The following is a 71,458-nucleotide window of genomic DNA, read 5'->3' as shown; positions in this document are numbered from 1 at the left end:
CATTTGCCTGAGCACACTTGTATTACCAGGATGTGCCGATAGCTGGCTCTCCATTGCTGAGCTCAGACCATCTCTGGACAGCTCTGTTGCACTAAGAAAAGCCTCAGCAAAGAAGAACCTGCCCAGGTGTTTAAGGCTAGCCTGCCTTTGGGACCCTAACTCTGAGTATTCCCCATTGCAGTCTGCTGCTGGGGGAGGACAGTTGTGGGATCACGGGAAGTATTCACAAGGGACTCCTCCAGACTTCAAGAAGGGAGACGCTTGGGTGGTTACTGTGTTCTGTATGCAAGTCAGGGACTATGCATTAATTCTATTAGGACATGCTTGTGACTGTCAAAAGCTGTGTGTGACCTCCAGAGACGGCAGGAATGCCGGATGGAGGTGCCAGTTCTGTGCCTCCGAACCTTGACGACACAACGATTCATCCCTCCGAGCTGAGGTCCTGATGTCACTTCCCCTAAGTGATTCCCAAGTGTCTTCAGACTTGACAGATAAATGCACTGGCTTCTAGGACAGGCAGGTATCAGAGAAAAGCCCACCGGCTGCTGGAATCCCAGCCTGTGGAGGATTAAGGGAGAGGATCACGAGTTCAAGGCCAGCTTGGATACATATTGAAAGACTGTCTAAAACAGGTAGGCTCCTGTTTGATGGCCTTTGGGCCAGTCCGTAGCAGACCCTTTCTTGGTTTGCTTGGGGACAGGAGAGTTGAGTTTTACTTGACCACTAAAAATACCCAAGGGGAAGGCATGGTGGTGTGTTCATTTGGATTCTGTTCTCTTCTTGCTAAGAATTCAACACAAGGCAGCATAATATAGCATGAAGCCAAGCACAGTAACACAGCTTAACATAGCACTCAGTGGTATAACACCACACCATACCACACCACAAACCACAACACGGCTCCATGCAGTCCAACAAGCATGGTATGACGCAGCACTAACTCTATGCATTACTAATAATTGAACACATCACCCTTAACGCCACACACCCGTGCATACCTGCGCATGGAGAGACAGATGCGGAAATATTATCTGAGCTAAGAGGTCAAGAAGCCATGCTCCATAGGGGAGATAGAAAGGTGGTCTCTCCCTGGGGGAAAGTCTTGGTAGAGAAGCTTTGGACACTGGTGGATAAGGTGCCAGCCATGTGGGTGGAGCTTTGCCACAGTGGCCGAGATGGTCAACTGCATTCCATGGAGGATGTTCTGGGCTGTACAGAGATAGGCTTCCATGAAGGGGATGATTACGGAGCATGGAAAAGGTAAGTTTGGAGAAACTAAAGGAAAACCATCGCAGAAGGAGGCACTGGCTCGGGCTGGCTGATGTCTCCCCAGGGTGGCCCCCCTGCCTGGTGGTGCCCTGGGTTCTGGCCGCTTGTGCTGAAGCTCAGTTCTTCACCTTCTGTCTTGCTTCCCGTTGTCCACATCTGTCTTCCTTGAGGAGAGAGATCCCTCACCTGCTGTGGGGGGGGGGGGGGGGATACTCTTTAGGAGTATCTCTCTCTTAGGGTTTTCTCTTAGGAGTTGAGGTTCTTTTCTGGCTAGGAGCCTCTCTACCCAGGATACAGGAGTGACTTCAGGGTGTCATGGGAACCTCAAGGGTCCCAGCCAATGGTGGCATCTCGGCTCTGTCTAGATGCTCACAGGAGCTCTAAGTTGGCTCATGGCCTGGGCTCTCAGTGCCCTGTATTCAGAAATGGCTGGCTTCCCCATTCTGCACGGCTACCAGCTGCACTTCCATACTCTCAGAAGACCCCTGGCCCCCAGTGACCAAGTCCAAAGGCCTTTCATTTCTACCCTGGTGCATTTTGCAGGACCCTGAGCCCTGAGCCCAGACCTCTGATGAGCCTCTAGGAGCCTGAAGCAGGCCTCTGCTTTTCTGCACCCCATTGACATGCAAGTTCTGCCTCTGAGGGTCTTGGGTAGGTCCTGGCATGTCACTCCTGTTTAAGGCTCTCTTTGAGGAGGAGTGGGTTTAGAAGTCTTGACAAGTTGTCACACGCCAGATGTGTGTCGCATACCAGCTCTCAAGCACAGGCAAATACCTGTGTCCCAAAACCAGGGGTTAACGAGCCTTTATACAATGAGCTACTGGGAAGCCCCAACTAATGAACATGCAGCTGGTACCCGGAATCTCTAAACATCCTGCCTTCTGGGCTTTCAAGGTGCCAACAGAGGCTGCTATCTAACATGGAGGTCACAGGGGAACTCTGCTACCCTGGCCCTTGGCTTTCCTGTGCAAAGCCTACAGTTTTCTTTCCAACTTCCCTCGGGGCTATTTTTGGGATCTTGTTTTTGAAGTTTGGAGTTCATGGTGGCTTACTAGAAAGGACAGTCAGCTGGAGTGATCTGTCCTGCGCTCCATGGTGTGTGCTGGATGGAGCTGAAGGGATCCAGGGTTCCCAGCGGGACTCAGTGCCAGGGCTAGGGAATGTCACCAGTAGCCAGTTCTGAGGTGACAGCACCTGCACCCTAATTCCTCCCAATAGTCTGTGGCATGCAGCCCCTGGAAGGGACACAGACAATCAGGCTCTGTGTAGATGGGAGTTGGAGCAGGGGGATTGTGTAGAGCTTGCCTTGCTGGCAGGACCTTTTCATGGGTGCTTTGGGCCTAGTCTTCCAAGTCTGGGCTGGTCTGTCTTTCTCAACACCAGAGCGCCGTGACTACATGGACGGCTGGAGCCACCTCTCAGAGTGTAAGAATCAGAGGACATACGTGTCTAGTCTGTTCCTGTGGGTCCAAGGGCTGAACCCAAGGGTCTCAGAATGCAACAAGAGAAACCAGGCCTTCTGCAGTATCAGGCACGGCCTATGCTATGCCTGCACAAGGTGGCTTCACCTCACAGAGGGTCCCACTGTCGTGGGTGTGGTGTGGTTAGGCAGGAAGCCCAGCTGGTGTGTCCCTGGAATAGGCGTTGGCTTCTCAGAACGACATGGAGCTGAGCAAATGATACTGGTTGTGTCCCCGGGTCCTGCCTCTTCCTGTTCCCTGGATTCCCTCGACCCCCACTTCTGTCCCCTAGACATGCTTGCACAGCTTTGGACCTCAGTATCCTCATCTTTAAAATAGGAGCGTTTTCCTCTTCAGTGCTTCCTCAAGGGCCCCAAGGCGGTGAATTGAGCGAGTGCCTTAGGCTTCTTTGGAGACCAAATAACCTTCCATCTTGTGGAAGCTTCAGGAATGAGGGCACAGCTACGATGAACATGAAGAAATTCTGCCCCAATCTAGTGAAGTGAGTGTGCGGGCCCCTGAGAGCAAATTTTTAGCTCTGTCTGGATGCTGACCTGAGGCATGCATTTCCAGAAAAATCAAGCGTTGACCTTGGCAGGTGAGATCACTTGGGTTTGTTTTATCTTCCCAGAATCCCCAGAGCTGGTTGTCACCCCCACTTCTCTAGAACACGCTGCTGTGGCAGATCCTGCCTACCCCGTGCCCTCCTCTCTAACCTGCAAATACCTGGTATCTCCCTGAGGGACACCCACTGAAGCCACTTTACTTAGCAAATGGTTATTCATTAGCAGAATGCACGAGGGAGAGACGCTGCCAGCATGTCCACATATGGGGACACGAAGCTCCTCACTGTCACTGTACTCTAGGGCCACATCTCTCAGGAACATTCTGAATGGAAGCACCGCCTTCAACCCTCCACCTCTGGGCACAGCAGAGAGTAAAATAATGTGGAAGCAGGCTGCTCGGAAGTCAGTACTAGGGGTGGGAAGATGGCTCAGCAGGTGATGTGCCAACAAGCGGGCAAACATGAGAATTTGAGTTCCTAGAACTTTTAAAAGGCCTGGCAAGTGGCTCGTGCCTTTAATCCCATTATTAAAGAGGCAGAGACAGTTGGACTTCTGGGCCTAACCAACCAGTCTAATCAAATTGACGAGGTTCGGGTCGGCGAGAGACGCTATTTCCAAAAACAAGGTGGACGGTGTCCTGAAAAACTGAACCCTGAGGATGACCAACTGCTCCACACAGTGAGCTGGCCCTGGCTAAACGCTTGCTGGGGCCTCTCAGCAGAAGGCCTGGGTGCCCACACTTGCTAATTAAATGAAAGAACAAACCAGAAGCCAGACATTCATGTTTGGGCATGTCCTGTTTCATATCCTGTTTGTGCTGGTCCCCAAGTCTGGACGCACATGACCCTGTTTCCTGGCCTCTGACTGCTAATCTTCTGCGAGGACATGAACATGACCTCCCTCACCTCTGGTCTGTTTGGATTTACACTGTGGTTGAAGCCTGCATTGATCCATGAGGCATTGGAGCCCATAGCAGCCGGGGAGTTCTTCCCTGACCAGGAGTCTCATTTCTTGCTAGAATTGGTTTCTCCTCTGCAAGTCCCAGATCAGTTGACTGCAATTTGTAGAGACACTGAGGGACCACTGCAGGCCCAAGGTGATGTCTTCTAAGTGTCAAGCACTTAACTAGGAAATCCCATGTCTCCCGAGGCTGGGAGTCCCAGCACCCTGAGGCTTCAGAGGAAGGCTCTGGGATTTGGCGATTGATTTTTTCCCCCAAACTCTGTGTATGAATTTAAGGAACAGAATGGACAGAACAGATGTATATTAAAAGGGAGTTTATTAGATTGACTGACAGGGTAGAGGCCAGATGGGCCAACAGTGGCTGCTTGTATGCTTCGAGAGCCGGAGAACCAGGCAGTTGTGCGTGCCTCCATAGTCTTAAGTCTGGGACTGAAGGTCTGGAGCTGTAGTTCTCAACCTTCCTGATTTGGTGGGGTGCGACCCCTTACTACAGTTCCTCACGTCGTGGTGACCTGCAACCACGAAATTCCGTTGCCACTTCAAAGATGTATTTTTGCTAGTTATGAATCATAATGTAAACTTTGGAGGTGCAGGATATCTGATATGTAGCTCCCAGAGGGGTCGCGACCCACAGGTTGAGAACCATCGGTCTAGCGGGTTCCTAGAGCGTTGTCGGTCTTCAGTCCACGTTGGAAGGCCTGGGAAGCAGTGTTCTGGTGATGGTGACCCAGCGACAGAATGGACACCTTCACCACATAGTGAAGGCATGTAGGCAGACAGCCGTACATGGTCCTCAGACCTCTTTCTCTAGGGACTGCCGGAGGGTACCGCCTACTCTGAGGGAGGAGCTTCTCCCCTTAGCCAATCCTTGCTGGGAACGCCTTCACAGTCCTGCTTAGAGACTAGCTGATTCCTGATTCCAATCAAGTTATCAAACAAAATGGTTATGCTTTGAAGGAGAAATCCCCAGGGGCTCATGGGCTTGAAAACTTGACCCACAGTCGGGTGGCGCTGTTTCGGGGGGAAGTTATAGAACTTTAGGAGGGGCAGCCTTTTGGAGGAAGTAGGCCTTGAAGATTTATAGCATAGCCCCACTTCCTGCCCCCTAGTCCCTGTCAGACAGCTCCTAGCTCCTGCCATCATCGACACACTTTCCCCACCAAACTGCAATCTACCGGGACCGCTGGAACCAGAAACTAAGATCAAGCCTCCTTCCTCAAGTCGCTTTGGGTCATGGCGTTTTTATCACAGGGACCTCGCAGGACTGAAGTATTAGAGAGATAGTGACTCCAGGGTCACCCAGGGACAGGAAAGTGACCAGTGTGTCGGGGACATTCGGGCCAATGGGCTTCTGTTCTGCTATGATAGCATGGTGGGGACTAATGGATAAGATAGCATCGTTTAGGGGACAGACTTGGTTGACAACAAACCTGTGGGTCAGCTTACCATGGAATATGTGGGGACCCCAAAGTATTCATGAAGAACAGCTAGTGGTGAAGAGAGAAGAAGAATAAACACAGGAAAACAGATCCATCATCAGGAGCATGAGGTGGGGGAGAGGCAAACCTACGATGCCTTCCAGTGAGGGATCCCAGCTGACTCTCCCTGCAGTGCATCCAAATCCCTTCCTCACTTATGTAAGACTGAGAACCAAGGCAAGCCTCACTCCTCACCTGAATGAATGTTAACCCCAGGATTTCTCTTTCCATCTTTTGTGTAGGAACCTCTTGCTTCCACCCTCCCCGACCCCGACATCTCCACAGCTGTTAATTTCTTCTTTCCCTCCCTCTCCTGCTCTCCCCACATCTGTCCTCTCCCTTTGTCCCTCTCCTCTCCCCTCTGTGCGTTCTATTTCTCTGTCCCTCTCCTCCTTCCCCGCCCCCCCATCTCTTTACTTCTCAGCCTCCTTCCATTTTAAGGCCAACTTCTTCCCCCTAGGGACTGCTTTCAGACCCATGGGCATGAGAGAGGAAAAAGGAAGGCTCCTGCCTCAGCTCTCAGTACTCTCAGCCTGAGGTTGATAAAACACACACTGTGCACGTTCTGGTTGGTCAGGAGTTCTCTGAAGAGAGCCCACTCCTTTCTCTCCAGCATGGCCTGTTTGGTAGGTCACCTGTGTGGGGTTTAGTTTTCGACCCCACAGGTTGGAAGTAGGTACAGTGCCTCGGGGGAGGGACCCCTTCCATCCTCTCATTGTCCAAGCCTCCAGTGTCTCACTCCACTCTGTCTGTCCCTTCTCCCCTCTGTCCGACAGCCAAGAACATGGTGTGCAGAGCAGTGTTCTTAGCACTTGGCTCTGAAGTAAAAGGCAGGCTCTGCCTACGCTCAAAACAGCCCATCTACTGAGTTCCAGGATAGACCCTCAGCTTGTATTTCTCACCTAGGGAGACATGGTGACCTTGCTGATGGGGACACATTTCCCCTCAGCCGACACATCTGGGTGGTACTATGTGCCACCTAATATTTTACACTGAAATCTCGGCCCTCAAGAGCTTAGAATGTGTTTGGGGATATGGACCTTTGAGAGGAGGTAAGGTCAAAGTGAGGGCTGGAGGGCTGGCCAGACTGTCCTGAAGGAGAGGAGATTAGCCCAGGCTCTCAGAGGGACAGTCCTATGAGGACATGGAGTCTTCTCCGAGGGAACCAGTCATGCTGACGTCTTGATGCCAGACTTCCAGCTCACATCTGCAGGGATTTCTGGCCTGGTCGTCTCACCCAGAAGGCTCCTGCCTTTGGTGATGCTTTCTGTCTGCTAACCTTTCTCCGTACGTGGGCAGGAGCAGGGAGCTCCTTCCTGAGACTTGAACTTGCAGTGGCCTTTTCTGTGGTGGAGCTGGACTCTCCTCTCTGTTCATCCTAACTCAGAGTCGGCCCTATTATACTTACTATCAAGATCCCTTACGGCAGACCCAGTCCCCAACCTCACACCCCAGTTTAACAGTCACCCACAGATATTCCTTGACAGCCTAGCTTGTTACCCGGGTATTGCTTCTTTCTTTAAAAATCAGTTGCTTTGGAAGGATGGAAGATATTGCTAGAGGAGTGTGCATGGAAAATTCAGCCTTCTGGCCTTGCTGCTACAGGGGCATGACTGTATGTTTTGTAGAAAATGCTTCAGTACTTTTGGGCTGATCTCCTTATAGCACTCAGTCCAGTCTAGAGATGGGATTGGGGTTTATCAACCTCCAAGAGTTGAGGGCAAAGGATCTATTTTCTACCCAGCTTCAAGAGGATTCAGGGAGGAACTTGGAGTCACAGGTTTCAAAACCCATAGCCCAGATGAGACACTTTGCCTTCTGTTTCTATGCTGTGCTAAGAAGAAAGTGAGGAGACTGTCAGAAAGAGGAGAATGCCATCTATAAGGTTGGGGGCTCTGCAGCATAGAAGGCCTTAGGCTCTAGAGGAGATCTGATGGAGGGTGGTCCTTGTTAGCTTTAAATCAACTTGGCACAGCCTTAAGCCACCTGAGAGGAAAGCCTTAAGACTGATGAATTGCTCAGATCAGACGGGGCTGTGGCCATGTCTATAAGGGGTCATCTTGATTGTTCATTGATGCAGGAGGTCTCAGTCCACTAAGGGCAGCACCATCCCTATGCAGAAGACCCTGGGCTGTATAGGAAAGCTAGCTAAATATTGGCCAGTGAAAGAGTCAGAAAGGACATTTCTGCTTGAGTTCCTGCCCTGACTTTTCTCAGTGATAGACAATGACCTGGAAGTGTAAGCCAAATAAACCCTTCTCTCCATGAAACAGCTTTTGTTCAGACTGTTACATCATAGCAAAAAAAAAAAACAAAAACAAAAACAAAAAAAAAAACAAAAAACAAAAAACAAAAAACAAAACAAAAAAAAACAAAAAAAAACAAAAAAAAACAAAAAAAAAACAAAAACAAAAAACAAACAAAACAAAACAAAACAAAAATGTATTCCAAGGAAAGAACTCAAGGAAAGAGCAGAGAAAAGACAATGAGGGGTCAGCTAGGCGAGCCAGGGGGCTGGAGTGAGAACCAGCTTCCCCTGTGCTATGCACGTGCCCAGAGTGTTATCCTGAAATCTAATGACTGTGTGGCAAAGTGGGCAGATGCTATGATTCGGAAGGACGAGAGCTATTATCAGCACGAAGTTGGGGAGCAGGGTGTGAGACATTCCGGGGGAAGATATGAATGTGTCCATGGATCCATTGGATCTGATTCCAAAGTGCTGTCGCAGGGTAGAGAGTGAAGAGGAATGGGCAGGTCTAGGTAACTGGCTCTGGAGGGTGAGTCAAGAACGGAGCTCTGTGGAGAGGCATGGAGCCACGGGGAATGATATGCACTGGAAGTCGGCTGAGAGAGTGGTCACCACACCGTGCTGGGGTTCGGTGGAGAGGTTTGGGATTTGGGCTAGAGGAGATAGTCGGAAGGCCAGCGCTGTCCTTGGCTGTGACAGCCATCTGGCTTCACATTAGCCTTCCCTGCTTAGGGGTTGGGGGTGTAAGTATTTGGAGATACCCGTGACACCAAGCTGGGAAGCTCCCAGGCAGAGCAACAGGCTCTAGGTAGGTGCGCAAGGTACAAATGTCAGTGTTTTCAGGCTTTGGGGTCCGATGGCACCAAGCACACCCTGGTCAAGCCCTATATCTGTTGCAGGCTCCGCTTGGCTTCTTACCCTCAAAAGGCCAATTAAAGAGAAAAGAAGCAACTCGGGGATGGGGTGGGGTTAGGAAGTTGGCAAAGAACTAGTCATGTAAGCGAGGCCATTCCTTAGCACCCCTGTAAAAAGCCAGGCATCAACTGTCATCTCAGAGTTGCAGGATGGAGATCGGGGAGTAGAAACAGAACCCTCCGGGTCCTTCTGACCAGCCAGGCGAGCATGGCATCCTAGTGAAAGACCCTGTCCCCAAAGATAAAGTGTCTGGCTTCTGAGGAATGATAGCCAAAAGTTGCTCTCTGGCTTCCACACGTGCATGTGCACACATGCCAACGCCCATGTACACAGACAAGCACACCTGCCTACATGCACACACAGAAAATAAGCAAAGGATGTAACAGACACATCTCCTCCCACCTGCTGCATGGCTGTACTGCTCAGCAGTTTTGCATTCTGCCATGTCCCTCCCAGGCATTCCAGGGAGGCCGGCTGTCAGCCACAGTGGTCTGTGTCCAGCCATTCTCTGGTCCCTGTCTGTCACCCTTGCACCCCGTCTTCCATAGTTCCTTCTCTGCAGAGGTGCTCAAGCTGGAGCAGGATCCGCATCTCTTGCAAGCTCCCGATGATGACTCAGTCTGCTGGGCCCAGTGGCTCTGGGTGGAACCAGAGGTTGATCTCTCTGTAGGGTTCCAGGCATTATTGATGGTGTGGTCAGGGCTGCCATTTTGATACCACCCACAGATCAGAGCAGGGCAAATTCATGAGGGGAGCGGTATGGGCATGCTTGTGGGTAGCCTCTGCCCTCCCTCCCCTGTGTTGCTGTAACCGAGGACCACACACTGGGTAACTTGAAAGGCAATAGCAATGCATTCTCCTGTTCTCTTCTGGTTGTAGGGCCAGGTGGCTGAAGGCTGGGCCTCCACAGGGCTGCAGGGCCCCAACTCCGACTGCAGATACAGTCTCCTAGAGAGCTGTGGTCAGTCACGCTTATATGCATGACTCAGTCTACATGTAGCTTGAAGCCTCCTGGGAAACTGGGCAAACCGGCCAATCTACCACCACTCATGGCTAGGAGAATGAGAGGGACTTGGTTTCTCTATTTCCTCCGGAGCCCTAGCAACCATCGTACCTCCCTGAGTTGGGTCCTGGTTCGGTTTCAGCCTCTAGGATACAGACCAGGACTGCACCGCACAGAGCGGTGTGGGCTGCACACAACATCTCCTCCTCCACCCCATCAGCATCTTGGGGCTTCTGAGAAGAGGGCTGAAAGGACCTTGAAGAAAGCATTAGAGCTCCTTTCTTGGGAGCTCAAGGGGTGAAGAGTATATACATCCACAGCCCTGCCCTGAGCACTCACGGGCCTGAGGGCTAGAGCACAAGGTGAAGGGGTAATGGATCTAATAACCCAGTGAGCTGTGTTCCATCTCTTGCCTTGGTCACTGTGTTAGTCTTGAGTAAGGGCTGCCATTACCAAATACCTGAGGTCGAATGTGACCCACAGCAGGGATTTACCATGGTAGAGGGAGGTACTGATGGAATGAGGGAAGGAGGGAGGGACATACAGAAAGAGGGAGGGGAGGATTGGCCAAGTAGTCAGATCCAGTATAAATATACAATGGGATGGTGAAGCCGGAAAGTTAAGTTGCTCTCACGCTCCTTGGAACGCTTGAATCTTGCTAAACCCATGATGGACTGAGGCCTGGAGAACCTGTAGTCTGGCTTCCGGTCTGACATCCTCCACCCTAGTTCCATCTCTGTTCCCTGTCATGAGGAACCTCGCGAGCACATCCATGCTTTCTTCATATTTTGGTGTTCCTTAGCCACTCAGTGAGCCACTGTTGGGCATGCCCACTGTGACAGAGGACTGGGAAAGACCGGATCAGGCCAGATGCACTCATGAGGATGACAGTGGAGTGCCTAGTTGGAAGGATGGGGTAGTATAGCTGTGAACACATACACACCTCCAGGAGCGCCATCATACGTGTCCTTGCCACAAGCCCTCGGCATGCTTTTCTTAGCATGTGAGGGAGGGTGGATAGCACGTATGTTCCTCTGCATTTCATGTGTGCACAGGAGAGTCAGTTTATAACCTCCACATGACATGGGCCCTTCAGTACCTGATTGAGACATGGCTTAGAAACCTTAGAGAGCCAACTTCCCAAAGAAGTAGGTAGAATGCTAAACAGGAAAAGATGTCTCTAGAAAGGACCTTGCAGGACATCCTCAGACCAAGACAGGTAGAGAAGGGCATGTTTGAAGTGTCCCAGGTGCTGCTCTCTGCGGGTGTCAGTTCCCTAGAGCAGGCGGGAGGATCCTCCTAGTCCCCGAGGCCTCCCCTGCTCTCACAGGAAAAATGAAACTATTTTCTTAGGGTCTTAGGAGATGATGAGGCTGTAGGGGAGAGCGTTGCTCCCTTAAGTAAGGGCTCTGAGGAAGGAGAGCTGTGGGAATAGCAGCCCTTGAATGCCTCAGCAACTCTCTCTCTCTCTCTCTCTCTCTCTCTCTCTCTCTCTCTCTCTCTCTCTCAAAGTGGTTCATAGCTTTGGGGCTCTGAGTGGTGTAGAAGTCTCTCAGCCTCCACTCGTGACGCACAGGTCCTTCTGTGCTATGTGAAATATTTTAAGACAGCCGCTCAGAGGGAGTCCAAATTGAGTCAAGATGGTAGCTTGAGGAAGAGGTCCGCAGGCTTAATACAGGCTGCTCTCTGCATGTGTATCACCAAGGGAAGCTATGCCTCAAAGCTCTGGTGTAGAGAAAGTGTCCACAGACAGGTTCTGAGGACAGGTCACCTCTTGCTCTCATGTAGCAGTGACAGAGCCTCTGATGTAGATTGTTCTGGCCAACAGAGGCCTGGCATACCGCAGGGACAGGGGACTGCTGGGTAGCAGCATGGAGTAGATTCTCCCGGTCGGGTCACCTCTGAGATATGTGAGATTTGACTTATCCACTGGTTTTCTATGCATGAACTCAGTCCTCCAGGTTGCTGGAGAGGAGATCTGGGGACCTTGGTATTTGAGACGCTAAGGGTCCTAGTTGGTGGGTGACTGCTCTTCAAAGACAGAAATTAATCTGGGGGCTGGGGGTGGGGCAGGTTGCAGAACTAGATTTCCGTAAAGATGGTGGTCTGAACTGACGTTACTGGATCCTGGGAGCTCCTCTCTGGAGGGAGGCTGCGGCTGCCTATTCAGGGATGTTGGCGTGATTCTGAAGAAGGGCAGGCTTCCCGGGTGTGACTTCCTACCCTCTGAGCAGCAGATACGGGAGGAATGCGAGCTCGAGACAAGAGGAGCCTGTCGTGTCTGTGCAACGTGTGCGAGGGAGCCTATTTCCTTGTAAGAGCATCTGCAGATCCAAACTCTTCCATCCCCTTGTGTGTGCCAACAAATGCCCTGGATTCTGATCATAAGATCGTGAGCGGACACGGAGGAAGGTTTGGAGGTGGCTTCCACTCCAGGGTCAGCTGTCTTCCAGTCATGGGGCTGGGATGACTGATAGCTCTTGGTTTCTCGGCACACCCACAAGTCCATGCGGTTGTGACGCATAGGTGTTTTGACCACTGACACATCCAACACATCATGAAGAAGGGGGGAAAACAGAGACTCGTTGGAGTCTCTGGGTCTAACCCATGTCTTCTCTCCTGTCAATTCTGTGTCTGGGCAGACAATACAGTCAATTTTCCTGGCTGTTTCTTAATGACTACAATTTTAAAAGAATTTATTTCTGCGATGGTTTCTGTATCTGTATATATATTTGTGTGTATGTGTGTGTGTGTGTGTGTGTGTGTGTGTGTGTGTGTGTGTGTACATGCACAGAGGCCAGAAGAAGGAAGGCATTGTGTCTCTCAGAGCTGGAGTTACAAGTGTTCACCAACCTTATTACATGGGGATTGGGGATCCCAACGCTGCTGTTCCTCTGATTGGGCATCAAGTGCTCTAAGCCACCTGTCCGGTCCTAATGATTACATATCAGTGACAGCGATTCAGAAGGAGGGGTTGGTTCTCTAGGAGGAGGCTTTGCCTTAAACTCTCTGCCTGTAACAGCATTAACACATGATCAATTTGGATTGTGAGTGACATCTGATCAGCCTTTAATAAGATAGTGCTACAGGGCAGTGATGTGGTCTGAATATTGAAATGTTTCCCCACAGGCACATGTGTTTGGACACGTGGTCCCCAGCTGGTGGTTCTGTTTGGGGGAGGTTGTGGAACCTTTTGAAGGTGGAGCCTCTCTGAAGGAAGTGAGTCGCTCTGGGTGGGCCCTGGGATTTTACAAACCAGTTCCACTTCCTGCCCTGTCTCTGTTTCCTGGTCTGTCAAGATATGAGCAAACGACCTCCTGCTTCTCCTGAAAAACACTCCCCCGCCCCCAAGCGCAGTGATCAAAAAACTCCTCGAACCAGCAGCCAAAAGGGAGCCCTCCTCCCCCTGAGTTGTGTTTTATCGGGGGATTGATTGGAACAGTGAGGTGGAAACGGATGAAGTATAGTAACACCTGCATTGCTTGGCCACTGCATTTAAACTAAGTCCCAAGATGTCACACATCCCCATCAGGCCTAGATGGTCAGGCCGGGATCCCGGCTACACCACATCACGCTTCCAAATCCAGCCTTCACCTCAAGCCTTTTGCTTTTCGTATTGGGAGGCTAATTCTCCCCCATTCCTGACCCTGTAGAACTTTTCCACTTCCCGACTGCCTGTCTCTCTTGTTCTGTGATGCACGCTAAGATACCCTCTCAGAAGTCTCTCTCCACCGGGCCTGCTCTGCTGTTCTCTGAGGCATTCAGCATTCCTGGACAGAACACTGTCCTTCCATTGAGCTTGGTTTTGGCTCTCCTCCCCTTTTAGATTACGTCCCTCATCTCTTCCTTCGTCCGGTTGGTGTCTGTCATCTAGAACTATGATTGGCATGCAGCGGGCAAGAGATATTTGTCGTTAGCAAAGAAACAAGGGAGAAACAAAGTCAGCGACCATCCTCACGCCATTGAGTTGTGACGTCATGATCTGAACCCCGGTGCCTGGGTCAGGGTGAGCACTGGCATTTATTGGCTACCGTGCAGCTTCACACTCCTGGGCTTTCAGGTTATTTTCAGGTTATTTCAGGGTTACTTTCTGAAGCGCTTAGTTAGTCTTCCTGGTGGAGAAATCCATCTCGGGTTTCAAAAGGCGCTGGAGTTTCTGAGGTGGGGATCCTGGCACTTTTGACAGCTGAAACTGCAAGCTATGTTTCTCTGAGTGCAGCTGTGTGGAATTGAGCTGGGAGCGCAGCCTGCAACCATGCCCAGCCTGTGAGCCACCAGAGAACGGTGCAGGCAGCAGCCCCCGTGTGTCTTTGTGGTCACAGGATCCTGTATCTCAGAATCCAAGGTTCCTTTTCTGCACCTCATGGGAGAAGCATCTCAAACATGAGCTGGAGACTTTCCAATCGTTGCATTCTTTGGGATCCCCGCAACCCAGTTCTCGATCTCCGTGAGCTTCCCTATTTGGGATGGATCTGGGGACAGGAGTTCCTGCATGCCAGGAGCAGCTGTGTCACGGGGGAAATATTTATCCCATGCGGGTTTAATAATAGAAACCTTGCGCATCCACAGAGCTGGCCGCTAAACTTAGCTGCTGTTCTCACAACTTGCTCCTGGACGATGAGGTCGTCCACCTGGAAGGGGCTGGGGCAGAAGCATCTAGGGAATGCACTTCGGAGCCCCGGAACGCTGCCTGCCAGAGGAGGAGCCAGGGCTTCTTCCCGCTGTGACAGGGCCCACAGCAGAGTTAAAGTAAGCAGATGGCATGGCCCTCTTCACCTTGGTGGAATGAATTTTAATGGTCAAGCTGGAAAATACTTCTCAGGCCCCTCTCCCTCAGATACGTGCCCCAAACAATCTTCAGAGCAAGGTTGAAGGCGTCTCGAGAAGGGAATTAGTTGTGTCATGCAAATACCAGAAGGGTAGTCCATCTGTGTACATCTACAGAGGGCAGTGTGTGTGTGTGTGTGTGTGTGTGTGTGTGTGTGTGTGTGTGAGAGAGAGAGAGAGAGAGAGAGAGACACAGAGAGACAGAGAGACAGAGACAGAGAGACAGAGAGACAGAGAGACAGAGACAGAGAGACAGAGAGACAGAGAGACAGAGACAGAGAGACAGAGACAGAGAGACAGAGAGACAGAGAGACAGAGACAGAGAGACAGAGACAGAGACAGAGAGAGGGAATTTAACTATTTTGTTTCTTCCACTTCACCCAGCCGGAACTTTCAGGAAATTGATGGAATTTGATGGAGCATTTATAAAACACGCCTTCCTCTGCTCTGCAGGATCCTGGGCTTCTCTCACCCCATTTTCCAGGTTTTATATCTGCTCAGCATTCAGAGGTCCCTGTAAGCCAGAACCCATTTGGGTTTCCTTGGCTGGGTCTGTTTGTTGCATGGGGTGGGAGTGTGACTTCTACAGACACAGGGAGGGAAGGTGGCTCACTCTTCCACACCAAGAAAATGAGAACCGGTTTTCCAGCCTGCATCCCTCTGACTCTCAGGAGCATGCTCATGGCTCTGCTTCTACAGGGACCTTCTGGCCAAGGGATCTGGGCAGCCCTGAAGGACCCGTGGCTGGTCTAGACCCATAACAGCAATCCACTGTCAGGACACTGATACTTAGTGCTCTCTTCTTTCTCCTCGCCCTCCTCTTCTTTGTCCTCCTCCTGTCCCTCCTCCTACCCCTTCTCCTTGGCTTTTCGACTGGTCTTTCTGAGGGGTTAAACGTGGGAGCTTCCAAGTTCAATGGGTACCATAGCATCCAGGCCTGGGGTACTGACCTTAAGGGAAGACGCACAAGCAGATGCCATTTGGTATGGGCCTTGGCTTGCAGGAAGCTCACCATTTCGGCTCCTATCTCAAATCTATGGAACTGCTACTTGTGTGGGGATGTTGGTTACTGATTTTTTAAACAGACCCTCTGTACCCGAGGGCAATGGGGAGGAGCCATGTAGCCGAGCTCTCCGTGGCTGGGTAACTCCAGAGTCTCCGGTGTCAAAACTCAGGCCAAGCGTGACCCCTGAGTTTTACTCTTTCCAGTAGAAACCATGAGGTGTTAAGGCTTTGGGTGAGCTTGCGGCTCAGGCGAGCTGGGGAGAAGTGGTAGCATGTACCTGTAGCACTCTCCTGTGGCCTGCTTAGAAATGATGCTTGCCCCACCTCGCCGTCCTTGTCTAGGTACTGGGTAAGAGGAGACAGGGGCTGGAGCACAGTTTTAAAAAGCCATTTCCTTTAGTGTTTTAGAGAAATGTTTAACAGACAAGCTTGCACTAAGGACTCGGGATAGAGACAATGTGACATTCTCCCCAGCAAACATCAGGTCACCAGTGACTTTGACTCTTGTCCTAGGTACACACTGGCTCTGCATGTGCTCACCGGTATGTCTCCCTTACCCTTCCACTCCTTCATAGTAGAAAAAGAATAAAGAGATCCAGGACCTCAACTGGCTTCACCTGATCTGAATGGGGCCTGAGTGCCCATCTCTGTTGCAGGCTGTGACCTGGCCACCCAGAGCCTCTCCTCTCCTGGCTGAGCTAGCCCTCTGAGCCTCAGGAAGGAGGAATGAGTGTTTACCATTCGTCTCCCTGAGAGAACCCATGAACAGGGAACCCTGTCACAAACGAAACCAGAAACATGGAGTGGCATGGAGCGCATAGGAGAAGGCCTTACTTCTCACAACCAGGTGATACCAAGGTCTAGATACCAGGCAGTCCCCATGTGGATGTCAGAAGTGTCTCCTGACGCTGCCGCTCTTCCGACTCTCTGTCTGTACTCATAAGGAGCCATTTTTCTGTCTTTCTTTCCTGTCTCAGTGAAGCTAATCCATGCTCAGACTTGAAACATGGGGAAGAAAAGTAGGGACTGAACACAGAAGGGTCACCTTCCCTCTCCTCCCCTGTCCCCAGGCCCACCCAGGGACAATGTCTTAGAAGGCTTTCTCTGCTGGCCTCCCAGGACCCCATCTCTTCATAACAGTCATGGTTCATCTCTTTCTCTGTGTTTGAAGACACTCATTCTTAGGCTGGAGTGAGATAGCCCAGTTGGTTAAAGTGCTTGCTGTGCAAACATGAGGACCCGAGTTTGGTCCCCAGAACCCATGTGAAAGAGACCAGATGCGGTGAACTTGTACTCTCAGGTCTGGGAAGGCGACCTAGGTGATCGCTGTGGCTCGCCGACAGGTCAGTCTAGCCCACTTGGTACGTTCTAGGCTCCGTGGAAAGACTGTCTCTAAAAGAGAATGGATAGTGGCTGAGGAATGATATCCAGGGCTGATCTCTGGTCTCCACCCTCACGTGCACATATGTGTTCTCTCTCACACACACATGTACACCCTATGAAAACACATACACACACACAGAGAGAGACATGTGTACACAAATAAGACACTATTTTCATTAAATTTTGGAACACAACCCCCCTCATCTATTTGAAGTAACCCTCTTGTATTTCAACCTTGTTCTCACGAGACACACGTTCTGCTGTTTGTGCCTTGAGTGTGTACGGGACCCTGTAGTGCTGACTTGTCTCAATGCACACAGTAATAGAACGCGTATGCTTTTGTGCTTGTTTGTTCTCTTCCTTTCTAAGGAGAGTGTTTCTCCTTTGTGATTTCAGTTACCACTGGCCAACTGAGGGCTGAACATATTAAATGGAAAGTTCTAGAAATGGGGGCTAGAAAAATGGTTTGGTGGTTAAGAGCATTTACTATTCTGGCAGTGAACCTGAGTTCAGTTGCGAGCATCCATATCGGGTGACTTATGACCAACCACTTACAATCCCGGTTCTAGGGGAGCCAATGGTCTCTTCTGGATTCTGTAGACCGGCACATATGTGGCATACACATGTAGACATGGTTAAACATAAAATAAAAATCTGAGAAGAAAAATGTTAGAAATGAAGGGGCCATGTCTTAAACTCCATGCTCTTCTGAGTAGAATGATGGACTCTGACAGGGTCTTATTCTGTTCTGACCAGGATTGGAAACACTCTCTTCCCAGTGATGCCTCACGGCATACACTACCTTCTCTTGCGTACACATAACACTTCTAAAAAAATAAAAGAAAAAAAGAGAGGAAGGTGAGAGGAAGGAAGGGTATGGGGATGTGTGTGTGTGTGTGTGTGTGTGTGTGATGGTTTGTATATGCTTGGCCCAAGAAGTATCACTATTAGAAGTGGCCTTGTTGGAGTGGGTGTGGCCTTGTTGGAGTGGGTGTGGCCTTGTTGGAGTGGGTGTGTCACTGTGAACGTGGGCTTTAAGACCCTCATCCTAGTTGCCTGGAAGCCAGTATTCCGCTAGCAGCCTTCAGATGGAGATGTAGAACTCTCAGCTCCTCCTGCACCATGCCTGCCTGGATACTGCCATGCCCCTGCCATGCCCCTGCCTTGACGATAATGGACTGAAGTTCTGAACCTGTAAGCCAGCCCCAGTGAAATGTTGTCCTTTATAAGACTTGCCTTGGTCATGGTGTCTGCTCACAGCAGTAAAACCCTAAGGAACACACACACAAAACGTCATATGCAACCCGCATTTCCACTGTAAACCCCTCCTGGTTGGTGTCCTTATTCTTCTAAATGTAAGAAATAAATCAGAATAGGGTCTCCCTTCCGGGGCTAGCCGGGGTTACTTCATGCTATCCCCAACCCCTTATACTTGTTGTGCTGACATTTCCAGGCATCAAGGACTCAGGACCAAAGATAGTTCAAGGACATTGGCAGTGGGTCATGTTGTCCTTGGCAGTGACTTCAGACCTGAGGTGCATGGCTGCTCAGCTGTCAGCTCCCAGGCACTGAGGGCTTCTCCCTGCTCCCTGATCGTCCCCTCTGGTCCTCTCACTTCATTTCCTATAAAGCACTGTTTAGTCTTCGAAATAAACTGGGTTGGGGGCGGTGAGTGGGGGGGAACACGTTGTTGCTTAGTTACAAAGAACAGACTGTCCCGTCAGCACCTGCGGCTATACTCTCTAGCCAGGCGGAACCAGCAGGGGCTTCCTGCCCACCTGTGTGTGAGAGCTCTTGTCTAGGGTGTTGGTGAGAGGAGAGGAGGCACTGAAAGGCAGTGGGAGGACTGTGGGGGCAGGAAGGATGAAGGGCTCTGGGCTGACTCATCCCCTCTCTGTGGTCCTTCTGTCTGTGGGGTGTGTGGATGCACTCCCTGAGATGGAAATCACCCATGTTTCCATTCCAAAGGAAATGGACTTTTCTGCAGCCTTTGTAAATGAGGTAGTTCTTTGTCACACACATTATGAACGCGGTAGGGGGAAGACAGAACAGTGCATCAGCCATGAATGGGATGCACTTTATGATTAATAATATGTAATCTTTGTTAGGTTTTTCTGAGCGGGAAAATAGACCTGCCCCTCAGAGGGATAAGAAGTAGAGAAATGGGGGCTTGAATAATAGTGAGGGGAACTGGGCGTGGGTGGATAACGGTCTGAAAACCTTCAGTTGGAACTTCAAAACATTATGCAAGGGTTGATGGGGGAAGAACCTGGGTTCTGTGTTTCCCCTGTTACAGTTGGCTGGCTGACAGCTAGGTGCATACAAAGTTCAGGGCAGGGCAAGCTAAACACCTAGCAGGGGGAATTCTGGGACCCTTGAGAAGAAACAGACCCAAGAGGTTGTAATATGTGGTGTTGTCCACCGTGACAAATACTGCGGTTCACTCTGTTTAAGGAGGAAGGGTTATCACTGGCTCACCGTTTTATTTCAGAAGGTTCAGTCCGTGGCTGCTTGGATCTCTTGCTTTAGTACCAGGGCTGAGGAAGAATGCCGTGAAGAGCAGTGTGTGGAAGACCAAAGCCTCTCACCTTGTGCTGGATGGAGGAAGAGAGAGACAGGAGACAGAGTCAGAGAGAGACAAAGACAGAAAGGCAGAGACAGACCAAGGTCCCACTATCCTTTATCCCTTTTAAGGGTGCATCCCAACGACCTAACTTCTTCCCGTGAGGCTCTCCCTCCTAAAGCTTCGACCGTCTTCCAGTTGTCCCACAGACTAACCACCACCACCACATCTTTTACTGTGAGCCTTTCTAGGACGCTCTACACCTAAACTGTAGCAGCACGGTGACTTGTCCATCATTTCCCAAAGTAGGGCTTGTTAGGTGCTGGCACCATACCCTGTGCATGTGTGCGTGTGCGTATGTGTGTGTACATGCGTGGTGTGTGTGTGTGTGTGTGTGTGTGTGTGTGTGTGTGTGTGTCCCTGTGACAATGTGGAGGGCAGGTCTGGGCCACACTGGAGTCCATGTCACTATCTCTGCCCAGTCATACGCGAAGAGTCTCCAGGGAAACACCCTCTCTGTATCTCCCCAAATTAGCCCCTCATTTCTCCAGCCAATGTAGGAGCCTTGGAGGCCATGAGAAAGCCTTTCTTGGTACTTCTGTCATGTGGGAAAGGTCGGGGGAGATTGGCTGGAGGACACCTGGAAGGAGGACCCTGTCTTCAAGTCCTAGAGGGCTTACGTTTATGCTAATAAACGTCAGCTTCTTCAGTCTTTTTCATGGGCCGCTGCCAACAATCCATCCCTCCATCTGGCAGCTGCTGGGTGGTTGCTACTGTGAGCTCATGAGAACAGGCAGATTTCGCTTGGGGGCTAAGGCTTCCCCTGAGAGTTTCCCACATCCATGTGCTTTGAACTGTATCGGGAAGTCACTCTGACACCTGGCAAGTGGGGCACCCATGAGAGCAGATCTCACTGAGGAGACAGAGTCCTGTCCTCCTGCAGTCTAAGGCTGGGTCAAATGTCCCTGGCACTTCCCTTTCCTGTGCACCCCGTGTCTCTTCCTGTTAGGTCACTTTAATTAGTTCCTGCTTGGACATTTTTATCTTTGCTTATCAGGTCTAGAGTAAGGGCTTTGCTCAGCTGGCTGGCTATCCTCTTACATTCTGCCAGTGGTGTGTGTGTGTGTGTGTGTGTGTGTGTGTGTGTGTGTGTGTGTGTGTGGTGTGTGTGTGTGTGTGTGTGTGTGGTGTGTGTGTGTGTGTGTGTGTGTGTGTGTGTGTGTGTGTGTGTGGTGGGGAGATAAAAAGAGTCCCACTGGGAGTCAGAAGGACCTTGCTGAGAGGGAAGACAGGACCACCCTCCCCCGTAATCCTTCATTTCCAAATGACTGCAGTGCAGGGTGGATCAGCAGAGGCAGATGTGTGCCCGGCTTGTGTGAAGATGTCTGCTTTCTTACTGTTGGAAGTGTTTTTTCCTGTTTCACTACCCTGTGTTTTTCTTCCCTGCCTGTATTATTTCCCCGGGCTTGTTTCATCCTGTTCCACGTGCCCCATCCTTCTCTTCTGCGGACTTTGAACCGCTTGGCTGGCAGCAGTGTGCTCGTGTCCCTGCCTTGGAGACTGACCACAGCTCACCCGAAATGACCGTCAGCCTCCTCTCCCACAGGGTCCCAGTTGCTTCTGTAAACTCTGAATTTTCTTCTGCCACCCTCCCCTGCAAGGTCAGAATGGATTAGGTAGAAGGATGTGGTCAGTCATTGGTACTTGTGTAGGATTTCCCAGGACCCACGTGGATCCCAGAATCCTCAGATATCACACATCCTGTGTGCTTCAGACCACCCCTGGGCTGCTTGTAAGATTTAATACAAAGTAAAGACTATATGGATGGTTATGCTGTACCATTTAGGGGAGCAGCAGCAAGGAAACTGTCTATACAATAGGCTCTTTCTCTGTTTGTGTCTCTCTCTCCCTCCCTCCCTCTATTCCTGAGACAAAGACTCTCTGTGAAGTCCTGGCTGGTAAGAAATGGGCAATATAAACCAGGCTAGCTACAAACCCCTAGAGATCTGCCTGCCCCTGCCTTCTCAGTACTTGGATTAGAAGTCTGGACCAGCACACTAGGCACAACTTTCTTCCTCTAAGTGTTCTATCCATAGTTAGTCAACTTGCTAGTCCATGTCTATGGAACCTGTGGATGAGGAAGGAAGGCAGTGTCTGAGTCAAGCAAATGACGCCAACAGTTACAACCACCCAATAAGATGCTGCGTGTGAGAAAGACCACACCATCTGGGAAATACTGAGAGGCTAGCTGTCAGTCAAGCCGTCAGCCGAAGGTCTCACACTTGCCCTCTCAGTATCTAAGAGGTAGAGGCAGGAAGATGGCAAGTTTGAGGCCAGCCTGGATTACCCGAAAAGCCCCTGTGTCAGCAACAAAACAAGACAGAAAGAAGGGCTCACTGCGACTTGCTCCAGATTTCCCTAGTGTTATATATATTGCACTGGTCAAGCCAAGTTGTGGCTGCCATCTTTAACACCTGCCTTTGAGGACATGCAACCGGTCAGGGCAGGAAAATGTATGCCCTCACACGCATGCACACAGTCTGCAAGGGCCACAGAAGGGGCTGAGTCCAGGAGCAGGACACAGGTCTAAGTCATCCATCCTGCATCCTTGGCACAAGCCAGTTCAGAAGAAAGGGTGACCACTATGGCCCTTCAATGGGGTTGGGTTCTTTCTGAGGGACTGCAGCCACCCATTATGCCTCACTAGCACACACTTCCTCCCCTCCCCTCCCCTTCTCTCCACTCCCCTCCCCTCCCCTCTGTTCTCCTTCCTTCCTCTTCCCTCCCCTCCCTCTCTCTTCATTTCTCCTTTCTCTCAGTGTAGCCCAGGCTGGCCTTGAACTCATGACCCTCCTGCAGCTTTCCTCTCCAATGCTCAGATTACAAGTCATGGACTGTTTCTCTCTTTCCTGAACTGCCAGTCACCACTTATTCACAGACACTGGCTAAGTGGCTCTCCCTCACACTGCACGATCAGTTCAGCAGCAAAGACGCCAGCCAGGTGTCTTCAAACTGGGTCTTGTTTTGACCCTATCGAGTGGAGATAGTCTCATCCTGGAGGCTCAGGTTTGCTCTCCAGCACTGACCCTTCCTTGTGCCCACCGCACCGCCATGTCGTATGACCTCAGCTTCTGACTGACCAGCTTGAGCTCTCGTGATATACCGGCGTCAAGTACTTGCTACATCATCTCAGAGAAGCCAGGCATAAATATATACATATATATGTATATATATAAAACAAATGTATTTATATTTTTATCAGTTAATAGTAATTACTTAATATCAATATATTGACAATAAACACAATGCATTTAATAAGTTATTTTGTTAATTAATATTAATATGTTAATATCGATATACTAACAAGAACACATTAATGTATTTAATAAATATATTGATGTTTTAGTAATTGATATTAACATATTAATATATTTATCAGTGTGATATAAATAATGAGGAGATGAGCAGGACAAGGTTAGAGACCCCTGTGGCTTCTCGGAGTGGATACCTGGCTGGGATCTCCAGAAACACTTTTGATGCATATCCCCCTTGATTCCAAGGAGGCCCCAGCACACGGATGAGGTAGGCACTGGTGATGACCACAACCTTCAGTGCCTTTTCTCTCCCTGGAGGCAGGATATGGAGGTTTCTAATACATCCTTGTGCTTTCCCGAGCCCAGCCCCAGTTCTGAAGCTACCAACCCCCTCACCAGCACTCGAGAGACTGGAGCTTCCGAGAGATTCCGGAGCTGTGTGTCAGGAACCAGGGACCAGGAGGGTGCACACATGCTTCCTATGACATCGCCCTCCCCACTGTGCATTCTTTGACTTCTGGGTTTAGTGTGTGCTTCTGTGAGTGAGCCCGGGACCCTCCAGTCTCTGCATCCTCAGTTCTGGGATTACAGGCATGAACCACCAGGCCAAGTGTAAAGCCTGCCTATTGAATTCAGGTCCTCAGGCCTGGATCGGGAACCAGCTTACTGACTGAGCCGTCTCCCTGGCCTCTTGGGATGTTAGAGTTCAAGCTGAGCTCTGTACACTGAAGAGAGAGGTCAGGCTCCCTTGCATCTCAGCGGCAGCTCTGAGCTTCTGCACTGGTGGAGGAGGGAGATGAGTGTTCCTCCCCATCTCCCTCTCCCTCCTTCCCCTCCCCCTCTCCCTCCTCCAACCCTCCCCCCACTCCTCCCCCTCCTCCCCCTCCTCTCCCTCCCTCTCCTCTCCCTCCCCCTCCTCCAACCCTCCCCCACTCCTCCCCTTCTCCCCTTCCTCTCCTTCTCCCTCCTCTTCCTCATCCCCCTCCTCCTCCCCCTCCTCTCCCTCCTCTCCCTCTCCCTCCTCTTCCTCATCCCCCTCCTCCTCCCCCTCCTCCTTCCCCTCCTCCTCCCAACCTCCTCCAACCCTCTCCCCATTCCTTCCCCCTCTCCTGCAGCTTCTCTCAGAATATGACCTCACGCCTTCCACAGGAGCCCCGGGTGTGGTTATTCTTTTCCTCTGTGGAGTTTTTCCAGGCTTTGCATAAAAAAAATATAATAATTCGTGAAACAAGTTCCTGTACTAGGGCTGTTTGGAAAATACATGGATTTTTTTTTTTTGAGAAAACATTCTAGGTTTTTTTTCTAAATAAGGAAATAAAATTGAGAATGATTAATCTCATACAATTGGTGAAGTGAATTCTTTCCAACTTTTTTTTTTTTTAAGTTTGGTAGTAGTGTACCCTTGCCAATGGTACAAACTTGGGCCTGAGTCTCTCTGAATCTGTCACCTGTTAAACAAGGTCACGTGGCCTCTAAGCACCTTTATGCCCAGTGAAAAAGGAATGGATTGAATGTCGTGGGGTCCCTCTGTGCCCTGTCTCCCACAGTGCCAGGGCTGAGCACTGAGTATACAGACATGCCCTGGAAGCCTTTCTCTTCCACAGAACCTGAGCTGAGTCTTGGCGTCCAGACCACTGGCTCCCTGCATGCCCTGTCTCCCATAGTGCTAGGACGGAATCCCATAGCTTTGCCATTAACCATGCTCCTAAACGCAGAAGTGGTTATCAAGGAAGGCAAGAATTTAGGGGTGTCTTGTTCATAGGGTAACATCCCAAATATGAAAACCTAACCTAACATCTCCTCTCCCATTTGGGGATTGGATTTTTTTCTTCTTCTTCTTCTTCTTTTTTTTTTTTTTTTTTTTGGATCTAAAACATCAAGACATCCTGTTTTTGATTGGCATGGATCTGAGTCCAGGATAAAAACAGACAGTCTACAGAGAGAGAAGAATGCACTCTCGGGAATGGAAGCCAGCCAGAGGGCTGGCAAAGATGAGAAGCTCAGAGGCTATGGGTCTGGACAGCCATAACCTTTTATGGGCCATTTGCACAGTGTCTGCCTTCTCCTATGTGGAGGTTTGCAAAGTGTCCACCCCGTCTAGTATCTGGAGGTCACAGGGCCTTTCGAAAGCATTCTCTGCTCTATGTGTAGCCCGTGGCTGGAAGGGTTTCCGGTCTCTTGTAGCATTGGTGTCTCTCATGTGATGGCTTTGGAGCTGCCTTCTGGCCCCAACCTTGTTCTTTACTGCCGCTTCATTGTGAGGAGATCTGGGGTCACACTGGGTGGTTGTACCACGATAGAGGGTAGAACTGGCCTTGTCCCAGTGAGGCTCAGCCTTATCCCGCTGCCCTGGCTCTAAGATCACCCTGAAACCAAGGGAAGTAGACTTGTGCCTCCAGTGGCCCCTAATATCGACATGTAGAGGTCACGCTGTTACGCAATATTCTTCTGTTAGCTTTGCCATAGGTAACTGCTCTAGCCAATGGGGCATGGCAGTTAGAGTTTCCTCATTGTTCCTCAGGAGCTCAGGCAGCTCAAGCCACTGGCCATTCCCGTACATTCATGCAAATGTCTAATGGGCGATCATTCAACATTGGAGTACCCCAAACTACACCCTTCAAACCACAGATGCTGCCCAAACCTAATGAAGTCATAAGCCTTGACCTGGAGTGTGCTGACCTCTAGTCACGGTGATTTTCCTCACCGCTGCCTCAGGCTTTGTGTCTTTATCCTGTAATAACCCTGATCCCATCCTCAGCATTTGAAGCCATTCCAATCTTATGAGCAGTCAGTCTGTCTCTTCTGTGAAACTGGTCACTTCTGTGATTGGCATGCTATGTAGTGGGCTCAGGGAACCTGTCATGAAACCCAGAGCTCCAGTGACTCCATTAGCATCCTCGACGCTGGCTTTGACTTGCTGCACGTGACTTCCTGTATCTTCTGATCCTCCTTGGTTCTGTTGCCTCAGTGCTACACCGTATACCATCTCTGTCTGCAGTGTCTTCCTTCAACACAGCTGTCCAAGCGTCATCAGGAAAACCAGGATGTTCTACAAAAGCAATTGTGTCTCTCAGATTCTCACACTATTGAAACATTAGACCCCAGTGAAACGGGAATTTCCCCCGGAATCTCAATTCTGTGAGAGGGAAAGGGTGCCAACTAGTGGGTAGCTTTTATGCTGGCAACTTCATACAGTTCTAACAACTGAACAGACGGCCTTACAGGATGAGACTGGAGTCCAGACAATGGTAAATTAGGGACAGACAGGACCACGCCTTAATCTCATTTCAGGACCTCAAGGAGGGACATGAGGCAGGGTCACTGGATCTTTTTCCTCTTCTCAGTGTGGCCTCACTGGACATATCTCCCCTCCCTGCTTTTTCCTGTTTATCTGGATGCTCTACTTGGATTTTGGGGGAAGGGTCCAACTTGCCTTTTTAGGGTGTAGGCTGTGACCCCTCATTTAGTAATGGAACTACTTTCTGTCTGGACCACCAGCTAGCCCATCCACTGACTTATTTCCCACCTGCTTCCCATAGTTTATACCTCTAGGTGCTATCCTAGATGCTCGTGTAGAGAATAACACCAAGCTGTAAAACCCTGCTGGCCTTTCTACCGCTCCTGCCTCTGGCTTCTCCGGGGCTGTTAGCAGTAACGTCCGTGAGACTGTCCCCTCCGAGTGTAGGCTGCCTGCTGCATGCCTTCCTAGGGTGCCGCTGATGTCTTGCCCTATCTCTTCCTGAGGTCTCACTTCTCACATGGCTCCTTCGGGGATCCCTTTCCTGAAGTCCTATACTTGGCAGGGCACTCTGCACAGCTGGCTCCCAGAGCCTGTCCCATGTTGCTTTTACCCACACCATGTCCATGTTGAAGCTTGACCTGGGGGTGGTGGGCAACACAGCCTTAGGGGTGAATGCATGAGGAGGAACACAGGATTTCAGGGCTGAGCTAGGAACGCCTGTACGGAATGCAAGGCAGAACATCCCCGGCACACAGCAAGTCCTGTACATTCAGTTGTGTGGTGGTGGAGGGATGTGAGGCATTGGTGTCTCACATCCAGACCGTGCTTGGCCCTTTAAAGGCTTACTTCTTTGTTGTTGTATGTGTGTGCACACATGCACAGCACATAGTGCACAGCGCACAGTGCCCATTCTTCGTTTTCTCCTCCTTCCTCTTGTATTCTGGGGATGAAACTGAGGCTACCAGGCTCAGCAGGAAGGGCCGAGCTGTCTCCTAGCCCTTTAAAGAGATTTTTAAGAGCAAGGCCCTGCCCTCCTCCTGGGTTCACCATCTTACTTCTGTCTGCTGGTTGTGATCCTGATAAGCAACCTCGTCACAGACAAGGTGTGCCAGGCAGTCAGTCAGTCAGTCAGTCGTCTCCTTCCTCTCTTTCTTTACTTCCCCTTCTAAAATGAGAATTTATATTTTTATATTTAAAAAATGCATGTTTTATTAGTATGTGTAGTGAGGTGAAGACACATTGAGCGTGTGTGTGTGGGTAAATGTGATCAAATTGCATTATGAAATATCACAATGACGCCCACTATTATAGAAAATTAATAGGATGTTATTGAAACTCATCTATTATTTCTTCTCTCTCTCTCTCTCTCTGTCTCTTTCTCTGTCTCTCTCTGTCTCTATCTCTGTCTCTCTGTCTCTGTCTCTCTCTCTCTCTGTCTCTCTGTGTGTGTGTGTCTGTTAACGTTGAGACCTCAGCACTCTCTTTTCCACCTTAACCCAGGTTCCAGGATCAAATGAACTCACCAGGTTTGTACGGCAAGCACCTTGCCCCACTGCACCGTCTCACCAGTCCCGCCCCACCACAGCCCTTTGTAACAAAGAAGATACCAGAGAGCATTCCCTCTGTGTCCGTCTCTCTCTCTCTCTCTGTCTCCCAACCCATCCCACAAAGAAACAACCAGAAGCCACCATCTGCAGCTCAGAAAGTGGGCCCTCACCTGACCCCAGCCACGCCAGCCCCTTGCCTCTGGATCACGGCCTTCAGAACTGGGAGAAAGCAAATATTTGCTACTTAAGCTCTAGCCTGTCTGCTGTGATAGTCCTGGGTGACAAACACAGTCTCATTCCCCGAGTGGGGACAGAGTCTGGGGGCCACAGGGGGCCAAGCCTTGTATTCTAAGCTTCACTATTCCAATATCCATTCATGAATGGGGACAGCGGGCAGTATGAATAGAACACGTTGCCACTTTTAATACCCAGACTGTGTCCACTGCTGCTGTCGCTGCTCGCAGCAGTAGCTACCTGCACATGGCAGCCACATTCACAGACGCCCTGGGGACAATGCCCCAGAAACAGTCTCCCCAGCAGAGCTCTGCCCTACTTTTCAGAAAAACTATGAGGATGCCAGGACTGGAACTTCAGAACTTCAGAGCCAAGGAAAAACCACAGGGCAGCCTGGCCTCTGCCGTGGGCCTGTGACTGTGGTCAACACTCATGAGGGCTGCCCGAGGATGACATTTCGTAGGGCAGCATGGTGTGCGGGGCCATGTGGAGTGACAATGACATGTCTGAATTCTTCCTCTGACATCATAGCTGAGTTCAGGCTTGGTTATCAACCATTCAATTTTTTTCCCTTAAAAACTCAAGAATAATTGCACCCAACCCAGGGATCATGAGGAATACGGGGGCAGGCAGGAGAGTGGACACTGTGGAGACAGCAGCTCGTGGCTTCTCAGTGAGACTGTTTGATTTTCTTTTCTCCTTCCTATTTCTCCCCCTTAGGAGTAAAACCAGCCCAGGCCTGGGAGCTCAGATACTCTGGAGGCTGAAGCAGAGGCGTTGCAAATTCATGGCCAGCCTTGGCGACTGAGGGAGAGTCTGTATCAAACTAGCAAAGTAAGAACCGAGGCCCAGTGAAGTGGAGAGTCAGTTATGTCAAATGATGTTTTGGCTGGACACATGAAAGGATGTGCAGTGTTTAGACAGTATATAAATGTGGCCCCACTTGGGGCTGGGGATTTAGCTCAGTGGTAGAGTGTTTACCTAGGAAGCGCAAGGCCCTGGGTTCGGTCCCCAGCTCCGAAAAAAAGAACCAAAAAAAAAAATGTGGCCCCACAGACAGCGGGGGCTGGAGCTTTGGTTTGCTTTGCTACACTTCACTGTTCTTCACGGATGGCATGCATGTATTGGTTCACCTTATGTTGGTTGCTGAGCTTTGCTTGTGGTGACATCACAGAAAGAAAAGGTCTCCTGAGGTTCCTGTGACTTCTTGCCACCTCTGAGGCCCCGAGCTGGTTGGTGAGCCTTGTGGTTTCTTCTGGATTGAACTGGAGTTGCCAATTCATGCGCGGTGTCTTCCAAGTGGACCGGACTGCAGTTGCTGGTTCATGTTTGGTGTTTGCTAGTGGAATGGACTGAGAACAAGAAAGATTGGAATTGCCCCCCAAAGAACAATTTCTAAACAGGTCTACCTCCCCCATGTCCTAATAACCTTTCTTTTCTGCCTCTGGTGGGTGGTGGGTTCGAGGGGAGGTTGAACCCTTATTAAAGCAGGTTGAGAAAAAAAAATTTGCCTATAGCTGAGGCTATGCATTAGTGAGAAAAAGTACTTGTCATACAAGTATGAGGACTGGAGTTCAAATCCCCAGAACCCATGCAAAAGCAGACAGGAAGTGTGAGAGAGAGCCTGTAGTCCCAGTGTTCTGCCACGGTGACAGGGGATGTAGAGGCAGGAGACGCCCCAGAAACTCTTAGGGCAGATAGCTCAGACTATCCAGGAGAAGACCAATAGAGAGATCTTTATTTCAAATGAGGCTACTGAAATGGTACATGTGTGCTGCACACACACATACACACACACATACATGCACATGTAAACATACAAATATGCACATGTAGATTCACATGCACACACACAAATGTGCACATTTAAAGATACAAATATACACTTGTAGATCATACACTTGAAAGTGCACTCACAACCACACCCACCCACCGACACACACACAGAGACACTGCAACACACACATGAAAACACACATGTAAACATACAAATATACACATGTAGATTCACATGCACACACACAAATGTGCACATGTAAACATACAAATATACACTTGTAGATCATACACTTGAACATGCACTCACACCCACCCCTCCACACATTCACACACAGATTACTTTTTTTTTTTTAAATTAAAAAGAGGGCTAAGGGTGTAGCTCAGTGTTTGAGCACTTCTCTAGCATGTGAGACCTGATTTAATCCCTGGGACTACACAGAAAAGGAAGGAAGGAAGGAAGGAAGGAAGGAAGGAAGGAAGGAGGGAAGGAAGGAAGGAGAATGGAAAATTCTGGGGAAACCTAATATTCAATTGAATGCAAGAGGTTTTTAGTGGAAACACAAAATCTCTCTACATTTTAGATGTTGTCTTATTACATTTTTACAATGACAAATACATATTTTCCATGGCCCTGGGCTTTCTATTTCTAGGGCAATATCCAGATCTGTCCTCTTATTTGCAGGTCCAAGCGGCCCTGCGTTTGCTGACCTTTCAATGCCATAATTTTCAGAGCATGTAACGTTGAAGCAGCTGGCCACCGTGTGTCCAGCACCTGTTGCTGGCCGTTGTCCATGCAGTCACCAAAGTGCACTTTTGATGGCACAAAGCACGAGATACTTCTGAGTGATAAGAGGATGAACTAGCATGCAGTCATGGCTGGATCTAACTACCATTCTGTTTTACTAGCCGTTGGGAACCCGGCCAGCACATTTGCTAGCTGTGTCATTTCCTAACCTGTGGGAGCAGCTGTCTGGAACCTCCCACAGGGCAGCGGCCGTGTGCTAGCAGCAGCCGTGTGCAAGCAGCCTGCGGTTTGTCAGCATGCCTTAGAGAGGCCATCAGGTCTGCAGGTTTTAACCTCTCCCCCCAGAAAGTGTGGGCCTGAGCCTCTGCAAAGCAGCACATGGCTCACTGGCCCATCAGGCCTCTCGGGCCCCAAGTTTCTAGCTATGTCTTGAGAGTTTCACACTGGTCGCATGGTCTCAACCATAGTCGGAAGTGAGGACAGGATGGCTCGTCTCCTTGAAGCTTGTCCTGCCTGTTCACCTGCAGCCCACATGACCTTTTCTACAGAGGCTTCTAGGAAGGCAGCCGCTATCACCACCTGGAGTTCTCTTCCTTGACTGAGTCCAGGTCAAAAACCTGTGTGTGTGTGTGTGTGTGTGTGTGTGTGTGTGTGTGTGTGTGTGTGTGTGTGTGTGTATGTGTGTGTGTGTGTGTGAGTGTGTGTGTGTGTTGTATGTACATAAGTGTGTCTCCACGGAGTTGCAGCAACATATACCAAAGACCAGGGGCACATGTATGATCACACAAGTTACACACCGCCAAGATCCCGAAAATGCACACTACGCCATTCACATCCCGTCCTCATCAGTAATCCCCACATGCCATGTGCGTGACACACACTGAGCAGTTCAACACGACTCAAACAGCACACAGCATGATAAATGCATCGGTTTTCACGTGCCTCGCACATTCCCACACTATAAAGGAAACATTCGAAATACAAAGCACCACAGAGCATTTCCACACGCACCCAGCACTCACCACACACATCGCACGGCCCACGTGCACACATGCAGTCTGCATTCAGACCCCTCCATTTTGTCATTGTTTCCTCGACTACAGACTGGAGCATGGGAGGGGTTCCTGAAAAAAAAAATCCAGACTGAGCTGTGTCCAGAGAGAGCACGAGGGATGACGGGGTCCTCCTCTAGCACCAGCCGCTGACACCTTTTCATCCAACATGTCTCCCAGCATCCGTGGTACAATCGCTCTACCCGAATGGAGGGAGGGGTTCTGCAAAGGCAGAAGGGTATCCTGTTCTGGTGAAGCTTAGGGTCTGGGCAGGAGCTAGACATAAGAAAAGGGCATGTCAGCCGATGCCATGGAGTTGACAGGCAGGAAACAGGGCCCAGGAAGAGTGAAGCTGACAGCTGATGGCCAGAAAGGCTTCCAGGAGAGAGGTGGAGACCAGGATGCAGAGTGGAGCCCCAGGCTGGAGGAGGCAGGAGAGAGGACGCTGAGGGTCTTGCCTATCATTTGTATGTTCCCCCGTGAAGGTGGGGTGGGGGCACCAGAAACTCTGTACCCACAAGCAGACATGTGTCCTTACAGCTCACAGCAGGGGCAAGAAGCCCTGAGACAGGTGAGTGTGAAGGAGGAAGATAGGGCTGGGTTATGAGGGAGGGGCAGCTCAACTGTCTGGGGATGGAGGGAAGATCAGAGTCTCTGGGTCATTTCTCCTATTACACAATGGAACACTTTCTAACCTGCTGATGTGTTGAAGGATAGAAATTATAGGTGTGTGTGTGTGTGTGTGTGACACACATGTTTTCATACACATATTTCTCATGCGTCGCCTTCCTCACGCTTTCCCCAGCATCAAGCTACCTCAACAGCCACAGTCAAAAAGCTGGGTGACTTGTTTTCTCAGCAGCCGTGCCTTGTATAAGACCTGCACAAGATTGGGCCCTTTGGCATTCCGTCCTGGACGGGGGAAGGGCACTGAAGGCCTAACCCCTCCCTAACAATCTAACGACAGTTACTGTTCTTTGGGAGGGGGAGAGACATTTTCTTCAGTGCTGTAGCCCCTGAGTTAACTGCCCTTGGCCCTGTGAATGATTCCTCCCCCATGCTTCTGTGAGTATCCCGAAATTAAACTCCCTGGTTCACCAAAAACAAATCCCCACGGAAGTAGAAAGGGGGATTGTTTGGGGGAAAGGGAATCAGCGGGAGAGGGGAAGAGAGGGTAATAGGGATAATTATGATTAAAATACGTGTATGAGAACCTCAAGACGAAACCCATTAGTAGGCATGGTCAACAGACGCTGACATAAACGTCCAAAACAAGGCTACAGGACTAACTCAGTTGGTTAAGTGTTTGCCTGGGAAGGGTGCGGGTCTGATTTTGATGTCTCGTGTGCCACACGAGGAAAGCCATGGGCAGTGTCACTCCAGCACTTAGGAAGAGGATCCCTGGGACACGACGGCCAGCAGGTCTGACTTAAATCATGAGCTTCAGGCCATTGAGAGATCCTGTCTCAAAGGAGAGGACTAGCACATGTGTACCCCTCCCCCCAGCACACACACACACACACACACACACACACACACACCACACCAGAGCTCCCGGTGTTTCTCGTTGGGAAGGTCCTTAGGCTTTGCTAAGTTTCTCATTTCCTTTCAGGCTTCCATGCTGAAGTAGATCACTGCAGTCCCATGGTCGTCTCCAGTCTGCAGTAGATCCGGGTCTTCTCTTCCCTCCCACACCTTTAGCACTTTAGAGGAAGTTCTGGCCTGGGGTCCCATGGAATTCCATCCCAGATGAGCATGCTTGGCAGTTTCTCAGATTGAGTTGCAGCGTCATCGGGTTTGGGGCGAGCAAAGCAGGCGCGAGGCCTCCCCCTATTTCACACCCAGAGCACGTGGAACGCTCAACTGACTTTCCGGTGGTCTCCGCCGCCACCTCTTAGTTCAATGTTTCTGCTGGCAGGTGAGTATTTTCGACCGTTCCACTCATCGGTCGGAAGGGCGCAGTAATTCACGCCCACCCCGAAGGGCAGAGACAAATTCTACTTCCTGGGTGGGGCGGCATGCTGCGCTATCCATCCATGTCATTAAGAGATGTTGATCACATCACGTGTTTGGTCATCACGAAATTTATCCTAGCTGCCTCCTTTGCTGCCTGTCGGAAGGTGACATTTTGAACTCCGACACCTTCGACAGTCTGGAAATAGCCATCGTCTCAGAGGAGGCTTCTAAATCCAAAATGGGAGATTTGGCTTACACAGACCCAAGGGAACAGTTAGGGAGAGACAGATAAAGTATAGTCAGGTGCAGCCCCCCCTCCAAGTTTCTTATAGTTTACATGGCCCCAAATGCCCATGAATTTAAAAGGGGCTGGTCCCAGCACATGGCTTTACTGGGGAGTGTTGGTACCTTAAGAGATAGGTCCTATTGGAAGGAAGCTTGTCACTTGGTCATGTGCTTTTTGAGGGGAGAGTGGGACTCTGTCCCCTCCTTTTTTCCTTTGGCTTATGAGATACTGCAAGGTAGATTACCACCATGATGCATTGTGCCACTGGACACCCCAAGCCACAGGGCCAAGTGACTGTCCCACAAAAGTGACAGGACAGTATTGAAGTCTATGAACCAGAGAGAGCAGATGCTAAGGGGGGAGTATCTTAACACGTTGTGTGAGGCACCCGTGCACACGTGAATGCAGGTCCTGCTGTCCCCTTAGGAGGTGGCTATCATCACCAGGGGCTTGTACCTGTGGCCTGGCAGTTCTTGCTCCTGCAAAGGTCAACCTGAGATGGCCTGGTGTTAAGTACCACACTGGGCGGCCGGAACCATAGGGATTCAGGATCAGCCACTTTCAGAAGCCAGAGGCCTAAGGTCAAGAAGTAACTCCTGGAGGACTAGGGGATGTCACCTACTATGCTTGCGATAGTGTGTCTTTGATCTCTCTACAATGTCCTCTGAAGTTGGGTGTTCAAGCTTCCGCTTCCGTAAGGACAGCAATCATGTTGGGTTTGGGCCCAGCCCTTTCTTCACTAACTACATTTGCATGACCCCAATTCTGACTATAGTTAACTTCTTACATGTTGGTTAGGACTTGAACATTTGAAGTTTGCGGTGGAGAGCACAACTTAGCCTATAGGTAGGTGGGACAGTTACGTGCTGATGAAACAGCAAATTCCCCTTAGGTTGGGAACAGTGGATCTCACAGAGGATAGGGGAAGCCTTGGGGATGACAGTATATGAAAGTCAAGCAAAAGGAGCTAGCTTTCACCTCATCCAGACGGTAGCCAGGCCACCCTACCTTCACCTGGGACTGTATGGGAGAGAGAGCAGTCCCTAGGAATGGTGCCTTGAGATGCCTCCTCTCTCCAGAGTCTGGGTCTCTATAACTTAGAAAGCCCTATCCTGCCTTCTACCTGCTCAGGTCCCAGACTGTTCAATGCCTCTCTTTGAACTGGGAATGAAGAGTTGAGGACCACTGGATGCTGTGAAGCACCTTTTAGAAGGCTAAGCCTCAGAAGAACAAGATCGGAAAGCAAAACAGGTAGTGGAAGAGAATGGAGCAGGGGCAGAGACCTAGAAAACATGGTTTTAGAAGTCAGATGGCAGTGTACACGGGGAAAGAACAGTGTGAGGGTGAAGGAGAGGTGCTAGATATTGGTCAAGAGGGAAGGGAATATATGAATATATGTTTTTAAGCATGGAAGCCCTATCCACTATTTACCCTCTATTTATATATCAATCATCTACCATCTGTTTAGCTATTATCTCTCATCCATAATCTATTGTCTATCTATAATCTATAAGTCATCTATCAATATTAATTTACCTACCATCTATTTATCATTTGTCTGCCAACCAAATTATGTTCATATTCTCTTTGCCCTGAGCTCTTCCTTTTAAATGAATGTGTGATATACAGTAAATAAAATAAGAAAGGAGACTAAGCAAAATGAAATTCTTGAAGCAGAGTCCCAAACCCAAGTGGGATGGGGAAGGGTCACAAACGTCCACTAGAACATAAAGCTATTTGAATACTTGGAAATATTTTTGAGGCACTCAACAGCCGTCTTAACTCATTGAAATGTTTGTGGGCAGTACATGGAAAACCGAACCAATAAAAACATAAGGCAATGCTAAACTCCTGGAAAAACAAACAAACAAACAAACATGGATGTTGTGTGAGAAAGGAAGCATGCTGGGAAGTAGGACCTGGGACTCCGCATGAGCAGTCTGAGCCTCATGGTACCAATTTGGACTCTGTGGAAAGAAGAGGCAGGGAGGTTGGGGGAGGTGAGAGGAACAACTTGCCTACCGTAGCAGAAACTACACTAAAATGGCCCTAATCAGGAAGTGTCGGAATAGGAGATTACGTAGACGTACAGAAATAAGTACCAGAAAGAAATGTTTTAAAGTAGACAATGACTTCCTCTGTGATGTAGGGAAGGGTTGGGCATCGGGCCCATGTGTTTTAACATGAGCTACTTAAAGATCTTTGATTTCTCTGTGTGGTTGTACTTCAGCTAAAATTAGAAGTGTAATTTCATAGCAGAAGTGCAAGCGAAGGAATGCGTACACACAGCACGGGCTTCCTGGCAGGAGAGAGTGTTGACTTTCGTGTGGCGAGCCCGCCTTGGAGGTTTCCTGTGCATGTTGTCAATGCTGCAAAGAATTCTCTGGCTCCTGGAGCCAGGCCACTCTATCCATCACTGTCCCTTTGAAAGAGCTTTTGTGACACGATGCTTCCCACATTAACACCTCACCCTCCTTGTTCCCGTGGCAGGGGCGTATGGGTGAGAGACTTCAGCTTCTTTCTGCCACTCTCCATGCAGACACTGACTCAAGCAGCTGTTAGAACTCAAGCTCTTGGGACAGTCAGCAGCCTGGCTACTCCTAGGAGAATCTCTCAGCTTTGCTCTGCCCACCTCTGCTTAATCCTCTTGTCTCACCAATCTTCCTAGACTGGCTCTCGGATCCCTGTGATGTGATCTATCATGACATCCTCTGACCTCCTACCAAGGGCAGAGACAACAGAGGCTTTCTGCAGGAGTATTAGCTTGCAGGATAGCGAACTTCCCCACTGAGCATTCTTGGGAAGTAGGGCTGATACTGACCAGTGACAGGAAATGAAGATGGTTTGGTGAGGAAAATATGACCAAGGAATGGATGGCATTGCTGTTGGTTGCACTGGCGTGTTGGAGAGAACTGGGCAAGCCTGGTGCAGCTGAAACACTGACTGCAATGTGGTAGAGCCTTTGATCCCAGTTACTCCTTTATGGTACTTCTGTGGGCATAATCTCTCTCTTCTTCAGAGGATTCCAAGATGGGAGACCGTCGGGATAATGCAGCCATGTCTGGAGAGCTCAGGGGGAAGTGGCCAGCACACCAGAGGGACCAGCAGTGATCCTCAAAATAAAGATCTGGGCTGGGGTTGTATGTTTGTGGAGAATGCTCATGCTAGTAAAATCCCTGCACTTGGAAAGTAAAGGCAAGAAGATCAAGAGTTCGAGGTCATCCTTAGTTGTTATAGGGAGTTCAAAATCAGCCTGGGCTACATGGGCCCATGTTTCAAAACAAGGTCAAACCCAAGCAATAAAGTAACACTGCAGGGACTCAACCATCCAGACCAGTCAGCACCCTCAGTGACTCATGGAGACAGCTCAGGCTCTATGCGTCTTGCTTGCAGGGGCAGGTAGGCTATGGTCTTGTTCTTGCTTAAAGACTGTCCTGGGATCAAGGGACAGGATTTGTCCCCTCTGGCCTTTGGGGCTGTGGGGTCACTTGTTATACTTGTGAGGTCAACTGTCTTGCTCCTCCTTTAATCATAGGCAAAGGTTCCCAGGTTGGAGCCTAAAAGAACCACTGATTTATTACCACCAGGTTTCTAGTGCCACCGAGATGACAGAGTGGGATGGCGAAGAAAAGGCTGGGCCACCTCCAGCTTAGTCTTTCTTCAGTCCAGTACCACAATTTAAGTGCTGTAAATTTAAGTATGTGCTGGAAATACCTGCTCCATTCATGATGATGCCAGTTGGCTGGGTGACATAGTAACTGCTTTTGTGTCATGGCTAGATGGCATATTTTTCCGAGTCCAGCCACCTGAGACCACAAGCCCTACTTTCTGGAATAGAGAACCTGTAGGACCACAAGAGGTTAGCTCAGAGGCATAGAGCTGGTCACGACTATACCATGCCACCCATCAGTTCTCCTTCTTTCTCTGGAGGCTTCTGAGGATGCCCCCAATGGTGACACAGGACTGTGATGGGTGTCCGTCTCCACTTCTGATTGCTTCAGAAACTTCTGTTTGCCTCAGTGTGGTACAGGAAAGAGTAGGGGTGGCCGGGGGCAGTGCCTGATCTTCGGAAGTCTCAGCAGTACCTCATGTCACCTGTCCCTAGCCAGGTGCTTCCTCTGCTGGGAAGAGGGCAGCATCCTTCCTCCCCTCAGGTGACAAGAGGGGCTGAGCTGGCTGATGTGGCTGATGTGCCTTTCTTCAGGCAGTGAGCCCATGGGGTGAAGCCTGGACAGGCAGGCTCCAGGGAGCCAGACATGGGGCTGCACCTGACTGCTTTCATGGGTTGGTGATTGTTCATTCATTCATTTACTCATTCACTCATTCACTCACTCAGTAACTGCATCTTACATGTCTAATGTATGTCAGAAAAAAAAGCAATTGACCACAGAAACCTAGTACAGGCTCTGTGGAGTGTGACAGCTCAGGCAGAAAGGTGGTTCAACGAGCATTTTCTCTTCCACCCCATTTTTCTTCCTTCCTTCCTTCCCTCTCTATCTCCCTCCCTCCCTCCTTCCCTCCCTCCCTCCTTCCCTCCCTCCCTATCTCCCTATCTCCCTCTCCCCCTCCCCCCCATCTCCCTTTCTCCTTCCCTTTTGACAAATCTTCTTGTAGTACAGGCTGGGCTAGCCTTGAACTTGCAGTGTGTGTGTGTGTGTGTGTGTGTGTGTGTGTGTGTGTGTGTGTGTGTGTGTACCTATAGAGGCCAGAGATCAGTGCTCAGTATCTTCCTCAATCATCTGTATAACCTTTCATCATCATCATCATTCATTCATTCATTCATTCATTCATTCATTCATCTTTTTAGAGAAGGTCTCTCACCAAAGATGAAGTTCATGGAGTGTCTAAATGAGCTGGTTAGTGATCCCAGGAATCCTCCTGTCTCCATTTGCCCTCACTTATAGTCTGAACTCAGGTCCTTGTGTTTGTTCAGCAAGCACTGTACAGCTAAGCCATCTTCCCACTCTGTTTTCTATCAACCAATCTATCATCTATTACTATCTATCATCAGTCATCTATCATCTATCTACCTATCATCCATTTGTCTATCATCTACCTATCTGTCTATCATCTATCTATCTGTCTGTCTATCTATCTATCATCTGTCTGTATATCATCTGTCTATCCATCATCCATCTGTCTGTCTGTCTATCTATCTATCTATCTATCTATCTATCTATCTATCTATCTATCTATCTATCTATCCTGTAGCTGTAATCCTAGGCTGTCTGCTTACTTCTTTATGTTCACAGCCTGAAGAATAGTCTTGAGAGTGAAAGCTGGCCTAACTCTTGCACCCGTACATATCAGAGCCAAGAGCCTGCTGTCCCAGCCATGGACTGGGTGCTCCAGGAGAGGTGCCAGCTGGGGAGCTGGGGACAGGCATCCCTACCTGCTCTCTCCTCTGCTGTCCAGTCTCCAGCACCCAGAAGCCACAGGTTCAGGCCTCATTAATTCTTTTTTAATGGAAAGGTTGCCCAAGGAGACAGATGTTACCATATCAGTGGGGCTCTGGGCACATATGTCCTCCTTTTCTCTCAGCAAATCCAGTGTGTTTGGGAGTGGAGCATGGGGAGAACTTCCAGCAGAAATGGTCCTGACTCCAATTAATGAGTTTGGGCACCAATGTTTTAGTGGAAAACAAATGACCAGCCTAGAGAAGCAGAGGGGACTATGGAACTGTGATTTTTCAGCCACACTGGTGACCTTCCCTGCCCACATGACTGAGGCCATGAGTGAGTCTGGATTCACTGAGAAAACTTCCATTTTACTGAGACAGTGATACCGTGCTGTGCACCCTAGCTAGATTTGCACGAGACGGGGGTTCTTACTTAGCATGTGGAAGCCAGGACTTCACCTCAGGGAGACGGACCTCACTGCCGCCTTTACCGAGCTCAAGGTGACCATCTGGAGGCAGATCCTTCCCCCACCACCTCCCCTGGGGATCTCAGGTCACCCACTTCTATCCCAGAGCTAGTGGGCAGGATATGGCAACATTTCTACCTCCCCTACGGTGCTGGCTGGTTCCCCCATTGCCCTCCACACTGCCCAGTCACGTTTAGAAACTTCATCTCCCCAGCCCCCTTTGATGTGTATTCACGATGCCCTGGAGCCTCTACAGTAGCCTTGAGAAAGAATGTTCCTCCACCAGCTCTCCGAAAGGTTCCCTCAAATGACATATGTCAGAAGGCTTTTTCAATCACACTAACCCTGCTTGGTGCTGTACATCTAAATAGCAAAGAGATATTCTGCAAAGATGAATTTCTCTGAAAGGGGGATGACGAGTATGCTCTTGTATTCTTAGAGTCTCAATTAAGGAATCGTCTAGATCAGCTGGTCTGCAGATGCATCTGTGGGAAAATTGCTTTGATTGTTAGCTGATGTGGGAGGACCTAGCCCACTATAGGCAGCACCATTCCCTAGGCACGGGCCCTGAATTGTATGTGGATGAAGACAACTAGCTGGAAACCAAGGATGCGAGCAAGGATGTGTGTTCGTCACTTTCTGCTCTGGACTGGAGAAGTGATGCTGCTTGCTGCTGGAGCTCCTGTCTTGGATGCTTTCAATGTTGGAATAGGGAAGTACAAGTCAAATGAACCTTTTCTTCCCCTAAGTTGTTTTGAGTCAGGATGTTTTATCACAGCAACAGGAAGGGAACTAAGCTATTCATCAAACCATATGCTCCTAAGAAAAGGATTGTAAGAAAAGACCACAAGGAAGCCTCTGATTCCCCAGTCAGGGAGTTTGAGATGAGGGCAAGTGTTCAAAAGCAACATGAGGAATGCTTCTGAAACAATATTCTTGACCCTAAGACTCACTAACACTCGTGGCAGACTCAAGATTGGGTAGACAGCTGGTAGACAGACATCCTTGTAGACATGGTTTCTGTGTAGGTTGTGGTGGCTTTTAGGCCAGGTTGTGACTCTGGCGAGACTTTTGTGACAGTTCTTAGTGTCAGACACACATGTGTCTTCCACACCTCCTGCTTTGGCTCTGCTTTGATACCCACTGTCTTCACAGTATCTCTCTCATCCTCACCTCCATAAATTTCAAATCTCATTCATTGTGCTCTCCCTCAACATATACAAAGCCTTGAACATGTTCCAGCTACCTCTCTCTGCCCATCCTTGCTAAGAGTGGCCACCAGGTAGCCTACAGAGAGACTTTCAGTATACGGGCCCTTGTTGGGGTTGCCTTGTGAGGGCTGAGATCTCCGGGGATGGGGGAGTTCTGAGCATCTCTGTGATGGTAGGTCCAAGTAGCTCAGGACCATAGGAGGCATACATCTGGGCATGGAGGAGAGAGAGTGGAAGGAGGAGGATCCTTGTGGCTCTGTGCTGTCAGGGACCTTGGGTACATGCTATCTCAATTAGCTTTGTTTAATTGTCAGTGACACTAGGTAAGGTCAATGGCCCTTCTCTTGTTATATACGGGAGGCAAGGGCCTCAGAGAACCCAGGGTATTGCCTCCCTCTCACAGCTGGTCGCCTGAATAATTGATACTTGTGGTCTGGCTTTAGCACCACAGCTTCCACACCCACTTCTTTGGGACGCCTCTGGCGAGTGGAGGAAGTGCTACTCTGCTTCAGTTTTCTGAGACTGAGCACTCAGGAGCAGCCAGAAACCAAGCCTTTTTCTGTTGCTTAATGTCTCTGCTCTAATCAGCTATTGATTAGAGCTGCCTGGGAATTGTAAGTGTTGGTCTGATTGGGGGGTGGGGGGATAAGACTCTAAGGACTAAGTACGTAGGGTCCCTGGGACCCAGGCAGGATGGAGAGTCTGTGGTGACTTGACCGAGTGCTCAGACTATGTGGCCTCTCACAGACATGATGCCACAGAAGCTTGTGCCAGGACAATTGTCTTAATTCCTTTTACTGCTGTGACAAATTAGCACATGATAGACAACAAATTGTATCTATTATCTATCCATATCTGTCTGCCCGTCCATCCATCTGTCTTTCTGTCCATCCATTCATCCATCCATCATATCTGTGTGTATATACATGCTTTGCTGATGTCCTATACACACGGATGTATGAACATGTTGGTGGGAGCCCAGGGACCACCTCAGGTACCTTTCTTGGGAGCCCTCCACCTTTGTTTTTCTTTGTTTTTGTCTTTTCGAGTCAGGCCACTCTGTGACCTTGGCGTTTACTCAGTAGACTAAAGGGGCTGGCCAGCGCCAGCTCCCGTCTGACTCTGCCTCCTGAACACAGGGATGCAGGTCGGTGCCACCACACCCGACTTTTGATGTGGGTTCTGGAGAGCATGCAGGTCCTCATGCTTGCACGACAGGCACGTCCTAAGTGACTTGTCTCCCAGCTCATATTTCTCACAGTCCTGGAAGCTGAGAGTCAAAGACCGCGGCTACAGTGCGTTCAGTAGCTAGCATCTTCTCGCTCACGGGCTACAGGGGTAGGAAGGCTCTTGCGGTTTGAGACAGTCTTGCTGTGTAGCCCAGGCTTTCTTTGAACTTTTAATCTTTCTATGTCAGCCTCCCTAATGCTGGGATGGCAATCCTGCACCACCAGGCCTGAGGCTCTGAGATCTACTAATCCCAGTCAGGAGAGCTCTGCCTTCATGCCCTAACCACAGATCCGGCTCTCCTGTTTTCTGGAGACGAGTATGAACATTTAGTGCCAGGTCTTCTTTAGATGGTTCTGGAAGCACCAGAGCTGGGCGGTTCTTATTTTTAGTGTTTTCACATATCATCCAAGGAGCAACTGACTGTGGAGTATGAATCGATATTCCAGGTGAGGGGCCACTTATCCATTTCGCTTTAAGGGAATTCGTGTCCTTCGAGGGGTCTTTGAACTCTCTCAGGCGCCTTCATAGACATCAGAAATTTGAAGCTGCCAGAAGAGTTAGCTTCTTTCCCTGGGAAATCAGCAACTGGAGATCATGTCCTTTGAGACCCTCCCACCTCCCCCCACCTCTGGTGTTTTGCACAGGCCACAGAAATTTGCCTTCTCCTAATGGGCTTAGTGAGGACTCCTGGTGTGTGGAACTGAAGGACAGAGGTTGGCATGACAGGGGAGCAGGGTCGATGTTGGTCACCGAATGGTCTTAGAATTAATTTAATTGGTCTACCTGGGGGTCATTTAAGAGGTTTGGGTGTGCGTGTGTAAAGATTTCCCTGGTCTTATTTCCTGAGGAAGTTCTGTTCATCCTGAGGGCTAGAAGCTTCTTGGACCCATTGTCTCTCCTGGTGGGTCTCTGGGCTCAGAACTGTGCTACCTCCGGTTCAGTCATTCTCGGGGTCAGTGTCAGTGAGCCCCCTGCAGAGGCACACTGTATTCTCTGACGCAAGTTATAACACACATCTTTCTGCTTCCTCCCCAGCACTGATTCTGAATTCTTCTTCCTCAGGTGGCTCAGAAGTCTCTGTGGGACATAGGGTGGTTGACGGTTGTTGAGAAGTCCGGCAAGTAACCTAGGAGTTTTAAGTTTTAACTGATCGCTTTAAGCCCTTGCCCTTGTCTCATTGAGTCGTGGACAGAGGGCAGAACAGCCTTTGTGCTGAAAACGGAAGCCACCACACGGGATCTCTTATCCCCTTAAGACCTGTCACTTCCACACACCTGTTGTTGTAATTACTCTTCTCCTCACTGTGGCACCCCCTTTCCCCCCCCCCAAAAAAAAGCAGTTCGAGGCAGGAAAGAATTATTGCTCTCAGTTTGAGGACATAGTCCATTGCGGTGAGGAAGGCACAGGTGACAGGAGTGTGAAGTGGCTTGTCAAACTGCGTCCACTATCAGTAAGGAAAGGGGGAGGGGGAGGGAATGAATGAGAATTCTGGTCCTTTTCATGCAGTCTGTGACCCTAGCCATTGAACGGCACTGCCCTCATTTGGGGCAAATCTTCTGTCTCCCTCACAGGCATGCCCAGAGGCTTGTCTCCTTGGACACTCGGGATCCTTCCTGTCAGGTTGACAGTATTAACCATCACAGCCTTGCAGGGCCTGCCTGGCCTGCCTGGTGAGGGAAGAGCTGCTTCCTGAGGCCTGAGGCCTGTCCCTGCCACTCTCTCCAAAAACACTGCGGCGTTTTAGTTCTTATCTTTGCAGGACGCTCTTCCCGTCCACCATCTCTTTTCCTCCCTGCTCAGTCTTCTCCTTCTACTGGGTTCCTGCAGCGGTTTGTGAAATACAGTAAGCCTCTTCCAAAATTCAAACCTAGCAGAAACATCAGGCTGCAATTCCGTGTGCCCTTCACTCTGCGGGGCGGGGTTTCCCTCAGGGGCTGCCTACACTTGTCTCCAGTTCTCCAATCCGGGTCACTTTGCCATCGCTGTAATCTAGCGTCTGCTGGCACTGCGCCAGCGAAACACCCGTGGTTCGGGTGACTGACAGCCTCTATGTGCTGCATGAACGCTCTGTGGCGTTCCGTATAAATGAGGACAGCGGGTGAAGCCCCATTTGCCTTCAGTCCTGAGCTTCCTGCTACTCTTTGGCCACGCCTCAGTCTCCTGTCAGGTTCACCCTGTAAACCAGCTGTTAAACTGGGGCCTTCCTTCCTTTTTCTTACCTCTGAATTTTCACCTGAAACGCAGCAATTAATTTCCTCCTATAACCACTTCTTTATTCTTGTCAAGGTTGCAGATTGGCCCATCCTCTCACGTGACTTGGGATCCAGCCCGGTCAGTCAGTTGGGAACATCCCTGCATGGGACCCAACTTCCTCTGCTAGGTGGCTTTTCTGAGCTTTGTTCCTCATTCTCAGTGGGAGAGACCTTAGGGACATCTGACATTTTATTTACCTGAGACAGGGCTCCTGGATAACGACTACCTTAGCATCCTACAAATTTAGTCAAGACGTTGGGGTGATTCCCAAGAAGTATGAGTTGTCTGTGTCATGGTGAGCTGAGTCACCCTTTAGTGGCTGTAAGGTCATGCTTCTTGTTCTGTGAGAGAGTGAATCCTTTCATTGTTGACCTCAATTTAGATTGAAGTTTTGGTTATGGGTAGATATGATTATGTTCTTTCAACTCCACAGACCACTGATTTGCAAAATATACACATATGTCTGTCACCATATTGACATAATCTTCAGGGCTTGAAATGTATATAGCTCATGGCTGACTGGCTTAGAGTCGTACCATAGTTATTTTAAAGGCCTCTCTCCTTTAAAGTCATGCAGTGGGTAGTTGTGTGTGTGTGTGTGTGTGTGTGTGTCTAGTTATGCACACAGGAATTGAGGAACCCTCCTTGTAGTTTATTTTGCCTTAACCTTTTGATCAATCCAAATAAATATTTCTCTGGCTAAATCTCTGTCTGCATCGCCTCCCCTGAAGTGTTTGTCTGGTCTGATCTCACATACATTCCTAGTGCTATCTTTTTAGTTACAGAATATTTGCCCTTTACCCTGGCCTCGTTCCACATGCTATAGCCCAATGCCACCAGCTGGGAGGGCCCAGTTAATGCACATGGTTCCTGTCATATGGTAGTTTTCGAAAGTAATTGTTTTCATTTGATTTCATGATGGTGTCAAAAGAAAAACTACAGGCAATCAGAAGAAAGCGTACCTCAGGTTTTACAGTTTTGTATCTTCAGGGATCGTAATATTCTATATGACCATTTTTTTTTTTGTATGTGCGATGCTCGCCAGAGGCGGTAGGCTGTAGCTTCTTGTTGGTTTTGTAAGTGCCCCTCCCCCCAGAGGGGGCAACTGATGGTCTACTACTCCGAGGTGCTCTCAAGTTATGGAGACACAACCCCATCAGAAAGTGAAGCACACCAGTCCTTGAGGAAACAATGAATTTGTTTTCCTGCAGATGAGGCTCAGGCCTTTAGCTGAGTTCTGTGTCATCTGAAGTGTTCCAGGAAGGGCCGAGCAGCTCTCAAAATCCATGGTCTGGAATACAGCCATTTGTAGCTCTCAGAGTGGGGCCAACTCAGCGTCCTTCCAGTTGCTTTTCCTGGAGGAGAAGTCTAGAAAGTTCGACAGGAGCAGAGTTCACTTTTAGAAGCTCATTTATTTCTTTTTAAATTTTGTTTTTCATTTCTAAGTCTATGTCTTTATGTGCTGTATATACAAGAATATACGAGTTGTATATTGAAGTAGGTGTCTGTGTGGAGACCGGATGTTAATGTCAGGTGTCATTCCTCAATAACTGTCCACATTATTTACTGAGACAGGGTTTCTTGCCGAACCTCAAATGTTGATATCTGGACTGGGCAGTGAGCCCAAGGACCACTGATCTCTGTCCCCTTCCCCAGTACTGGGGTTACAGGCAGACACCAACCAGATATTGCTCTTTATGTGGGTGCTGGGGATTCAGATTCTCATATTTTCACTGTAAGGACCTTACCCTCGGAGCACCTCCCCAATCCTTTCAAAGCTACCCATGGGACATCTCCCCAAGTGTTCTTTCCTGAAGACTGATTTATTTGTACTGTTATCACTGTATAATGACTGACTTGTTGGGTTTTCCCTGGGCACCAAGCACTCTGAGCATATGGAAAGAAAAGGAAACTATAATCTTAACATCCTGATGAATATTGTCACAGATGGGTAAAGAGTCTGTGTCTACCACAGTGGAATCAAGTCTATAGGGTACCAGGGTCAGCACAGGCCATAGATCACACATGGCAAGCTTGTGCTGCCTTAAAGGCACTTAGGCTCTCCTCTTCCCCCTTTTTCCTTAGTGCCAGGATAGAAACCAACTGGTACTCATGCAGCCTTCTTATCTGAGCTGGCAGCATGCTCTCTGGCTGAAGATAGACAGCAGCAGGTATGAGGCACGTTTGCAATGCTGACTCCTGGGGAGAGCTGTCTCTTCTGCGGTTACTGTAAAACTAGGGAGAGAATCCATAAGTTCCCAGGATGCAGCCTGCCCCACGTGCAGGTGAAGGTCTAGGTGGGCTCCCTTTTGTAACTGGGTCCACAGAGTCCCTTCCGTGCTCTTCTGTCTGGGTTTTTTTGTTTTGTTTTGTTGGATTTTTTTTTTTTTTTGGACGAAGTACAGGATGAATCATTCTTAGGGAAAGGCTGTTGGGTGGAAACGTGAGAAGCCAGGAGGATGTGACTTGCCTACAGGCGGAACCCTGCACAGTGTGTTCTCCTGCAGGGAACTCGGTTCCAGCAAGAGGCACTAGGGTAAGGGTGTTCCCTCTCAGGAGGCTCCTCAGCTCCACTTGGCAAATGTTACAGTGTGCTACCATGGACTGTCTTAACTGGAAATCTACTCTTTGGTTTTCTGCTCTAATGGCCCGACTGTGCTGTAGGGAAGCCTTGAACCCCAAAGTGGAGAAATACACGCGGTATCTAAAATGGAGGAGCTAGGGAGGGAGATGCTGTTGTGGTTTGAATGGAAATGGTCCCTTAGGGTCACGTGTTTGGACATTTGTTCCTCATGTGAGGGCGTTATTTCAGAATGTTGGGGAATCTTTAGGACGTGGATCCTGGCTAGAGAAAATGAGTCATGAGAGACGGGCTTTTGAGGTTTCTAACGCAGGACGACTTCCTGTTGAGGCTCTGCTCTCTATGTCGTGGTGGTGACCAGCTGGCTTCCTGCTCTTAATGTGCATGCTGTCCCTGCCTTCTGCTGTGACTTCCTCCCAACAAAGGCCTGTGTGCCCATAGACTGCAAGCCAGAAGAATCCTTCTCGCCTCAGGGATTTGTCATGGTAGGAAGAAATGTCACGTGCTTGTGCTCACACAGGGTGGCTGAGCGAGGAATCTTAGCAATGGAGTTTTCCAAACTCCAATCAAGACTATATTAGCACATTTATGGGCAGCCTTCCCGTACCCATGAATCTGAACCCTGGGTAAATATGTCTTCACCATGACAGAGGTGCTCCTGCTCAAGAAGTCTAGAGCCTTTGCTCACTGTGACCTCTGTGGCCTTTCTGAACACACTATCCCACTGGGCAGCAAGGCCTTCATTCTCCTGTAGCTCTCTTTATGCCCGTCAGAATCCAGGTGGCAATTCAACAACTTCTCCATCACTTACTGACATAAATTTGGTTCAGGTGGGATCCTGCCTGGGGAAAAGCTATGTTTTCTGGGGGCGGGCAGCTGCTCAAGATAACAACCAATTAGTGGCAAGGGATAGGAGACAAGGGCTTTTGGGAGATGTATACATCAGTGGGAAACCTGGCTAGGGAGAGGTTCCACAGTGCAAGTCACCGTCTACTGCAAAGCAGCAGTTTCCATCCACAAAACTGTGAGGGTGGAGCCTCCACTTCATGCCTTGTCCTTTCTAGAGAAGGTCGGGGACACTGGAGACAAGATGTGACCACTCGGTGTGCTCTGAGAGAGTGTCTGATGAGCACCACTTGTGGGCATGAGCTCTGTCACTGGGAAATGTGGGATGGCTTAGAACTCGAGTGTGAAAGCCGAGAGCAGCTGAGAGATCACTTCAGGGGAACTGATAATCTCAGTAGGGGCTGCAAGAAAAACCAAATACCGGGCTGTCCTGGGCTACCCTGGGATCAGAGGAACCAGGCTGGATTAGAACAGGGGCTAGCTCTTCTGCAGCCCTCTTGCTAGGATTCCTCAAGTGGGCTTGCCCAATCAGCTCTCTCTATCATGAAATTACTAAAACCTAGCCACTTGTGGATGTGGATATTCCAGCCCCATTGTGCAATGCTTTTCACTCGTGCCTGTCTCTTCCTTATGCTTGTCTTTAGAGGAGCGGAGGGTGCTGTAAAGTATCTCCAGTCCGTGCAGGGAATGAAATAGAATTGGGGTGGGTCTCTGGAATCGTTCCCAGGCGAATGAAAGTGTGCTGTTTCCCTAATTCATGCTTCCTGGCCCAGTGGAGTGGCCCAATACTATGGCGCCAGCTGTCCTATCGAACTCAGTGGGGCCTGAAGCAACGTGTGTCCTGGGAATAGAGTTTAAGAAACAGGCATTTTCCCTCCCCCAGGCATCAGGAACCACACACAGACTACTGTCCTCTGACTCAATAGCTCATGCTTCCCAGCAGAAAACCATATCAAGTAGAAATCAGCACAATGTATGCGCCAGGAGAATCCTCAGCTGACCTGCCTCACAGCTGACGGACATTTTAGTCCCTAATCTTTGGTTGTGGCTCCTTCAATCATGGGCAGTGTACACATGGAACTGATTTCCCATTGGCTTAAAGCAGAACTGACCACAGGTTTCATATTTGGGGGAAGTCACACACTCTGAAGGGGAGAAGAAATGGAAATAAAACACAGTTTGTCACACAAAAGGCAAAGACCTAGAGTTCAGGCTTTTACAAAAGCTGCTGTGTTGGATTCCGAGGGTAAAGACTTATGAGAGGAGCAGGCCAAGAGCCTGACTGCATCTCAGAGATTGCCAGTGAGTGCTGCGCCCTTGGCCACTCTTCTACAACCCTGTCGCCTCTGCTGTCAGGCTGCCTTCCAAGTGTATTTTAACAGCCCAGGGCAGGAGGGAAAAGCCAGGGTGGGCATCTCAGGCGTCCTCCCAGGAGCTGCTGCTCTTGCTTGAGCGTAGAAGGTCCCGTCCAGCCCAAGCATGGAAAGTTGGCTCTGCAACTGAGGTGGGGGAACCTTAGGAGTTGGGCTCAGTGAGAGCTTTTTGAGTCATTGAAGGGGTTCTCTGGGAGAGAACTGTAGAATTCCAGTGTTTCATACCTGTCTCAATCTCTCCCTCCCTCTTTCCCTCCCTCCCTTCCTTCCGCTGCCTGGTTGTGAAGTGAGTTTTGTTCTACTGTAGGCTCTGGCCATAATGTATCACTTTGGGCCTCAGGCAATGGAAGGAGTGGAGTGTGGCCTGAAGCTTCCAAAATTGTGATCCCAACGTAACCTTCTCTGCCAAGAAGCTGCGCTTGGGCATTTGTGAGTGATGGTAGGCGAACTGACATGCTTGTCTCCTGGGAGGAAGGCCCATAAAGTGATTCCCTAGGGCCAGAGACATCCTAGCCTCAAACACTACTGAGAAATGCTAAGACGCCTGAAGCCCACAGCAGACCTCCCAGAAAGGTGAGCGCTCTGCTGGAGCCTGTAGATGGGGGATGAAGTCGTCTGTGTTCAAATGAGGGAACTTTGTGGCTTGGGAATGGCCAGATGTTAGGAGTCTGCCACACACGTTCTTCCTTTGCACCAGAGCTGTTGGAGGGCTCAGGCTGTCATAGACACACACGTGTGTCCCCATGGACACACGGAGGGCGCTTCAGCAGCCTGATTTACACTGTGGTTGCTGGGTTCACACTGTACAAGACCCTGAACCCCTCTGATCTGCAGCAGCTGATCGCAGAGCCCCAAGGCCACCGAGCCTGCGAGAACTGGGAATCCCTTCTGTCTGTTGTAGGCCGATTCATGGGGTACCCATGGCTATGTCTGTGATGAAACTTTGCCACCCACAGTAATCACCCCAATAATTCCAACTATCAAGATTGCCAAAGCCATTGGCACCATGAGCTACAAAGTCCAGGAAATCATGGAGTCTATAGGAAAGAGAAAGACTAATGATGTTGGGGACACATACTATACTGAAATACTGATTAAACTATGGGCACATTTTTTACCAAACAGGAAAGTTTGTGAAGCGCCATTCAAACATGAGCCCTACAGGTCCTCCTGCCACCCGCCTCTTTCCCACTTTCATCTCATCTGGGAAGGATCAACTGCAGGAGGTGGATGAGAAAGGAAGCAGCAAGGTCTGCTCAAGTCCAGCTCACCTGACATACCCTGCTGTCCAACCCCACGTGTGCTGCTGTGGATGCTGGGAGCAGCTGCAGCGTCACAGAGGAAATCCCCTTTGACTTGGGATCCAGTGAGACATCACCTGATTACATAGGCTCCATAATACTCCCTCAGGACAGGAGAACCAGAGATGAGATGTCAGGAGGAGATCCCCTGAGAAGCTGTCACTGGACCCTATCATCAGTGAGCACTGGCCGCAGCCAGGCGGCCCCCAACAGCCTCCGACACCACCAGACGAAGGGGCTGAAAGGAGGTGGGGGTGCAGATTGTTCGCTTGTTTCCCACTCTATGTTGTTGCCTCTCTATCTCAGAGGAAAACAGCACATTTCCCAGGTAAGAGGGAAGGAAAATCTGATCTCATGGGAAACACAGCATAGGCATGACCACCAACATTCACTTGCCGACAGGATGTACCCACATACAGGGCACGAACCCTAAGGCGTCTGTGACCCCAGAGGGAGATTTTTCCTCAGCATCCCCCTAAAGTGAACTCTGGGGAAGTTGAGCTAGGAGCAGAGGATGTGGCCAGGGGCTGAGGAGTGAGGAGGGAGGGAGTGAGGAGGGAGAGAGTGAGGAGGGAGGGAGTGAGGAGGGAGGGAGTGAGGAGGGAAGGAGGAGGGAGGGGGAGGGAGGGAGGGAGAAGGACAATCGCTTAGGGAAAGGGAACACAGGCTCAGGTACGAGGAATCAGGCAGAGAGCTATGGTCTAGCAGGGCTAGCTCAGTGCTAAAGTCGTGTCTGTGTAAAGTCACTAACAGAGTCCTCATGTCTTGTTTTCAAGGGGTGAAAACAGGCCCAGCTCTGTGGTCGTCAAACCACAGGGCTGGGGTTGGCCTGGTATGGACCAAGAGTGACAGGAAGGAGCCAGGCCGGAATTCCAGGAGCCTGTCTGCTCAAACACCTGTTGGCATCCAGACAACCCTGGGAGCCAGGCACAAGCTCGCCTTCCTCTCCTCTAGCTGCTGGATCTGAGCTAATAGCACCTTCACTCTTTAGTTCAACATGAAGCCAGTACTGTCCTCTGGGGGATGTGATCCACATGGCTTCCACCTTATGAAGCTTCATCCCTCCAGTCTCTGTAAGATATTGGGATGGAACGCCCACAGTGAGAGAACTGAGTGTCCCACTGGACTCAGGGGCTTCACCAGTTCGCCCCTCCCTCATCCTCACCAACTTTATCACTGACCAGCGCAGAGACTGTGTAAGTCTAGCAGGATGGTGACTGGCTGTAAAGGGAGGAGAGAAGGGAGGTGAGGGGCAAATGGGACACGGGGAAGACAAAAGGAAGATGACAGGAGGAGAGAGGACATGAGGGAAACGGGGAGAGTCTGTTCAGAGGAAACCCCAGTCAGGCACCTGAGAGGAGAGGAATAAGCATTTTGTGTGCGAATGAACCGGGGCCATGGACAAGCAGGAGCAAACTTTCCCTAAAGAGGAGAGTTGTGGGTGTGAGGAATGGGTCCCTGTGGGCATCCCTGCAAGCGGGAAAAGAGGGACTTCTTGATGGGTTCCAGCTTGTACCAGGGTGCATCAGTGGGATGCTGTCCTACAAACCTGCTCCTGTCCTGAGGTGCTGAGGCAGGGTGAGGCCATAGAGAATGGAAGTGCCCCACACTTCGTTGGTGCCTCCTTCTCCCTGTGCTTGACCCAGCCTTGGGATGATCTGGCATCGTTCGTTCATGTCTGTTTTCCCAGGCCTCCTTCCTGCAAGCACCAAAGGTGCTGGTCCCTAGCCCCAGGATTCCAGAAACTGGCGGAATTTTTCCTGTCCCGTGGAGGGATGTCTTGACTTATATTTTGACTATACGTTTGAGATTTTTCTGCTACACTGAGGCAAGGTAAGTTGGTATTCTCAGGCTTGGGACTCAACCACTGTTCTTTACAAAGCCAGTAGCTGTGGGACTACTTTGTTCCCAGCTTAGGGACCAGGCATAGGAGGATGTCTTGAGGACTGTGTGACTGCAAATATCAGCTACATGGACCCCTGCTGGGTAAGGATGTCCACAGTGCTCTCCTGGGCACCCCAAGGTATGGATTAGCTACCCGAGCCGGCGGGGGAGTTAATCTATGCTGGCCCCGCTACCGAAGGTAATGCTAATTCCATGATGGGTTTGCTCCCCAGTAGAGGGTGTGTTTCTGTAGCCTCATCTTGACAGCATCTGCTCAAGTGAAGAGACGGGTACCAGGTAGTTGATCGTATCCTCCCTCCATAGCATTCTTAGAGGATTTCAATTGACATTGGCCGGTCATTGAAAACTCCTATCTCCATGACTGCCTGTTATCCTTGGTTCTAATCTGTGAGAAGATCCCTTGCTCAATGGATGGCACCCAGCACATGGCCTACAAGGCTCAGGATGGAGCCACCTTCTTTAGGTGTGGGCCAAATATGGTTCCTGAGTATAAAGACAGACGGCTGACTTCATTGATTCCTCCCAGTCTCTGCAAGGACCATTCTCCCTCCCCCATGGGCAGAGGATGGAGGATTCCAGAGGGCATAAACCTTACACACATCCTCCAGACAGACCGTTGGCTTGCAACCTGAGAGCAGAGGATTAGTGAGGAATGACTTCTCAAGCCCTAAGCATCCACATTTCCTTGCCTTGCCTGTTGCCGCCAATGTGGTCGCCAGCAGCTACTGGGTATCGGGCTGCCCACACTCGGTGTTCCAGTGTAGCCCACAGGCTGGGCAGCAGGTCTTCACTGTGAATTTCACTCTCTGGACCGTTGTGGAGCTCTGAGTCATACCGAAGGGAGTGGCCAAATCATCTTCCCACCTCTGGATGGAAGAAAGAAACATTGTGGGTCTCACGGGATCCCATGTCCTTGGGAAAAGAACAAGTTTGGTCAGCCACTGTACCTCTGAGCCAAGCAGATGGCCCTAGCCATGCTGTCCTTTGTGGGCTCCTGGCTGGGTTTGGAGTCCACATGTCAACTCCAGAGTGCCACCATGGTCTTTCCTTCCTTTTTCTCAGCTCTGCTGGCTCTGTTTGATATTGGCATTGAAACTCTTTACTCACTCTCTCTCTCAGCTGGACAAGTGTACAGAGGATTAAAAGTAAAAGGCAGAAGAAGGTGGTGGGGCGCCATTTCTGACCATCTGCTTCCAGAGCCTGCTGCTAGGAAAACTGCTGGGCCAGCCGGGCTGAGCCCAACCCTGGAGGGAGAGGCCCTGCTTGGTGTCTCTCCCCAGGGGCGGTCACAGAGAAAGGAGACAGGTTCTGTGCTTGTCTCTCTTTAGTCTCTGACCACCAGTGGAAGTGAGCACGCTCTTCTCTGCAGAGGCTGCAGCCTCCGTCCTGGGGAACATGGCGTCTTTGTGTCAGGTCATCCATTTGCCTGGATGTGCTTCCTTTTTTAAAAATTTTATTTATTTATTTATTTATTTATTTATTTATTTATTTATTTATTTGTTTATTTATTTATAATTGCTTGGTCAAACCTTGCAACCTGGAGCTGGGAGAGCCTTGAGCTGGCAGCCTGCGGTCGCTGCTCAGTGCTGGTTGGGTAGAGCCATCAGAGTTCATTTACTATGGAAACTGGACAGTGGATTTCTTGGGGACTCCCCGGAGCATGGTCCAACCTCACTGGGGCCTACAAGGACAGGATACACTGTGGAGGGAAACCGAACCATTTTAACCCCAGATACCAGTTACTATGGCCTCTCCCCTCCTCCATAAGATCTGGGAAAAAAAGGATCCCCATGGGCAGCATCACCTGGGGGCTTGCTGTTGAGACCTCCCCTCTTTGGCTCTTTTGCATTTTCACGGAGCAGAAAGGTCACCAATGTCTCCTTTTCCACACAGCTTCTCCAGAACACTGTGGAAGGGTTTGAGAATATGTCCCCAGCTGATCCCTGCAAAGTCGATGCAGAGCTGCAGCTGCGCCTACCCCTGGACAACATGGCTGGGGGGAAGGGCAGTGTCTCTCTACTTCGTCCCAGGTCACTGCTGATGTGAAGATGAGGGACTTGGGAATATCCACTTGGACAATCTCTCCTTGGCCTTAAAGGGCTGGTCTGCCCTGAAAGAGTCACAGCTCAGAGAGGCTGCTCTTGAGATCACAAGTTCTAACGAAACATAGAGAGCTCCATAGCTGTCACATGCTTCTGCGTGGCTACCTGGATGGCTTAGAAGACACTGTAATTGAACCCCAAGGGCTCTCGTGTCTGTGACTGAAAAGACAAATCATGCAGATGATGCATAAAGAGATGAGAAAGATTTAATACCCTCAGCAGGTAAGGAATCAATTGAGCCGCTATCCCCTCGGAGGGAAGCGTGGGCGTATTTCACTCAGGGACCTTAAATACATTCCTGGATGAGTAGCCATTCATAAGCATGCTTGGCCAAGGAGCTTATGGCCATGCACAGTTTAAGGTAACGGAGCACACGTTTAGATTTAAGTGATGTCGAGAAAGAGTCTCCCACAAAAGTGCTCACCTTGCTTTGTGGCCAACAGCACCGCTGTGGGCACTTGGCGTTGTGGGCACAGGACTCTCATGGAGTCCGAACCCCTGGTGAGCTTTGTCCACGTGACGCACTGAAGTCAGAAGCAGAAGGCTGCTTAGGCATGTCAAGAAGATGGCGGAAGGATGTTTTGAATTTCAGTTTGTGCCCGTCCCTTCTCCCCTCAGACTTGGTCTCCTCGTTTCTTCTGTGTTGTTCTGTCAGGGATAAAGACAGTTCTGAAACCTCATTTTTGATGGCTGCTGTTAACCTAAACAACTCTCATCCCCCAAGAAGAGGGCCTGACCTCAGGGATGGTGCTGCTCATGGCTCCTTCGTCTTCAGAGACGCAGCAGGGACGCTGCTACTGTGTGACAGTGCATGGCTGTTTCCATGTGCTGCTTCGCCTTTGTCTGCAAGGATCTGTCTCCCCACTTGCAGAGCACAGAGGTGTCCAGGTGGCACTAACTGTCCCCACCCCTTCTCCAGGCTCCTTTCTGCTGTTCCAGGACAGCCTGCCCTGTGCTGGTATATGTTCTGTCAGGCTTCAAGCTCCTTCCCACCCTGGGCTGCCCACAAACACAGTGGAAAACACAGCTCAGCCTTGTAAGCCTTTTAAGAGCCAGACCCTCTCCATTTGCTGAGTAAACTTGCCGAGGGTTAAAATACCCCTTGCCCTAGGAATAAAGACAACATAAAGTGAAAACATGGAGTGTTCAGGTCCTCGGTGGGTCTCCTCCAGGTCTTCTGTGGGCCACTGTAATCTGCTGCAGCATGCACACAGCTTAGTGACCCTTCCCACAGTGTTCTCCGCTGCTGTCTTCCCAAAGCCTAATGAGGAATGGCTATAGCTTCAGCCACAGAGCACGGCTATCTTTCTTGTACCTTTGGAAGTGCAAATGAGAGGTAGCGGTTCATTAGGTAGACGCCTGCTGATCGGTGTGCTGTGCAGGTCATCTCAGGGTTAGACACATTAGAGATTGGGTCATGGATGGAAACCTCCAACAATTGGGGACCAAATAACTCTTCTGTGGTCACAAACTGAATACCTCTGAATTATTCATCTAGGGAAGGCTAACTGACATATGTGTCTCCTTAGAAGAAGGCATTCCTCCAAACAGCCGGGGGAAGAGAGACTCGGGGTGGTAGAAATGCAGAGATGACATGGATGTTGGGGTGCTAATCTGCCTGTAGCAGTGCAGAGAGGCCCAGGTTTTCAGCTTTCACAGGACTGGGTGGGCCTTCTGGTGGTAAAAATGTCTATTTTCTTGAAGTCATTGCTGTACTTTGTATGTAACCCCACATCAATATTCCTGACAGCAACCCCAATAAAACTTCGTTGCCTCACCAAATAAAACATTTGTGTATAATCAGTATTCATTACTTTGGTCTCTCACAGACTTCCTTTCTGGGGTGAACAAGTGTGTTTGTGTTGTGTCTCCCTGGGGAAAGGTCCGTCACATGACCCTTCGCACCCTAACAGGGACGAATCAGAGGGGTTGGAGAGGCCCACTGTATGGTGGTGGTGTGGGTAGCCTGCCGCTTAGGCTGAGCAGCGTGAGGTTGGAGTGTCTGCACGGGATTCTGATATAGCCATCCTTAAGTGGGGCGTGGTGGTGTGCATTTTGCTATGGCAACAGGTCACATGGTTCTTAGAGTAGGACGGCAGTCTTCGCCTATGTGGTATGATGTGGCATTGCCTACTTGATGAGCAAGATCCGTGACGTGAGAATGAAGCTGCCTTTGAGAGTAGCATGCAAGGGTTGAGAGTGTCAGAAGTGCATCAGAGGCCAAGATGGCAGCCAAACAGGAACTCGTTTATGTAAAGGAGACATTAGGATGAGGGGGAGGGTGGCTGGCCTTCCCACGGTAGCCTCTGCTGCGGCAGGTAAAGCAGATAAATTAGAGGATCGTATAGTGATGTTGGCTTGCGTGTCTTTGGCTTGGAGGTCAAAAGGAAAGAGTATAGGTTGGATCCATGCTGAAAAGCCTTTCCTGGGAACCAAGACCTCTGATCCGTGAGAAGAACCAGAGAGTAGGGAGAATGTGGTAGAAGTAATGAGAAGAAACCCACCCAGTATGACCTTTGATAAAAAGGAGGAAAATCTGTGATCTAACATTGAACCGTAACGACGGTCCAGTACCAGGATGCTCACACCTCAACCTACAGAGTTGGGAAATCCTTTTAAATGAGTAATGACGCTGTCACGTTTTGGCTTGTGAGACTGTGGGACATGAATATGCAGTGGATCAGTCTGACCCCTGTCAAGGCAGAAAAACTGAACAATATACCTACCTACCTACCACTCCTCAAATGCAAGCTACATCCCGAGACGGCGAGGGATAAGGCTGGCTTATCCGGGCCATTAAGGCTCTGGGTTATTATCTCCATTGGAAGTTCCTGTATATCTGGAAAAAAATAGCATATTGATAAACTTTGCTACTAGACCTAGGAATGTGAGGAGCCTGTGTCAGTGGGTCAGAACTGTATTCCCAGCACACTTAAACAAAAGTTAATTCATGGTGAAGATTGGTACAGGGCTCTGGTGAGTCTTGTGAAGTACGTTCTAGTAAGAGAGGCTTTGGCAAACCTGAGCGATCTAGACCAGGATGTGAATCAACTTCATAAAGAGCTTAAGCACTTGGGAGATGAGGCACAGACAATGGGTCGTCCTATCTGAATTACCCAAAGGCAGATGTAGCAAGAAGTGTGTCCAGCTAGATTTTCCAGGGCAAGTAGAAGAAGCCAAAATCTGAGTTTATGGATCTTTGGAAGGGCTTAAGACCTGGCCAGCAGCTCAGCCAATGATGTCAGGAAATGGAAGCCATGGGAGTATAGGTGGTCCCCACTGTACCCCTTATGCAAGAAGATGCCCTGGAGTGGGAGCCCCCCAAACATTCCTGTGCTGGAATAGCCATGGGTGCCTGTGAGTGAGGGAAATAACACAGTAACCTGACACTTCGGGTTGAATTACAGATTTATTGGTCCCCAACTAATGTGTTAAATATTTAGGATTTGGTAGATAATGGAGCTGAGCGAAGCTCAATTCATGGCACTCCCCCAAAGGCACCGGGAACAATGGACCACAGTGGATGAATATAGGGGAAAGCCAGTGCAGGTGAAAGAGACTTTCTTGCTCTTCTGGTGAGGAATTATCCCACCCAAGAGTACATGGTGTGCTCTTCCCCACTGCGAGCGAACACTTATGGGTTAGATATACCATCGGGCCACATGCTCTATACAAGTGTTGGTGAATTTTGCCTAGGTGTGCAAATGATGAAGCCAGTTGTATGTGGCTGGGCAGGACGGGAGCCTGTAAACTGCCCACTCCAAGTAGGACAGAAGGCTCTCAACCTTTCTAACGCTGTGACCCTTTAATACAGTTCCTCATGTTGTGGGGACCCCAACCATAAATTACTTTTGCTGCTACTTCATAACTGTAATTTTGCTACTGTTACGAATTGTAAACATTTGTGTTTTTTCAATAATCTCAGGCAAACCCTGTGAAAGGGTCATTTTACTTCTTCCAAAGTGCCATGACCCACAGGTTGAGAACCTTTGAAGTAGAGTGATGAAGGCCAAGCAGTATGGACGACCTGGGAGGCCATGACAATGTTAAAGAAATCATTAGAGATGTAGAAAGGGTAGAGATTGCTTGTCTAGCTCAGAGCCTTTTAATAACTCATTAAGGCCCATGAAAAAGCATTGGCCCCCACAGAATGAATGAATTCTAGTTAAATAAGAGAGTTTCTCCATCCATGCCTGTCTCAGGATTTTACTGCTGTGAGCAGACATCATGACCAAGGCAACTCTTATAAGGACAACATTTAATTGGGGCTGGCTTACAGGTTCAGAGGTTCAGTCCATTATCATCAAGGCGGGAACATGGCAGCATCCAGGCAGGCATGGTGCAGAAGGAGCTGAGAGTTCTACATCTTCATCTGAAGGCTGCTAAGAGAATACTCACTACCAGGCAGCTATATTGAGGATCTTCAGCCCCATGCCCACAAAGACACACTTCTTCCAATAAGGCCACACCCTCTAAAGAGTGCCACTCCCTAGGTCAAGCATATTCAAACCACCACAATCCCTCTATACAAAATATAAGTGATGATGTCTGTGTATGCTCTGCTAGACTTTGCCAGGTTTTATTATTATTATTCCTGTAGCTGCTGGATCCCAAGGCTCATTTGTATTCACATGGAAAGCTCATCAGTAGACCTTCACAGTACCTCTCCAAGGTCACCTTTACTGTACCCACTGTTTGTCATGGGATGATGGCCCTGGACCTCGCTCTGTTTTCCCATATCCCTCTGTCAAAAGCATTCATTATGTAGATGACATAATTCTACCCTCTGAGTGTTTTTACAGATTGAGCACGACAGCTAAAGGACATACAGTCAGCTGGGGGGAACAAAGATGGGGGCTGAATCCACTACACAAGATGAAAGGCCATGTTCATCGGCAAAGCTCCTGGGAGAGTAATAGTACTGCAAAACACATGTGATGGCTGACCAAGTCACTCGAAAGAACCCTACAGCAGCCAGTGTCTGTAAATGCGAAGGAGCTGCAGGCAAACAGGGTTTGGGGAGGATTTTCCCATCCTGCCTTGCTTAGGCGCTCATCCTCTGTATAGCTTGATAATGTCCAAATGGAGTTGGGAGCTCAAAAGCTCAAGAGTCTGTTGAGCAGGTCAAAGACCCTTGTGAGACAGGCTAAGAGCTGTAAACCCATCACCACCACTGTCCTTGTGTCTTAGTTAGAAATCACCAGAAGCCCGGAAGAGCTAGAGCAGAAATGACCTGAGCAAACAGTTCTAATGGGTGTGGAGAGGGGCAGAAGCTTGGTGTAGGGCAGCAGAACAGAACAGCAGTGGCCATCTGCAGGTGAAGCATTAAAGCTGGAGGAACTCGTCATCACTGTCTTCCCATCCCAGTCACACAAAAAGAGCTTAGGCAAGTATGGGTTAGACGGAAAGCCCTCTAGCCAAGCCTCTCTGGGGTGGCACAAAATCAAACTGTACAAAGGTGGTGCACGTATTTTACAGCAACAAGGTGTAGGGTGTGTGAGACCTGCCGCCATTGCTATGTAGGCTACACCGGAGACTGCGTCTTTTCAAGCCACTGAGCCCCTTCCAATAATTCAGCCAACAGCTAAGCCAGATAAAAGATTAGATTGGACATCATCCATCCCTGGAGATGCCTGGGGCACCCAGACAGTGGGAGTAAGAGCAGCAAATGTCACTGTTGCTGTCAGCTTCAAGTTGTCACAAGACAACAATACCCCGTCCCCCAAGGATGTTGTAGAATACTTATGACCACTGGTAAAGTTGTGGAGAACAAGGTACTTGTCATCACGCAGGAGCCCAGTTATTATCCACATAGGAGCATCTACACCACCTGCTTCCAGACTCGGGGAGCTCTGTGATGAGGGGCTTGGGAAGACCCTAAGCACAGAGGAGAGGATGGACTTTTGGGTAGCACTTTCCTCCTAAATGCAACATCCTCTCCACATTGAAACATGCCGGTGGGGTGGGTAGGGAAGGCCTAGAGTCTCAGAGGGTAAGCAGACGGTCAGGTGACTGAGCAGATAGAAACTTGGACTGTTCTCGAAGGCCTCGGAACAGAAGTCCAAGGAGGAATACACAATTGATGGGAGAAGGAACTCTGAGGAGAAATAGATATTCCAACTGTGAGCTCCCTGAAAGCCATGCGGATAGCTCCAGGACTGCTTCTGTCCTGTGCCGTCACCCACTCAGAGGTAGGCTTTCCAGTTGTTTATTTATTTTTGTTTTGTTTTGTGAGTCGTTCCCTGTTCCTTGTAAGAAACCGCTCACCTGTACTTCTGTTAGTAACCCTGATAAAACCGCATTGGCTCACAGTGCATTTAAACAGACTCATAATTTCAGTCTGACACAGGTAAAGTGATGAGAGCTCAGGTACCTGCTTTGAGGTCAGCGTCCATGCTATGACATCAGTGTCCCTGCCCAAAGCTCCTCACTGTTTCCTCCCTGCTCCGTGTGTGTAGATGGAGGAGCAAGGGTCCAGGTTCATGGAGTGGCTCTGTGTGGTGCCTCTTTATGCCGTATTTCTACACAGCTACCACTTCTGGTTTTCTTCCTTTCCAGTGCTCAGAGTAGGTCTACCCCTCATCCCAAGCTGCCTGTGTCTCATGGAGTTATGTCTTTGGTCCTGAGACAGAGCCTGGAAAACTTGCAGAAAACATGGGGATCAAGGAAACAAATCAGCCCCCAAGGCAAGTCTTGAAAGGACTGCCACACTGGCCATGACGCCTGGTGGGGACAAAAATAGCCATGGTCAGCCTGCTCCTGTCCACAGAAACTCTGAGATAGGAAATGCTTGCTGTTCTCTATTCCTTTAGCTCCAGGAGTCTGTTGAACCATGAGTTCGCTCTGTCATGGAGTGTTTTCCAGGCCTATATACCAAAATTGTTCTGGCCTGGGGCCTATTTAAAAATAGTAGGAGATCCCACTTGATAAGCCTGAAACAAGCGGAAAAATCTTCCCCTGTTAGCCGCCATCATAGGTTTCTGATGGTGGATCCGGACCAAAAGATGAGGAGGCTCTCACAGCTTCAACTCGAGCTATTGGGCTTGATTGGCATGCATTTTTCTCTGAGGATGGAGGACTGGGCGCATGCTACTGAGGACCGATAAGTACTATTTGTAGAGTGACTACCAAGGACTGTAGTGCCAGGCCTCTTGCTGGAGGTTTGTTATCTAAGGAAGGCTGGATCATAGTCTCCTGCCCGGTGTCTGTGTTTGCATGGTGGCCTTAGGACAATCCTCAACAAGTAGCCCCCACCACACCACACACACACACACACACACACACACACACACACACACACACACACACGGGGTGGGGGGAGTGGTGGAGGGGGGAGGGAGAGAGAGGGGGAGGGAGAGAGAGGAGGAGGGAGAGAGAGAGCAATCCTGGATGTCTTCTGATCACAGAAGAGTAGAAATACCACAGTGGCACTTCTAAGCCAGGCTCTCAAAGTGAACCAGCCTCTGTGCAAGATGCTTGATAGCCCTGAGACCTTGAGATGAAATCTTTTTTTTTTTTTTTTTGGCTCTTTTTTTCGGAGCTGGGGACCGAACCCAGGGCCTTGAGATTCCTAGGCAAGTGCTCTACCACTGAGCTAAATCCCCAACCCCGAGATGAAATCTTGAGTGCAGGGGCACTTAATAGCCCTGTCACTCCTACAGGACCAGTCCACAAAACCTCCTGGTAACATCTGGTCATGACTGTGTGAAGGCCTAAGCTAGACTCCCTCCCTCTGACCCCCAGCACCTCCAAGCTCCTCATAATCATAAGTAAAACTAGATGTGGTTCTCAATAAATAAAACCTGGGAGCTTTGGTGTCCTGGCTCCAAGAAAGCCCATGAGGCTGGAGAGAGAGAGAGACTAAAAGGCAGGGTTTCCGTGCCCCGCTTCCTGGCTTCATCCAAGGAATAGAACAAAGGCAGCAGAAAGGAAAGATAAATCTAAATGTTCAAGACAATAGATGAATCTAAACTATTCAGATTTATAACTGTGCTTCTCAAGGACAAGTGGCTTAATCAATGATACACATAGGTCTAAGGCGGAAGGATAACGAGACCGGGAGTGGGACACCTTGTCACCAGGGCTTGAGGCTTGAAGAAACATGGAAGCTTGCTGGGCTCCTGAATGCTGGGAAGCAGAACCCTGGTGTAAACCTTCTGAGCAGCCCCTCTGCAGGGCTGAGTTCAAGACATGAGTAAGGGGCTGGAAAATGGGAAGCTTAACCTGCAATACCAGGTCCACTAGGTGAGCCACTTATGGAAATCAAAGCTCTGTGAATCTACTCAGCGGGAAAAAAACTGTGCATAGCTCTGGCATTTATAGTTACGGCCTGCACTGCCCATGGCTCAGCAGCCTCTGATCACATTTTCAGCATGGCTGGAAACCGTGATCTCTCCATAAACATCTGCGAGCTGCTGTACTGTGGGCTTGGGAGGTTAGTGTGGTAACAGACACAGAACGTGCAAAGCCTCTTAGACAAAGAGACCAGATACACTAGAAATGTTGTGGTTGCCTGAGTCCTCTGTAATACAGCCTTCTCACAAAGCTGGGATTCTGGGCAGCTCGGAGACCATGACTCAGAAAGCAGAGGAAACAGGACAGGAGGGATGTTCTGCCCTGGAAAAAGCAGGCTGCACACACAGGAAGGACTGAAGCCAGAAAGCTAAGGCAGCACAGGAAAAGCTCTGGCTGAGGAGGACTGCACTCCTTTAAAGTGGAGAGATAGCAAAAACCAAGGCCTGCACCAGGAGCCGACAGAGTGAGGGGAGCAGCCAGGGGTCCAGAGGCAGGAAAGAAATTAGGGTTTTGGCAAGGCCAAGGGCATAAAGTCTGAGCTAAGTATAATAGAGGTCATGAGGGGAGCTCTGAATTGTGCGGTGTCACAGGGCTCCTCCAAGCTCTGCTACTTGCTGGATTTATGCAGAGCAGTAGGTAGGCTGGTGGGTCCCAGACAATGTGAATGCTACCAACACTCCTCAGCCTTGGAATCAGAAAGCTTCCTATGGGAAACTGAGTGGAGACCTCAGTCTTCCTCCTCACCCCTTTGAAGGCTGAGACCATTGCTATGTGTGGTTTGAAACCCACAAGAATGCACCCAGAGGAATGCTCAGGGCATTTCTGACTCAACGCAGAACCTTGAAAATGGCGGACGTAGCTCACACAGCTTGCTAGGCCTGAGCAAGACTTTAGTTCGATCCCTAGAACAAGAACCAAAAAGTAAGCCCGAACGAAAGCAAGTCCCTCGATGAACATGGGTCTTCTGCAGGCCTCACTCGTCCTGTGAAGCCTGGTGAAAAACTTAACCAGAGCTGCCACTCACAGCAAGTAACTTCCAGGTCAGGAGCAGCTCTCTGACTCAGTGGCACTGGGAACCTATCTAACTTTGCAGGGCTGTGAAATTAAAGAACCTACAACCATCGCTTTACAAAAACAGCGCAAGGTAGAGTAGGTCTCTATGACCTTAGATAGAGCATGGGGTCTGGGGTGTGACATTAAAAGTGCAGTTACCAGGCCGAAGGGACTCGGGGTCGCTGAAAGCATTAAGAACTGAGTTCTAGCCTCAGAACCCACAACACAAAGCCTAGTGCAGTGCTGCACAATTGTAATCCCGGTGCTGTGGCAGAGACAGGCCAGCCATCTTAGCCTACTTGGCAAGTTCAAAGCCAGTGAGAGACCTCAACTCAAAAATAAAACAGGGTGCAAATTGATTGAGGAATGATATCTGACATACACACACTTAGACATACACACACACAGAGACACACACACGTACACACGCACACACACAGACACACACACAGACACACAGAGGCACACACACATACACACACATGCACACACACAGACACACATGCACACACACACATACACACACAGGCACACACACAGATACACATGCACACACATACACACACATGCACACACACATACACACACAGGCACACACACACAGACACACATACACAGACACACATACACACACAGGCACACACACACAGACACACACATACACACAGAGGCACACACACATACACACAGAGGCACACACACGAACACACACACACAGGCACACACACAGACACACATGCACACACACACACACACATGCACACACACATACACATACAGGCACAGACACACAGACACACATACACACACAGGCACATACACACAGACACACACATACACAGACACACACACACAGGCATACACACAGACACAGGCACACACACACACGTACAGTCGCACAGGCAACAGAAAACTTCTGTGTATTAAAGTATAACATCAAGATAGTGAAGAACATCCCAGAGAAGGAGGAAAAAAACATTTGGAAGCTGCTGTAGTATACTCAATAAAGGCTACTATCCAGAACGTGCTAAAATACCACCACCCAGTAACAACAAGGCAGAGAAGACACTTAAAATATAACCAAAGGCTAGAACAGGCACTTTCCAAAGGTGAAGCAGCCAGTGTTGAAAACGTGACCAATGCTATGCTAGACATTACAAAAATGCACACCAAAGCCGTGATTGGAAATTACTCCAGCCCACTCATACCGCTGTGATTAAAATAAAATAAAAGGAGTGTTAACGGTTAGGAATGTGGAATGGTCTGTAGAATTTACCTAGAAAGTTGGGCCAGAATTTACTGTAAGATTCAGAAATCATTTTTTAAAAAATACTTATTTTTATTTATGTATATATGTGTCCAGGTACTCTCAGAAGCCAGAAGAAAGCACTGACTGGGCCCAGGAGCTGTGGTTATGTCACTGTGAACCACCTCGGAGATGTGGTTGTGGGGATCAGAACTCAGGTTGTGTGCAAGAGCAGCAGGCATTCTTAAACACTGAGTGAGCCTTTCCGGCCTCTCAGCAATTCTTTCAGGTATGCTCCCCAAAGCACTTAAAAATAGGGACTAGACAGATACTGTATAATGGAATTTACTGAACCACCATTCACAGCAGCCCACATGGGATAGAGCATCTGCTTGGATCATGAAAACATTTTGTAAGCAGGCAGTATAGATAGTCGCTCAACTGAATATATAACCAACATCACCAAACTGCACACTTAGAAATGGCTAAGAGTCTGTCTTGGTCCTGTTCTATTGCTGTGGTGAAGCAACCATGCCCAATCTCTAGTAACACATATCATCCAATAAGGCCACACCTCCTAATCCTTCCCAAACAGTTCCACTAGCTGGAACCAAGCATTCAAGCATGTGAGCATATGGGGCTAATAGCTCCCACTCCTCCAGCTTTGGGGACAACAGCACAGATCTCTCTCTTGGGCTGTTTCCACACCCTACCACCACACAACTTTTATTCCCTTCAGGAGTTCCCTTAGACTTCTCCATTCCTTGAGAATTCCTGTCTTCAATATTGCACTCCCTGTGTTCTTTTTTCCCTTAGACTGTATGTTTTATATTTCTCTTTGCCCTGCTTGTTCATTGTTATTATTATTCATTGTACATGTGCATAAGGGTAAGTTCTAGTAACCGCGTGACCATTCAGTAGTACCAGGTTGTCTTGAAATCTCCTCCACCAATGACATTAATCTAACACTCTTCACTTTAGCCTCGGGTAGATTATTTGGACAAGGGCAGGAAGCAGACACATTCTTTGCCAAAATATTACAAGCATGCTCTCTAGGTCAGTTGCTAATATTTATCGCTTCTGAAACCTTTCGAGCTGGGCTTCCATAGGACACATTGCTCTTTGTACTATTGTCTTACAAGCTCCTACTTGGATGGCTCATTAAGTCCAGATTAAAGCATTCAATCATTTTTCTAGTCCGAAGTCCCAATGTCTTCCCTTATTTCTCCAACATAGTCAGACCTATATCACAGCAATACTCAACTCGTGGTTCCAACCTCTGTCTTAGTTTCTGTTCGTCTGCTATAGTGAAACACTATGACTAAGGCAGCTTAAAAAGGAAGCATTCAATTGATGACTTGTTTGCAGTTTCATAGGGGGTAGTCCATGAGCATCATTCAGGGAGCATGGTAACACACAGGCAGGCATGATGTTGGAGAGGTAGACAGAGACAGAAACAGAGACAGAGATGGAGACCCAGCCTGGCATGGGCTTTGAAACCTCAAAGCCTGGCCCCAGTGACTTACCTTGTTGTGGTTTAAATAACAACGGTCATAATCAACTAATATATTTGAAAGCTTGGTCACCAGGGAGTGGTACTCTATTTGAAAGGATTAAAAAGATTAGGAAGTATGTCACTGGGGGGGGGGGGGGTGAGTTCTGAAGTTTCAAAAGCCCATGCCAAGCCCACAGTCTTTCTTTGCCTATGGATCAGGATGTAGCTCTCAGTTACTGCTCCAGTGACTACCTGCCTGCTGCCAGGCTTCTGGCTACGATGACAGTGGACTAAACCTCTGGCACTGTAAGCAAGCCCCCAGTCAAATGATTTCTCTTGTGGTGCCCCGATCATAGCATCTCTTTACAGCAATAGAACATGTGACTAAGACACGCCTCCTCCAACGAGGCCACACCTCCTAATCCTTCCCAAACAGTTTTGCTAACTGGAGATCATACATTCAAACAAAGGAGCCTATGGGAACTATCTTATTCAAACCACCACAGGGGTAAATGTTGTGTTCTCTCTAACCCAACCTCCTCTTGCTGGTAAGCATAACTGTTATCTTGCTACTATTTTTCATGCTACATCATCTCCATCCCCCCATCTTGAGTGATCATGGTTCCAGCTCTTTTTTCCACACATTTGCTGTTCCAGAACCATCTCGTGGTGGAGTTGGATAGTTTGTGGCTTATGGTGATGGTTCTCTTGCCTTTCTCTCGCCTTTATCCCATTTTCAATTATCTACATTACAGTAAGTAATGGTGCTTCATTTCTTTCGAAGACCGTATAACAATTCTTCATGAGGACGCATCACTGTGTACTTACCCCTTGTTTGGTTCATGGACACTTGGGTTGCTTCTCCTTTTTTTTTTTTAATCATGATCAAAGCTACTATGAACTTCTGTGTGCAAGTTTTCCTGTGGAAGTTATTTCTATTTCTCAAGGGACCTACAGGGTGTGTCCTAGCTTAGCATGATGACTGCTCAGATCAGTGCTTTCTAAGACGAATGCCAGTCATATCTTGCCAGGATCCCAGACTCTGCCTCAGAAAGTGTTTTCCATGACGACCGCTTCGGAGAACGGATGGGACTTCCTCAGAACCTCAAGCAGAGTCAGCCTACGACTCAGCAACCCTGCCAGACAGAAGTGCTCCGGATGGGAACCAAACAGCTGTGCACACAAAGGCCTTTGAGGGAAGATCAATAAAGCATTATTCGTTGCAGCCAATGGGAAAGACTCTGGTGTCTCACAAGGGCCACAGATACAGGTTCCTTTTTCCAGGAACGTCTTGAATAGGTAAATTCAGAGAGGGAAAGTGGACTGGCAATTGTTTGTCCATGGGGGTGGGAAGATGGGACCATCAGGGGCAAACTTCCTTGTGGGATAGGGCAGGAGGGTGGTGGAAAGGTTCTAAAATTAGAGCGAAGCCAGAGTCACACAGCTTTGTAAACACACTAAAAACCAGTGGGCCGCGCTCTCTAAAAGGATGAGGTTCACGCTGCGTCAACTATAAACCTATTTAGAGAGGGAGGGAGGGGAAATTAAGTTCTCTGTCACTGTTCCACTACAATGCTCTCCCCTACACACGGCTGAGATTTAGCCTTCAACCCTCTCTTCCTCCATCCGCCCTCTCTCCCTCTCACACAACTGCCTCCCTGTCCCTTTCCCTCTGGCTCACCACGTCTCCTTTTCTGGTTGTCTTTCAAAGGAGAGCAAGTAAGAATTATTCCCAGTGTGAAGGAACTCTGTTGAAGTCTCAAGCAGGGTTGCAGGGGAGACAGCCGGGTGCCTAGAAGCTTCTGGAGATCACGGGGCAAGCAGAGCTCTGTGGGTCTTATCTTCCTCTGGCTGGAGACGCATATGGATTTGAGTGACGTGTTACCTCAGAGGTGTCCTAGCCTCCCAGAACTCTAGCTGTTTCTGGAAACCTGGCCCTGTGTCACCTCAGGGATAGGACCAGATGGTTAACCAAGTGAGGGAGGGAGTTGGAGCCTGGAAAGGAAAGGGCTGAGCCCTTGCTGTCTGTCCAGAGGCACCACCCTAGCATGAGCCCAAATATTACAAATGGCAGACATATAAACTGGGGCAGAGGCCTTGGATACCACCGCCCTCTAAGACAAGCATTCTACAAATTCTTAGTGCTGCCTAAAGAATGATGCGTGACAGGCCCTGTAGTTCCAGTCATAGTTGATGGACTGTCTTTGTTAGGGTTTTACTGCTGTGAACAGACACCGTGACCAAGACAAGTCTTATAAGGACAACATTTAATTGAGGATGGCTTACAGGTTCAGAGGTTCAGTCCACCATCATCAAGGTGGAACCATCTTTATCTAAAGGCTGCTGTGAGGAGACTAGCTTCCAGGAAGTTAGGATGAGGTCTTAAAGCCCACACCCATAGTGACACACCTACTCTAACAAGGCCACATCCATTCCAACAAGACCACACCCACTCCAACAAGGCCACACCTCCTAACAGTCTCAGTCTCTGGGTCAAGTATATATAAACCATCACACGCATGCTCTCTAAAGACAAAGGGGGCTTCACGTGCACTGGTTTTGCTTCTTAAACCATGCACATTACTCTCCTTTTGTGTTTCATGATGGAGAAAGGTATCACCAATCCCACTCCATGTTTCCTGCTCCTCTTATGCCCAGGAATACTTATTTGACATCATAAAATTTCCCCCAAGTGTCTACTGGAGAAGAACAGGCTTGCATCCACCCTATGCTTGTGCCCTCCCTCTTTTCTGGCAGTATCCGGCACACTCAAGTTCACCCCCCCATACCTTGCATAAGCTTCTTTTCCTTGTGTTTTTCCTTCAGTTCTAACAAGCTCTGGACAGTAGCTTCTCTCTACAAGGGCAAGGGGCCCTGAGTCGTTGCTCCAGGACAACATAGCACATGTGACCACAGAGACATCTTGAGGTTAAGAATCTTGTCCATGCTGTGGGGTGCTCTGTTGAACCAACTTTGCAGCGAGGGGGGTTGGAGGGGTGGCTGTTCTGAGGCAGGTGAAGGAAAAGTGTTCATTCACTGCCACCCTTATTCCCTTCAACGCCAGGACTGACCTGTGATGTCTGTGGCTTTATGAGTGACCCTTCAATAAAAGAAAAGAATTGAAATGTATAGTCAGCTAACCAACATGGGAACCAAGACTAAAGGCAAGCCCCTCCTCCAATCTTCCTTCTGCAGTTCCTGGGACACGGATCTTCATGTTGTATGCAGGATGTCGTCCTGTGCCACTCAGGAAGTGACCTCTTAGTTTTCACTGTCTTAAGATTCCATCTGCATTGATATTTACTATTTTGTGTGGCCAGGTAGTATCTAGGATAGTCTCATTCCACACATTCATCTCTAGAACTTTCTTCTTCTCTAAAAAAGATTTATTTATTTTATTGATATGAATACACTGTTGCTGTCTTCAGACTCACCAGAAGAGGTCATCAGATCCCATCACAGATGGTTGTGAGCCACCATGTGGTTGCTGGGAATTGAACTCAGGACCTCTGGAAGAGCGGTCAGTGCTCTTAACTGCTGACAGCCCCTCTAGAACTTTCTTAAGGTGCAAAAATAGAAACTGAGAGCATGTCTTTCCTCTCCGGTGTCCCTGGCTGCCACTTTGAATACCAGGGCCCTCTTATAAGTGGGACCCTACAGGACTAGTGGGTTTGTTACCATCTTGTTTCAGAATTGGCCTGAGGTCCAATGGGACCATGTGCCAGAGTCTTTCTGGTTTTTAAACGATAGTGTTTTGTGGTCCTGAGGGATTATTTTTCTCTGTCTGAACATGTCACAGGGTGTGGGGGCTGGTTCCACCTTTGGGGTCTTCATTTAGGATGTTTCTAATGAAACTTTGGCTCGGTCCACTCAGCTCTTAGGCATAAAGTGCCTTCATGTTGTGTATCCATTCATGTACACATGTGCAACATTACTGCAGTCAGAGTGGGTGACGTGGGAGTAGGTGGCCTTTCTTGTATGCATTCCTCTACTGTGTGCCTGGAGATGCCCGAGAATTGGAGATAGTTACCCAAGAGGAAGTGGCAGGATGTGAACCTTTCATTTGCGGTGTGCCCTTCAGTGGTTCAGCCAAATAGTGGAGTGTGAGATCATGACAGGCTACGAGAGGGAAGGCCAGACCAGCGACAGGTATATAGGGAGGAGGTCACAGACAGTGAGGTTGAATGAATGTCAGGGTCTGCTAAGGTAGGAGGTAGATGTATGAATGTATTTGAAATGGGGAGGGGCTCCTCATTAGAGTCCATACCCTGGAATAGAAGAGGAAGCCATTCGGCCTGTGCATTGGGAAGGAGAGGGGAGTGAGTTAGGAGTTGAGAAGGCAGCTTTGTGAGGCTGTAAGTCAGGGGGTGGCAAGACTGCCCTTATGTCTAAAAGTATTTTGACAGAACCACTAGGAGCAAGTAGTTTGAGGAACAGGAGAGAAGTAGGACGGGCGTGAAGGTCATCAGGCCAAAGGATGCTAAATCAGGCAGTGCAGGTAGAACCAGCAAACAGTGGTGCACTTGACAGAGATGGTGGGGGTAAACCAGTGAGCTGGAGATGGTTTGCATCGAGGCAGAAAGGGAAGAGCTGAAGAAGACGCTCCCCCTCCCTTTGTTCTCATTAGAGGTTGATGTTCTCAGCTGCATAGCTTTTGGAGGGTATAGCTTACACATACATGTGCCCAGCATGTGCCGTGGAGGTTAGCCCATCTCGTACTACATGTACCAATGGCGGCAGAGTGCACTCTGACTCCGGAGCCCTTTCCGAGATTCCTTACACCCGCAGGTGTAAGCAGTGGCCAGCGGTGGCTAGCTCCGCTGGACCCTCGGGAGCTCCTTGGCATGGGGACTCTGTATTAGATGTTC

General features: G+C 49.3%; 2 long non-coding RNA genes across 5 annotated transcripts in view; both read left to right on the top strand.

The window, feature by feature from the left end:
• Nucleotides 1-747, top strand: part of LOC120097837 (uncharacterized) — a 5,030-nt gene extending 4,283 nt beyond the window's left edge. For all 3 annotated transcript variants that reach the window (XR_015641090.1, XR_015641089.1, XR_015641091.1), the window contains exon 3: nt 1-747. This exon is cut by the window's left edge and continues 1,052 nt beyond it. This is a non-coding gene — a long non-coding RNA (uncharacterized LOC120097837).
• A 31,804-nt stretch (nt 748-32,551) lies between these two features.
• On the top strand, nt 32,552-56,280 carry LOC100910343 (uncharacterized). 2 transcript variants are annotated; one of them, NR_185105.1, is given in 10 exon segments: nt 32,552-32,657; nt 33,205-33,510; nt 34,966-35,085; nt 49,501-49,766; nt 50,319-50,822; nt 51,271-51,690; nt 52,185-52,327; nt 54,293-54,723; nt 55,157-56,094; nt 56,121-56,280. It is a non-coding gene; the product is annotated as an uncharacterized LOC100910343 (long non-coding RNA).
• The last annotated feature ends 15,178 nt before the right edge of the window (nt 56,281-71,458 follow it).

Source organism: Rattus norvegicus, chromosome 17 (assembly GCF_021556685.1).
Source record: "Rattus norvegicus strain SHRSP/BbbUtx chromosome 17, alternate assembly SHRSP_T2T, whole genome shotgun sequence".
Lineage (NCBI taxonomy): Eukaryota > Metazoa > Chordata > Mammalia > Rodentia > Muridae > Rattus > Rattus norvegicus.
This window is presented reverse-complemented; position numbering and strand designations above follow the sequence as displayed.